This window comes from Oncorhynchus masou, unplaced genomic scaffold (assembly GCF_036934945.1).
Source record: "Oncorhynchus masou masou isolate Uvic2021 unplaced genomic scaffold, UVic_Omas_1.1 unplaced_scaffold_1742, whole genome shotgun sequence".
NCBI classification, from domain to species: domain Eukaryota; kingdom Metazoa; phylum Chordata; class Actinopteri; order Salmoniformes; family Salmonidae; genus Oncorhynchus; species Oncorhynchus masou.
The window spans coordinates 60001-116546 of record NW_027007572.1 but is presented as its reverse complement, the minus strand read 5'-3'; the positions used below and the strand labels follow the sequence as shown (position 1 = coordinate 116546).

Below are 56546 nucleotides of genomic sequence, written 5' to 3'. Positions count from 1 at the left end.
CAGTTCCAATTCAGCCATTATTTTAGGACAAGCTTCTCAAAAGAGGCAAGATATAGGTCCAGTTACAAATCAAGCTCAGAGATACTCCTAGAAATTGGCCCAGTCTCAAATCAACTTCTAGATATAGGCCCAGTCCCAAATCAACTCCTAGATATAGGCCCAGTTCCAAATCAACTTCTAGATATAGGCCCAGATCCAATCAAGTTCTCCCAAATCAACTCGATATAGGACCAGTCCCAAATCAACTCCTAGATATTGGCCCAGTCTCAAATCCTAGATATAGGCCCAGTCCAACTCCTACGATATAGGCCCAGTTCCAAATCAACTCGATATAGGCCCAATGTGGCGGTTTAACAGAAACAGAGTTCCAAATCAAGCGTTGTCAATGGCACAAGATGACTACCCGCAGAGAGGGGTGACAAATGAAACATAAAGTCCCTCTATGGATAGCTGGGTTGCGGCGACAGGCTGCAGCCCTGTTCACAAATAATCACCATTATTTTGGACAAGCTTCTCCAAAAGGGGCAAGATATGGGGTCAGTTACAAATCAACTCAGAGATATAGGCCCAGTCCCAATATAGGCCCAGCTCCTAGATATAGGACCAGTCCCAAATCAGCTCCTAGATATAGGCAAATCCCAGTTCCAAATCAACTCCTAGATATAATCCCAATCCCAAATCAACTCCTAGCTCCCAGCCCATTTCCCCTGATAGATCTGAAAAGATTGGATGGGTATATGCAACAGGGTTAAAGTGATGTAGGGACTAGGGATTGAATTGGGATTGTGTTTCTGAGTGGCGCAGCGGTCTAAGGCACTGCATCTCAGTGCTTGAGGCGTCACTACAGAATCCAAGCTGTATCACAACCGGCCGTGATTGGGGTCCCATAGGGTGGCACACAATTGGCCCAGCTTTGGCCGGTGTGGCCGTCATTGTAAATAAGAATGTGTTCTTTAACTTGGCTAGTTAAATAAGGTTAAATCAATTTAATAAAAACAAGTTATTTAAGGGTTCTTTAAACGACACGTCAAATTTTTGAATGGTCTCTTTGTCCTGTTGTCTAAAGGAGAACTCACCAGACCCATTGTCAGTTTGCACAGTAAGCAAAGCAGCCTTTTCATTTGCCGTTAGTTCGTTTTTGTTGTCGGAGCTTTGTAGTTACCAGCCGGAGTTTTGTGGTGCCAGCCGTGCGTCATTTTTGCCCGTTTCTAAATGTAGAATCGGTTTGCAAGTTTCGACCGGCACTCTGTTCAGAGGTGCTGATTACTCTCGGCCGGTGGGCCTCCAACAATCTAGCGGTCTGTCCGTGCCTTTAGTGTGTGTGAACTGTCTGTCTGCACAATAAGGCAGGCAAGATAGCAGTGAATAGGCTTTGAGTAGCCTGATTACCCAAGAGCCTCTCCTTCAAGCCTAAACTCATATCTCTCTTTTTTCTCTCTCTCTCCCCTTTCTCTGGGTTTTGGTAATGAGATGGTGTTCGTGGCATAACCAATTTCCTTTTTGAAGATGGAGGAGACAAACCCTAGAGTCTCACTGAGTGTGCCCCGACCCAACCCTAGTGCCCTAGACCATATATTGGTAATAGGAAGGGTCCTTCTAAGTGCACTTGGGGCCACTTATCGACCTTGTCTCCATGGAGATGAGCTTGTTCAGTTTGTTCTGAGGATGTGTGGAGCCTGGAGGAGCCTCTCAAGGGCCCCTCTCCAGTCTGTCATCTTTTCATCCCACGACATTGTCCTCGGATCTCCACAAAACGAGACATGTTGTTGAAAACATCCATATATATGACATAGCATGTTTTTTTTTCAAACCCAACAGCAGCTTTTGATTCTGCTTGTGAGACGATCAATCTTGTAATAATCATTCTATTTCATAGGCCTAATACATATTGTAATTGTTGACAACCCTCAATAGTAGCTCTTGATTGTGCTGCGTATGTTGAGGTGGTTGTGGTAGGAGATCTCAGGAGACATATCATATGCCCTTATGTCTAATAGAATTGGTAGTCTGTGAATCGTCTTCAGTATTTTATATTCATGGTATTTATGGTTATGAGAGCAGTCGTGGCCAAAAGAACACAAATATTAATTGCCAAAAAGTTTGCTGCTTCAGTGTCTTTAGATATTTTTGTCAGATGTTAAGATGGAATACTGATGTAAAATTACAAGCATTTCATAGTGTCAAAGGCTTTTATTGATAATTACAAGAAGTTGATGCAAAGAGTCAATATTTGCAGTGTTGACCCTTTTTTCAAGACCTCTGCAATCTGCCCTGGCATGCTGTCAATTAACTTCTGGGCCACATCCTGACTGATGGCAGCCCATTCTTGCATAATCAATGCTTGGAGTTTGTCAGAATTTGTGGGTTTTTGTTTGTCCACCCCACCTCTTGAGGATTGACCACAAGTTCTCAATGGGATTAAGGTCTGGGGAGTTTCCTTGCCATGGACCCAAAATATTGATGGTTTGTTCCCGAGCCACTTAGTTATCACTTTTGCCTTATGGCAAGGTGCTCCATCATGCTGGAAAAGGCATTGTTCGTCACCAAACTGTTCCTGGATGGTTGGGAGGAGTTGCTCTCAGAGGATGTGTTGGTACCATTCTTTATTCATGGCTGTGAGTAAGACCACTCCCTTGGCTGAGAAGCAACCCCACACATAAATGGTCTCAGGATGCTTTACTGTTGGCATGACACAGGACTGATGTCTTCTCCAGACAAGCTTTTTCCAGATGCCCCAAACAATCGGAAAGGGGATTCATCAGAGAAAATGACTTTACCCCAGTCCTCAGCAGTCCAATCCCTGTACCTTTTGCAGAATCAGTCTGTTCCTGCTGTTTTTCCTGGAGAGAAGTGGCTTCTTTGCTGCCATCCTCCAAAAGTCTTCGCCTCACTGTGCGTGCAGATGCACTCACACCTGCCTACTGCCATTCCTGAGCAGCTCTGGTGGTGGTGCCCCGATCCCGCAGCTGAATCAACTTTAGGAGACGGTTCTGGCGCTTGCTGGACTTTCTTGGTCGCCCTGAAGCCTTCTTCACAACAATTGAACCGCTCGTCTTGAAGTTCTTGATCCGAAAAATTGTTGATTTAGGTGCATTCTTACTGGCAGCAATATCCTTGCCTGTGAAGCCCTTTTTGTGCAAAGCAATGATGACGGCAAGCGTTTCCTTGCAGGTAACCATGATTGACAGAGGAAGAAGATTCCAGGCACCACCCTCCTTTTGATGCTTCCAGTCTGTTTTCAAACTCAATCAGCATGACAGAGTGATCTCCAGCCTTGTCTCGCCAGCACTCACACCTGTGTTAACGAGAGAATCGCTGACATGATGTCAGCTGGTCCTTTTGTGGCAGGGCTGAAATGCAGTGGAAATGTTTTTTGGGGGATTCAGTTCATTTGCATGGCAAATGCATGTTTATTGTTTACTCCATGTGTAACTCTGTGTTGCTGTATGTTCACACTGCTATGCTTTATCTTGGCCAGGTCGCAGTTTTAATGAAAACTTGTTCTCAACTAGCCTACCTGGTTAAATAAAGGTGAAATAAAATACATTAAATAAAAGAGGGACTTTGCAATTAATTGCAATTCATCTGATCACTCTTCATAACATTCTGGAGTATATGCAAATTGCCATCATACAAACTGAGGCAGCAGACTTTGTGAAAATTAATATTTGTGTCATTCTCAACTTTTGGCAACAACTGTAGAATCCATACCAGAGCATTGGCCTCTGATGCTCAACGTGTCCCTTCTCCACTTGTTAATGACGTAAGGTGCGTTTTACAGCGGGCATTAATTTGACACAGATAAAGACAGGGCCCTGTCTCTGTTTGTTTTATAGCTGGAGAGCTGCTTCGTGCTGGAGCCAGCCGAATGATTTGGAGCTTGTTACCACACTGATTTATCCTTGTAATACAGCGGTGGAAAGATCAGAACGAGCAGTAAATCTCTCCTCGTAAATTGTAATATATAGCATTGAGCGGTAGCTATGATAACCTGCTGCTTTCCAGCCCGGGACTACAGTAGGCTATGAATGATTATCTACACCGCTGCCGTCCATCTTTTAAAGCTTTAGAATTTCTCACTAATGGACCTTATCACAGAGTAACGGGTTGACTACTTAATAATCCCCTTAGTTTGAAGTTTGTCAACCGGAAGGCATTTAGCGATAAATCCCTGAAGAGGACCTGTCAAGTTCGACAGAATCTGTTAATGTCAGATCTCAGATCAGATGTTGACGTTGATCTATGCACTGTTTGGATCCAGGCTGGTTGTTTGAGCAGCTTAACCTTGGATATCTCTCATAGTTGTCTCTTAATGGCTGCAGTGAGTACAGCAGATTGAGAACGTCCTCTCTGACTCAGTGGCAATGTTCCTCCTGTTAGTGTTCTGGCTATCTGCTTTGGCACACACAAGGTCCTATTTCTCTCTCTCTCTCTCTCTGTGTGTGTGTGTGTGTGTGTGTGTGTGTGTGTGTGTGTGTGTGTGTGTGTGTGTGTGTGTGTGTGTGTGTGTGTGTGTGTGTGTGTGTGTGTGTGTGTGTGTGTGTGTGTGTGTGTGTGGTTGGCACCAGGGGGCTGTGTCAATCACAGCTCATTTTCTATCAGATGTTGTCAATCTCACACCAGTGAATCAGAAACAACACTTTAAGACAGCTGTCATACTGATCTGCTTTTCAGACTGCTGAGATCGAGGATGCATCCCTACTCCCTATATAGTGCACTGCATTTTACCACAGTCATATGGGCCATAAAGACAATTTGGGACGCAATCCTAATGATTTATTCACAAGCTCCCTTGCTGTGCAACATGCAGGTGATTGAACTCACACATGTGGTGAACACAGTTGAACTTCCCCTACTTTCATCTTAGTGGGAGCATTAGTGGGAACCTGGATTAGAATTAGTGGGCTATAAGGTTCTATTATCAGGGCCAGGTGTTTAGCCCCTGACAGAGAAATCCCATGTCATCTCTGAAAGTGCCGTAACTTTCCAAATGCCAATGTATCTTGTGGACTTGGTGAAGCCTGTCTCCTGTGGGCGTCATGTCGCTGTGTACCATCTGCATCCTAAAATCCGGTACCCTGTATATAGTGTGTAGGGAATAGGGTGTGATTTGGGACTTAGCCTGGCTATCTGACTCATAAAACCAAACTAGGGCTGGGAACTGACCTCACGATACAATGTTATCACTATACCAAATATCTCCTACATCTGCACATTGATCTGGTACTGGTACTCCCTGTGTATAGCTCCACATTGATCTGGTACTCCCTGTGTATAGCTCCTCATTGATCTGGTACTGGTACTCCCTGTGTATAGCTCCACATTGATCTGGTACTCCCTGTGTATAGCTCCTCATTGATCTGGTACTCCCTGTGTATAGCTCCACATTGATCTGGTACTGGTACTCCCTGTGTATAGCTCCACATTGATCTGGTACTCCCTGTGTATAGCTCCACATTGATCTGGTACTCCCTGTGTATAGCTCCACATTGATCTGGTACTCCCTGTGTATAGCTCCACATTGATCTGGTACTGGTACTGATCTGGTACTCCCTGTGTATAGCTCCACATTGATCTGGTACTCCCTGTGTATAGCTCCACATTGATCTGGTACTCCCTGTGTATAGCTCCACATTGATCTGGTACTCCCTGTATATAGCTCCACATTGATCTGGTACTCCCTGTGTATAGCTCCACATTGATCTGGTACTGGTACTCCCTGTGTATAGCTCCACATTGATCTGGTACTCCCTGTGTATAGCTCCACATTGATCTGGTACTCCCTGTGTATAGCTCCACATTGATCTGGTACTCCCTGTATATAGTCCACACTCCCTGTGTATAGCTCCACATTGATCTGGTACTCCCTGTGTATAGATCCACATTGATCTGGTACTCCCTGTATATAGCTCCACATTGATCTGGTACTCCCTGTGTATAGCTCCACATTGATCTGGTACTCCCTGTATATAGCTCCTCATTGATCTGGTACTCCCTGTATATAGCTCCACATTGATCTGGTACTCCCTGTATATAGCTCCACATTGATCTGGTACTCCCTGTATATAGCTCCTCATTGATCTGGTACTGGTACCCTGTATATAGCTCCACATTGATCTGGTACTGGTACTCCCTGTATATAGCTCCACATTGATCTGGTACTGGTAGCTCCCTGTATATAGCTCCACATTGATCTGGTACTGGCTCCACATTGATCTCCCTGTATATAGCTCCACATTGATCTGGTACTGGTACTACCTGTATATAACTCCTCATTGATCTGGTACTGGTACTCCCTGTATATAACTCCTCATTGATCTGGTACTGGTACTCCCTGTATATAACTCCTCATTGATCTGGTACTGGTACTCCCTGTGTATAGCTCCACATTGATCTGGTACTCCCTGTGTATAGCTCCTCATTGATCTGGTACTGGTACTACCTGTATATAGCTCCACATTGATCTGGTATCTGTATAGTACTGGTACTCCTGGTACTCCCTGTATATAACTCCTCATTGATCTGGTACTGGTACTCCCTGTATATAGTACCCCACATTGATCTTGTACTGGTACTCCCTGTATATAGCTCCACATTGATCTGGTACTGGTACTCCCTGTATATAGCTCCACATTGATCTGGTACTGGTGTTCCCTGTATATAGCTCCACATTGATCTGGTGGTACTGGTACTCCCTGTATATAGCTCCACATTGATCTGGTACTGGTACTCCTGTATAAGCCCCACATTGATCTGGTACTCCCTGTATATAGCTCCACATTGATCTGGTACTGGTACTTCCTGTATATAGCTCCACATTGATCTGGTACTGGTACTCCTGTATATAGCTCCACATTGATCTGGTACTGGTACTACCTGTATATAACTCATTGATCTGGTACTGGTACTACCTTTATATAGCTCCACATTGATCTGGTACTGGTACTACCAGTGTATAGCTCCACATTGATCTGGTACTGGTACCAGTACTCTGCTGCCTGTGATAGACATTGATCTGGTACTCCTGGTAACAAATCGCTGACTCCCTGGAGACCTCCACATTGATTTATCTCCCTCACCAACTCTCAAACATCAGCTATCTGAGCAGCTAACCGTATCGCTGCAGCTGTACATAATCTATTGTAAAAGCCCACCCATTTTCACCTATAACTCCTCATGATCTGGTACTTACTACCTTATTTAGCTCCACTGAGTTGCACACCAATATCTCTACCTGTACATGATCATTTACTGGTACTCATATAGCCCCACATTTCTGTTACTGGTTCCCTGTATATAACTCCTCATTTTGCACACCAATACTCTCTATCTGTACTGATCATTTATCAATCAGTGTTAATCTGCAATATTGTAATTATTCGCCTACCTCCTCATGCCTTTTGCACACATTGTATATAGACTCCCCTTTTTTTCTACTGTGTTATTGACTTGTTAATTGTTTACTCCACGTGTAACTCTGTGTTGTCTGTTCACACTGCTATGCTTTATCTTGGCCAGGTCGCAGTTGTAAATGAGAACTTGTTCTCAACTAGTATATAACTCCTCCTACCTGGTTAAGCTAAATCTGGTGAATGTGTATAAATTGATCTGGTAACTCCCTGTATATAACTCCTCATTGATCTGGTACTGGTACTCCCTGTATATAACTCCTCATTGATCTGGTACTCCCTGTATATAACTCCTCATTGATCTGGTACTGGTACTTCCTGTATATAACTCCTCATTGATCTGGTACTGGTACTCCCTGTATATAACTCCTCATTGATCTGGTACTGGTACTCCCTGTATATAACTCCTCATTGATCTGGTACTGGTACTCCCTGTATATAACTCCTCATTGATCTGGTACTGGTACTCCCTGTATATAACTCCTCATTGATCTGGTACTGGTACTCCCTGTATATAACTCCTCATTGATCTGGTACTCCCTGTATATAACTCCTCATTGATCTGGTACTGGTACTCCCTGTATATAGCTCCTCATTGATCTGGTACTGGTACTACCTGTATATAACTCCTCATTGATCTGGTACTCCCTGTGTGTAGCTCCATTCTTGTGTATTTCTTTATTATTATCATTTTTTAACTCTGCATCTTCGGGAAAGGTTCGTAAGCAAGTATTTCACTATAAAGTCTACACCAATTGTATTTGGTGCATTTGATTTGATACTAATGTGCAAATACACTACTGGTCAAAGGTTCGAGAACACCTACTTATGCAAGGGTTTTTCTTTATTTTATTGTTTTCTACATCGTAGAGTAATAGTGAAGACATCAAAACTATGAAATAACACAAAGAATCATGTAGTAACCAAAAAAGTGTTAAATATAAAATGTATTTTGATTTGTTTGAGATTCTTCAAAGTAGCCACCCTTTGCCTTGATGACAGCATTGCATACTCTTGGCATTCTCTCAACCAGCTTCATAAGGTAATCACCTGGAATGCATTTCAATTAACAGGTGTGCCTTCTTAAAATATCATTTGTGTAATGTATTTCCTTTTAATGCGTTTCAGCCAATCAGTTGTGTCGTGACAAGGTAGGGGGGTATACAGAAGACAGCCCTATTTGCTATAAGACCAAGTCCATATTATGGCAAGAACAGCTCAAATAAGCGAAGAGAAATGACAGTCCAGCATTACTTTAAGATATGAAGGTCAGTTAATACGGGACATTTCAAGAACTTTGTCAGTTTCTTCAAGTGCCGTCTCAAAAACCATCAAGCGCTATGATGAAACTGGCTCTCATGAGGACCGCCATAGGAATGATCGACACAGAGTTACCTCTGCTGAAGAGGATAAGTTCATTAGAGTTACCAGCCTAAGAAATTGCACCCCAAATAAATATAACAGACACATCTCAACATCAACAGTTCAGAGGAGACTGTGTGAATCAGGCATTCATGATCGAATTGCTGCAAAGAAACCACTACTAAAGGACACCAATAATAAGAAGAGACTTGCTTGGGCCAAGAAACATTATCAATGGACATTAGAATGGTGGAAATTTGTCCTTTGGTCTGATGAGTCCAAATTGGAGATTTTGGTTCCAACCGCTATGTCTTTGTGAGATTCAGTGTGGATGAATGGATGATCTCTGCATGTGAATTTCCCAACGTAAAGCATTAAGAAGGAGGTGTTATGTTGTGGGGATACGCCATCCCATCTGGTTTGCGCATAGTGGGACTATCATTTGTTTTTCAACAGGACAATGACTCAACACACCTTCAGGCTGGTTAAGGGCAATTTTACCAAGAAGGAGAGTGATGGAGGGCTGTATCAGATGACCTGACCTCCACAATCCCCCGACCTCAAACAAATTAAGATAGTTTGGAATTAGTTGGATTAGTGCTCAGCATATGTGGGAATTCCTTCAAGACTGTTGGAAAAACATTCCAGGTGAAGCTGGTTGAGAGAATGCCAAGAGTGTGGCTATTTGAAGAATCTCAAAAATAAAATATATTTTGATTTGTTTTACCATTTTTTGGTTACTACATGATTCTATGTGTTATTTCATAGTTTTGATGTCTTTACTATTATTCTACAATGTAGAAAATAGTTTAAAAAATTAAGAAAAACCCATGAATGAGTAGGTGTTCTAAAACTTTTGACCGGTAGTGTACATGTATTGTGATTTTATATGTAGTGTGATTCGATACTGTGATTTTCCATCAATTTGATATTCCAAACATATTTCTCACCTTATGTCTGCTGCAGAAACAAGAGAGAGCATGAGAAAATGAGTTTCGATTGGTCAGGGAAATGAAAGTACTGAAAACATGTTGGCTCACTATTTCAAAAAAAGATGGAGAACAAGCTATAGGATGAAAAAAACTCTTCCTACAGTAGCGCTACTTTGAGTCAAATTTTGATGTATCATCCAAAATAATATTGTAATATGTAACTATACATTTTGTCCCACATCACTAATCCAAATGATATTATCAGTCTATAACTGTGTGCCTCTGTGTCTGTCCTTCCTGACTCTGCGCTCATTACAAAATGGGCTGTGAGGATGGAGGCACTGGCCATTAAATATTCAGAGGGACTGGAGCCTTCTGGTAAAGAGCAGGGCCTGTACACAGGGGACCGGGAGCCTTCTGCTACACAGGGGACCACTCTGGAGCCTTCTGGTAAAGAGCAGGGCTTGTACACAGGGGACTGCTCTGGAGCCTTCTGGTAAAGAGCAGAGCCTGTACACAGGGGACTGCTCTGGAGCCTTCTGGTAAAGAGCAGGGCTTGTACACAGGGGACTGCTCTGGAGCCTTCTGGTAAAGAGCAGGGCCTGTACACAGGGGACTGCTCTGGAGCCTTCTGGTAAAGAGCAGAGCCTTACACAGGGGACTGCTCTGGAGCCTTCTGGTAAAGAGCAGGGCCTGTACACAGGGGACTGCTCTGGAGCCTTCTGGTAAAGAGCTGGGCTTGTACACAGGGGACTGCTCTGGAGCCTTCTGGTAAAGAGCAGGGCCTGTACACATGGGACTGCTCTGGAGCCTTCTGGTTGTACACAGGGGACTGCTCTGGAGCCTTCTGGTAAAGAGCAGGGCCTGTACACAGGGGACTGCTCTGGAGCCTTCTGGTAAAGAGCAGGGCCTGTACACAGGGGACTGCTCTGGAGCCTTCTGGTAAAGAGCAGGGCCTGTACACAGGGGACTGCTCTGGAGCCTTCTGGTAAAGAGCTGGTACACAGGGGACTGCTCTGGAGCCTTCTGGTAAAGAGCTGGGCTTGTACACAGGGGACTGGAGCTTCTGGTAAAGAGCAGGGCTTGTACACAGGGGACTGCTCAGGAGCCTTCTGGTAAAGAGCAGGGCTTGTACACAGGGGACTGCTCTGGAGCCTTCTGGTAAAGAGCAGGCCTGTACACAGGGGACTGCTCTGGAGCCTTCAGCAGGGCTTGGGACTGCTCTGGAGCCTTCTGGTAAAGAGCAGGGCTTGTACACAGGGGACTGCTCTGGAGCCTCTGGTAAAGAGCAGGGCCTGTACACAGGGGACTGCTCTGGAGCCTTCTAAAGAGCAGGGCTGTACACAGGGGACTGCTCTGGAGCCTTCTGGTAAAGAGCAGGGCTTGTACACAGGGGACTGCTCTGGAGGTAAAGAGCAGGGCTTGTACACAGGGGACTGCTCTGGAGCCTTCTGGTAAAGAGCAGGGCTTGTACACAGGGGACTGCTCTGGAGCCTTCTGGTAAAGAGCAGGGCCTGTACACAGGGGACTGCTCTGGAGCCTTCTGGTAAAGAGAGGGCTACACAGGGGACTGCTCTGCCTTCTAAAGAGCAGGGCTACACAGGGGACTGCTCTGGAGCCTTCTGGTAAAGAGCAGGGCTTGTACACAGGGACTGCTCTGGAGCCTCTGGTAAAGAGCAGGGCCTGTACACAGGGGACTGCTCTGGAGCCTTCTGGTAAAGAGCAGGGCTTGTTGCTCTGGAGCCTTCTGGTAAAGAGCAGGGCCTGTACACAGGGGACTGCTCTGGAGCCTTCTGGTAAAGAGCAGGGCTTGTACACAGGGGACTGCTCTGGAGCCTTCTGGTAAAGAGCAGGGCTTGTCAGGGGACTGCTGCTGTTCTCTCACAACAGCCACTGGGATTTAAAGGAGAGAGCCTTGCTGAAAGTACTCTCCATTTAGTCTGACCTTGCTGACGGACGGTGTTTGGTGGCTCTGGGGTAAAGTTTCGCCTAGGTACAGATTTAGGATCAGTTTCTCCTTCCCCAATCCGAACCTTAACTATTAGTGGGTAAAATGCTAAACTGACCCAAGGTCAGCGTCTAGGGGCAACTTCACCCTACACCATTTCAGTGCCTCAGGGACACATGGAGGGCGTTTGGGCTGATTGTTTCTCTCTTTTCAGGTTTCGACCGGGGGAAAGAAGATTCCCTGCCTCCGAAAGAGGACTCGTCTCACTCCATATCCAAGAGCAAGGTAGGGTCCAAAAATACACCCCAGACTTCCTCTCCTCTCACAGCTCTTTCTCCTTTCTCTCTTTACAGGATGTACAAGGTCAGAAAACACCCATCCACTCACTCTGAAGCAGAAACCTTGGAAATCGACTTTATTTCTTTGGCCAAAGTCCCCAACCATTAAAGCATCATGCTTTACCATCAACTCTTTATGAGCAAGTAGGAGAGTAGATGAGAGTAGGAAGGGAGGGTGCTGATGAAACCCATTTCAGTGTGTAAGACATAGTCCTAATGAGACCAGAGATTAAGAGAGTTACTGTAAAAGAACAAGCCAACAACTTCAACCTCGCCACGGCTGTGAGCTTCATTCATTGTTAATCACATGTACATCAAACCATCATCCAACACAGAAACCCAACCATTCCAGGCCTCTCTCAACAGCACCCACTGTTCAACTTCCAGTGAGAACTAAGTCCTAGGGTTGCAAAATTCTGGTTACTTTCCCAAACATCCAAGGTTCTATAGAAATCCTGGTTGGTGGATTCCATTGAATAGGAGAGAGAAAGAGAGGGGAGTGTGCTGAAATAACAGTGGGCTGGATTTGAACCCACGCTACAATGGTATATTTGTTCTATAGGCAGCGGCTGTTCTGTTTTTCCAATAATAAAACAGTGACAGCATAAATATATACATAAATACCAGTCCTCTCCTCTTTACTCCAGTCCTCTGCACTTTACTCCAGTCCTCTCCTCTTTACTCCAGTCCTCTCCTCTTTACTCCAGTCCTCTCCTCTTTACTCCAGTCCTCGGCTCTTTACTCCAGTCCTCTCCTCTTTACTCCAGTCCTCTGCTCTTTACTCCAGTCCTCTCCTCTTTACTCCAGTCCTCTCCTCTTTACTCCAGTCCTCTGCTCTTTACTCCAGTCCTCTCCTCTTTACTCCAGTCCTCTCCTCTTTACTCCAGTCCTCTCCTCTTTACTCCAGTCCTCTGCTCTTTACTCCAGTCCTCTCCTCTTTACTCCAGTCCTCTCCTCTTTACTCCAGTCCTCTCCTCTTTACTCCAGTCCTCTCCACTTTACTCCAGTCCACTCCTCTTTACTCCAGTCCTCTCCTCTTTACTCCGGTCCTCTGCTCTTTACTCCAGTCCTCTCCTCTTTACTCCAGTCCTCTCCTCTTTACTCCGGTCCTCTGCTCTTTACTCCAGTCCTCTCCTCTTTACTCCAGTCCTCTGCTCTTTACTCCAGTCCTCTCCTCTTTACTCCAGTCCTCTCCTCTTTACTCCAGTCCTCTCCTCTTACTCCAGTCCTCTCCCTTTACTCCAGTCCTCTCCCTCTTTACTCCAGTCCTCTCCTCTTTACTCCAGTCCTCTCCTCTTTACTCCAGTCCTCTCCTCTTTACTCCAGTCCTCTCCTCTTTACTCCAGTCCTCTCCTCTTTACTCCAGTCCTCTCCTCTTACTCCAGTCCTCTCCTCTTTACTCCGGTCCTCTGCTCTTTACTCCGGTCCTCTGCTCTTTACTCCAGTCCTCTGCACTTTACTCCAGTCCTCTCCTCTTTACTCCAGTCCTCTCCTCTTTACTCCAGTCCTCTCCTCTTTACTCCGGTCCTCTGCACTTTACTCCGGTCCTCTCCTCTTTACTCCGGTCCTCTCCTCTTTACTCCGGTCCTCTCCTCTTTACTCCGGTCCTCTCCTCTTTACTCCAGTCCTCTCCTCTTTACTCCAGTCCTCTCCTCTTTACTCCAGTCCTCTGCACTTTACTCCAGTCTTTACTCCCTCTCCAGTCCTCTGCTCTTTACTCCAGTCCTCTGCTCTTTACTCCAGTCCTCTCCTCTTTACTCCAGTCCTCTCCTCTTTACTCCAGTCTTTACTCCAGTCCTCTGCTCTTTACTCCAGTCCTCTCCTCTTTACTCCAGTCCTCTGCTCTTTACTCCAGTCCTCTCCTCTTTACTCCAGTCCTCTCTGCTCTTTACTCCAGTCCTCTCCTCTTTACTCCAGTCCTCTGCTCTTTACTCCAGTCCTCTCCACTTTACTCCAGTCCTCTCCTCTTTACTCCAGTCCTCTCCTCTTTACTCCGGTCCTCTCCTCTTTACTCCAGTCCTCTGCTCTTTACTCCAGTCTCTGCACTTTACTCCAGTCCTCTCCTCTTTACTCCAGTCCTCTCCTCTTTACTCCAGTCCTCTGCTCTTTACTCCAGTCCTCTGCAATTTACTCCAGTCTTCTCCTCTTTACTCCAGTCCTCTGCTCTTTACTCCAGTCCTCTCCTCTTTACTCCAGTCCTCTCCTCTTTACTCCAGTCCTCTCCTCTTTACTCCAGTCCTCTGCTCTTTACTCCAGTCCTCTGCTCTTTACTCCAGTCCTCTCCTCTTTACTCCAGTCCTCTCCTCTTTACTCCAGTCCTCTCCTCTTTACTCCAGTCCTCTGCTCTTTACTCCAGTCCTCTGCTCTTTACTCCAGTCCTCTCCTCTTTACTCCAGTCCTCTCCTCTTTACTCCAGTCCTCTCCTCTCCCTCTTTACCCCAGTCCTCTCCTCTTTACTCCATTTCTCCTCTGAGCTCTTTACTCCAGTCCTCTGCCTTTACTCCAGTCCTCCCTCTTTACTCCAGTCCTCTGCTCTTTATCCAGTCCTCCTCTTTACTCCTGGTCCTCAGCTCTTACTCAGTCATCTCCTCTTTACTCCAGTCCTCTCCTCTTTACTCCAGCTCTTTACTCAGTCCTAAACTTTACTCCAGTCCTCTCCTCTTTACTCCAGCTCTCCTCTTTACTCCAGTCCTCTGCCTCTTTACTCCAGTCCTCTCCTCTTTACTCAGTCCTCTCCAACTACTCCTCCTCTCCTCTTTACTCCAGTCCTTCCATCTTTACTCCAGTCCTCTCCTTTATCATGGTGGTATCAGCCTCTTGTTGTCTCCAGGTCCTCAGGAAACTCCTCCAAGGCTCTTTATCCAGACATTCACTTTACTCCAGTCAAGCCAAGTTTGCCTCCAGACACCAGATGAGTGTGTGTTACCTCCAGACCTCAGACTCCAGTCTGTGTGTGCCTCCAGACACCAGATGAGTGTGTCCTCCAGACACCAGATGAGTGTGTTAAGTGGCCCTGCAGACATGAAGCTCTCCCCTGCTATCTCTGTACCTCTGCATGGACACCATTAGGCCCTGGATGAGTCATGCCTGTGTTGAATCCAGACACCAGATGCAGGACTAAACAAAGGGCTTGACAGGCTGTGCAGGGCATCCAAGGCCCACAGCGTTGTTCGTGGTGCCTCAGACACCAGATGAGTATTGCAGGACTTCCATTGGGGACACCAGATGAGTGTGTTGTCTTCCAGACACCAGATGAGGCTCCTTTATTGACATTCACTTCAGAAGCCAGAAAAGCCAAGTGTGCCTCCAGACACCAGATGAGTGTGTGTGTACCTCCAGACACCAGATGAGTGTGTGTGTGCCTCCAGACACCAGATGAGTGTGTGCCTCCAGACACCAGATGAGTGTGTGTTTACCTCCAGACACCAGATGAGTGTGTGTGTACCTCCAGACACCAGATGAGTGTGTGTGTGCCTCCAGACACCAGATGAGTGTGTGTGCCTCCAGACACCAGATGAGTGTGTGTGTGCCTCCAGACACCAGATGAGTGTGTGTTTACCTCCAGACACCAGATGAGTGTGTGTTTACCTCCAGACACCAGATGAGTGTGTGTGTACCTCCAGACACCAGATGAGTGTGTGTGTGCCTCCATACACCAGATGTGTGTGTGTACCTCCAGACACCAGATGAGTGTGTGTTTACCTCCATACACCAGATGAGTGTGTGTGTACCTCCAGACACCAGATGAGTGTGTGTGCCTCCAGACACCAGATGAGTGTGTGTTTACCTCCATACACCAGATGAGTGTGTGTGCCTCCAGACACCAGATGAGTGTGTGTGCCTCCAGACACCAGATGAGTGTGTGCCCAGACCTCCATACACCAGATGAGTGTGTGTGTGCCTCCAGACACCAGATGAGTGTGTGTGTACCTCCATACACCAGATGAGTGTGTGTTTACCTCCATACACCAGATGAGTGTGTGTGCACCTCCATACACCAGATGAGTGTGTGTGTACCTCCAGACACCAGATGAGTGTGTGGTACCTCCATACACCAGATGAGTGTGTGTGTACCTCCATACACCAGATGAGTGTGTGTACCTCCATACACCAGATGAGTGTGTGTACCTCCATACACCAGATGAGTGTGTGTGTACCTCCATACACCAGATGAGTGTGTGTGTACCTCCATACACCAGATGAGTGTGTGTTTACCTCCATACACCAGATGAGTGTGTGTGTACCTCCAGACACCAGATGAGTGTGTGTGTACCTCCAGACACCAGATGAGTGTGTGTGTACCTCCAGACACCAGATGAGACCACACCAGATGAGTGTGTGTTTACCTCCATACACCAGATGAGTGTGTGTGTGTACCTGGTATGATCGGGTAAATCAATCTGACTGGTGCTAAAGTTTGAGTGGCGCCCAGACAACTCTAATACAGCAGTCTATTGGATGGGATTAATGATTTCCCAGGGACTCAAAGTGCTTTATATAGTAAGAGGGGTAACTCACCTCATCCAACCGCCAATGTGTAGCACCCACCCACCTCATTTTGAGCCAGACAGCTCCCCAGTTTGGGCCAGACAGATCCCCAGTTTGGGCCAGACAGCTCCCCAGTTCGGGCCAGACAGCTCCCCACATGCTCATCACATCCAGTAATACAGTAAAACTTCTGTCCTAGTGTCACCAGATGGAAACTGTTTGTCTCAGGTTAGAAGGGCACTAGTGAGCCATTCCCAGCTGACTATACGCTCACTTCCTCCTCCATGTCTCCACAGTCAGAGTCCAAGCTCTACAATGGCTCCGACAAGGATGTCTCGTCGATGTTTGTGGTAACAAGCTCACCAAGAAGGAGTCGCTCAAGGTAAGTAGGGAGACTTACAGCAGAGACCAGCCTCAGGATGATCTTATAGTAAGTAGCTTGTCAGAACGGCCCTGTTTCTGTTGCGTGAGGCAGCTTGATGTAGAAGTACAACCCCTGAACAGGACTCTAGACATTAAGGGAGACACTGTAGCGTGATGTTTGTGTGTGGCGCCTGCAGGTACAGCTAGGGGAGACACTGTAGCGTGATGTTTATGTGTGGCCCCTGCAGGTACAGCTAGGGGAGACACTATAGAGTGATGTTTATGTGTGGCCCCTGCAGGTACAGCTAGGGGAAACACTGTAGCGTGATGTTTGTGTGTGGCCCCTGCAGGTACAGCTAGGGGAAACACTGTAGCGTGATGTTTATGTGGCCCCTGCAGGCAGCTAGGGGAAACCTAGCGTGATGTTTAGGCCCCTACAGCTAGGGGAGACACTATAGAGTGATGTTTATGTGTGGCCCCTGCAGGTACAGCTAGGGGAAACACTGTAGCGTGATGTTTGTGTGTGGCCCCTGCAGGTACAGCTAGGGGAGACACTGAGGCGTGATGTTTGTGTGTGGCCCCTGCAGGTACAGAAGAAGAACTACCGTGAGGAGAAGAAGAGAGCCACCAAGGAGCTCCTCAGCACCATCACAGACCCCTCTGTTATTGTCATGGCTGACTGGCTCAAGGTTCGACTTGCCCTGTTCTTGTTTCTGGACTGTACACAACGTGGGCCATGTGCTGCAATTACTTGAATATTACTTTACATGCAACAAACTATAAAGCCATAAGAATCTGCTATAATCTAATGAAGTTTCTCCAGAATTTTCACAAGTGCCCTTGTTGATAGAAGTTTCCAACAAAATAAATATATATCTGAACATAGTTTATTAGACATGATGATATTTGTGGTATTTTATGTCTGAGTGTGTGTTTGGCCACGTGTCTGCTCCTCAGATCCGGGGTACTCTGAAGAGCTGGACCAAGCTGTGGTGTGTGCTGAAGCCGGGGGTTCTTCTCATCTACAAGACCCATAAGAACGGCCAGTGGGTGGGCACGGTGCTGCTCAACGCCTGCGAGCTCATCGAGAGACCCTCAAAGAAGGACGGCTTCTGTTTCAAACTCTTCCACCCGCTGGAGCAGTCCATCTGGGCAGTCAAGGTAATAAAAATAGTATATTTATTTTATATAGAGCTTTTCATTAGAACAGTGTTTCAAGGTGATCTGTTGGGCGATGGCTTCCACAACTTCAGATAATAATGATGATAAGATGGAGAGCGATAGAGTTTCTAGTCAGACCTGCACAATGGCCTTTAGGTAAGGGAGACATACTTTCATTTAATGGAGTGGTATGTGCACATCTGTAAAAGCCCCTTGTCCCAAATGCTGGATCAGACAGGATAATGTAGAACAAAAACATAAATCTGTCTGCACAGTGGTATAATACTCTGGTATAATACTGCCTAAGTCCATTTTTGTTCAGACATTAACTGATGAACCTGAGTAGCGCTCTCTTTAGCTCATCCACTCCCTACGCCATGGCCTTTCTGCTATATTCACTTGTGAACATTCAATCATTTTCTCTTGATCCTGATTCCATCCCTTTTACAGCTACCCGAGTTTGTATCCTGTTGCCGAGTTTGTATCCTGTTTGTATCCTGTTGCTAAGCAACCGTGTTTTGTTTGTCCAAACAAAACCAGTCTTTCAAAAGTTGCTGGCTCACATCTAAATTCTCCAACTAAATACATACTGCAATTCCAACCACAAAACGTCTTAGTACAACAACTTGTCTAGCGTACAGCTAAATGTTTGTTTTTGACTTTGTTCTAAATTCATATTCTATTTTTGAGGCTCCACGTGTTTTCATGGAAAATGTTAATGTTATTTCCAACCACCAATAGAGGGGTTGGTTGGTTAGAAACAAAAGGGTCACCTGCACAACTATGGGGCAAACAGACGGGTTGGATTAGATTGTTGACCACATGTTAACTATATTTCAGCTCCAGTGTTTATTGAGAACAAATGCATTTGCATAACGAGCACTTGTCTCTCATATATATTGTTAAAGTTGTTGTTTAGCTAGATAGCACATTTGTGCCTTATTAGCATTGCCATGAAATCAGTCGAAACACCTCAAAACAAGATATGGTATCAAGAAATAAGCTGAAACGAGCCAGTTATAGTCACATGGTAGCCAGTTATAGCCACATGGTAGCTTCTTGTCATTGAAGCTCGCTATTTGACCTTCCAGAATCTCAACATCTCACAGACTTCTGCCCCATTGAAGCGTGCACATTGTTTTCGTGACGTTGTCAACTAACCCGTCTATGAGCACCTCTGCTGTAAACGCAGCGCATATTGAACGTTGAGATGGCCGAAAGGCCAATGTCTTTGGCAATGACAAGGAGTCCAACGTTCGCTAAAGAGACTGGTGCTCAAGACTATTCAATTACCACAAGATTAAACCTTTTGATTAGCCAAGACGCGCTCCATCCTTCACATCCGGGTCAAAGTTCTGCTTCTTTCATTTCAATTAAATACAATTCAACATTTAATTTTTCCCCCTTTTCCTCCCCTGTCAATAAGAATGTTAACATAATGATGCACACAATTAACATTTAAATAGTCTAGCTGAAGGTTCTTCACATTTCAAATAATAATCGCTGCATGGTTTACCTGCTTTATCACTAGGTTCCTCTCTGTGTGAAATTGTCCCAGTGTAAATCAGTTAGAGTGACAGCACTGTTTCATCTACCATGTAAATATGTAGTGAGGGTAGTAGTGACAGTGTAACGACACCCCCTCAACCAGGGATCATCCACTAGATTCAGCCATGGGATGCTTTTATCATTGTTGAGCGACTGGTCGGCGGTCGGAACATAATTACTCATAATTAGTAGACTGCAAATTGACCGCAAGAAGCCCAAACAGATATAATATTTAACTAAAACATCATAATTTCAAACCTTGCTTACATTTGCTTACGATCACATCTCTATCTTATACTTGAGAACAGATTTCCTAAATAATAATCAATTGGAGCTGATTTCCATTATTTTATGTCCAATAATAAAGAATATCTAAAAATTATTAACTTTTTTCAAAAATGTTTGGGAGGCCAAATAAAACCACCCGCTGGCCCCAGTTGGGGAACCCTGCCCTAAACCTTTTGTCTTTAGTACGCACGATATGTCACACCCTTACCACTGTATAATGGACTATGGGTTTATCACAAATGGCATCAATGGGCCCTAGTCAAAGGTAATGCACTTAATAGGAATATCAAATCATATTTTATTTGTCACATGCGCCGAATACAACAGGTGTTGACCTTAACATGAAATGCTTACTTCCAGAATATTTACATAATAAGAACCAGAGTATGGTGCCATTAGGATGCAGGCACGCCATATGAATGACCCTCCAACCAATCAATAAAGGGGTTGTTAAACAAAGCACCCTCCCTATTGGACGGACAAACTGGACATCAGTGTTGTCAAAGGGACTTGCCAACAGGACCCATTCTTTCACCCTAGGGGAATGTGAGGAGTCATGTTCAGCAACACACACACACACCTTCCCATGGGCTTTGGCTTGGTGATAGCTGTCAGTGCCATAGTGGTAGTATAAGGTTCCAGAGTGGATGTTTACCAAACCCTCTCTCTCTCCCCCCCCTTTCCTCCTCTCTCTCTCTCTCTCTCCCCTTTCCTCCCCTCTCTCCCCCTCCCTCCTCTCTCTCTCTTTCTCCCCCTCCTCTCTCTCTCTCCCCCTCCCTCTCTCTCTCTCTCTCTCCCCCGCCCCTCCTCCTCTCTCTTTCCTCTCTCTCTCTCTCTCCCCTCCTCCCTCCCTCTCTCTCCCCCCTTCTCCTCTCCTCTCTCTCCCCCTCCTCCACCCTCCACCCTCATCTCTCTCACCTCTCTCTCCCCCGCCCCTCCCTCTCTCTCCCCCTCCTCTCTCTCTCTCCCCGCCCCTCTCTCTCTCTCTCTCCCCTCCCTCTCTCTCACCTCCTCCCTCTCTTCCTCCCCCTCCTCTCCTCTCTCTCTCTCCCCCTCCTCCTCTCTCTCTCTCTCCTCCCCCCGCCCCTCCTCCTCCCTCCCCCTCTCTCTCTCTCTCTCTCTCTCTCTCCCCCTCCTCTCCCTCCCTCCTCCCCTCCTCTCTCTCTCTCTCTCTCCCTCCTCCTCTCCCCCTCCTCTCTCCTCTCCCCCTCCTCTCTCTCTCTCCCCCTCTCTCCCCTCCCCCTCCTCTCTCTCCCCCACCCCTCCTCTCTCCCCCTCTCTCCCCCTCCTCTCCCCCCTCCTCCCTCCTCCCTCTCCCCCCCCTCCTCTGTCTCTCTCTCTCCCCTTCTCCTCCTCCTCCCTCCTCCTCTCTCTCCCCGCCCCTCCTCCTCTCTCTCTCTCTCCCCCCCTTCCTCTCCCCTCCTCCCTGTCCGTGTGTCAGGGTCCTAAAGGAGAGGCGGTGGGTTCCATCACACAGCCATTACCCGGCAGTCACCTCATCTTCCGAGCCACCTCTGAGTCAGACGGTAAGAGACAGGACGCTGATGTGTTTTCAAATGTGTTCAATATAGTTTTTTCCCACCAATGATTGAATGCTTTAGTGTCTGCAATCTGTGGTGTGTGTGTGAGCGTGCGTGCTTCCATGGGTGTGCGCATGCAAGTGTGTTCTTCCATGTGGGTGTGGTTATCTGTATGTGTGTTCTTCCATGTGGGTGTGGTTATCTGTATGTGTGTTCTTCCATGTGGTGTGGTTATCTGTATGTGTGTTCTTCCATGTGGGTTGGTTATCTGTATGTGTGTTCTTCCATGAGTGTGTGGTTATCTGTATGTGTGTAGGACTCTAGTGTAGCCTGTCAACTCCCCTGTCTCCTCTCCACCAGGCCGTTGTTGGATGGATGCTCTGGAGCTGGCTCTGAAGTGCTCCGGCCTCCTGAAGAGGACCATGATCCAAGGAGGGCAAGGAGGAGCTGGCCAGCACAGCTGGGGAGAGCTCCCAGCCCAGTCTACAGCCTGCTGAGAGCCCACAACATGCAGGGTTTCCAGTGAGTCTGCCAGTCTCTGCTCTAGTACGTCTCCCGGTCTCTCTGCTCTGTCTCTCTCTCCGCTCTAGCCCAGCCTACAGTACGGTCTCTCTGCTCTAGCCCAGCCTACAGTATGGTCTCTCGCCTAGCCTCAGCCTACAGTACGGTCTCTCTGCTCTAGCCCAGTCTACAGTACGGTCTCTCTGCTCTAGCCCACTACAGTACGGTCCAGCTCTAGCCCAGCCTACAGTACGGTCTCTCCGCTCTAGCCCAGCCTACAGTACGGTCTCTCTGCTCTAGCCCAGCCTACAGTACGGTCTCTCCGCTCTAGCCCAGCCTACAGTACGGTCTCTCTGCTCTAGCCCAGCCTACAGTACGGTCTCCTGCCTAGCTCAGCCTACAGTACGGTCTCTCTGCTCTAGCCCTCTCTAGTCTCTGCTCTAGCCCCTACAGTACGGTCTCTCTCTAGCCCAGCCTAGCCCAGGCTACAGTACGGTCTCTCTACACGGTCTCTCCTCTAGTCCAGCCTACAGTACGGTCTAGCCCAGCCTCCGCTCCGCACTAACCCAGCCTACAGTACGGCCCTCCGCTCTACCCCGGTACTCTCCTAGCCCAGCTCTAGTCTCTCCCAGCCTACAGTACGGTCTCTCCACTCTAGCTACAGCCTACAGTACGGTCTCTCTCTACCCCACTACAGCACCCTCCGCTCTACCCCCTACGGTGTCTCTCCGCTCTAGCTCAGCCTACCCCAGGCTACAGTACGGTCTCTCCGCTCTAGCCTGCCTACAGTACGGCTCTACCCCAGGCTACAGTACGGTCTCTCCGCTCTAGCTCAGCCTACAGTACGGTCTCTCTGCTCTACCCCAGGCTACAGTACGGTCTCTCCGCTCTACCCCAGGCTACAGTACGGTCTCTCTGCTCTACCCCAGGCTACAGTACGGTCTCTCCGCTCTAGCCCAGCCTACAGTACGGTCTCTCTGCTCTAGCCCAGGCTACCCCAGGTACTAGTACGGTCTCTCCGCTCTAGCCCTGTCTACGGTACGGTCTCTCCGCTCTAGCCCTGTCTACGGTACGGTCTCTGCTCTAGCCCAGTCTACAGTACCCCCAGGGTACGGTCTCTGCTCTAGCCCTGTCCACGGTCTCTCTGCTCTAGCCCAGTACGGTCTCTCTGCTCTACCCCAGGCTACAGTACGGTCTCTCCGCTCTAGCCCTGTCTACGGTACGGTCTCTCCGCTCTAGCCCTGTCTACCACGGTTTCTCTGCTCTAGCCCTGTCTACAGTACGGTCTCTCCGCTCTTAGCCCAGCCACGGCTCTCCAACTCTATTCTGACCTCCCTCGTCAAACTGAGCTGGCTCTCTTTTATTTTCAAAGTTTTCTACTCCGCCGCCAGCACCTCGTCTTAATAGGTGTGCGTTTCTTTTTCTTCTTGATCAGATGTTTTAAAAACCAAACTGTCCTCCTCAGCAGGGTTCAACTATGTTGGATGTGTAACCAGGCCAGCGCGGTACAGCTCAGTAGTGTGAAAAGTCCTCTGGAGAGCTACTGGGTATGCAAGCTCTGCTTCCAGCCTCTGCAGCAACACCCATGACTCAGTTCAGACTGAAGACCATGATTAGTTGTCTATTTGAATGTGGAGCTGTTACAAGCCTGGCCGGAACCCATCTCTGTGTCTCTAAGTGGAGCAGCAAGTCTTTTTTCTACTCTCGTCTGCAGTCTGTTTGAGCTCTTGTGGTCTATTTCCATGTGCTTTGTGAGGATACATTTCCCCTGAGACGACTGGTTGTCTGACTGGTTGTATCTGTTATCTGTGAATGCATCGGAGTTGATTGTAGTTTGTAAAGATTGCATGTGTTCTCCTTTTCGAGAGGAGAGCACTGTCTTCTTGAGGCTTTGAACTTTCAAAGGATCTGTGTTGTACTGGGGGATTTGGCTGCTGTGGAGAATTTCTGTGCTTTTGTCAACTCTGCAGGGATTGCTCAAAAAGACCTTCATGCAGTAAGGCATGAGGAGCTCTGTATTCATGCACCGTGCTATTGGTAGTGGTAATGGCAAGTTATCTTTCAGTATTTTGTTCATTAGTCCACTGTTAGTACAATACCAATTTGTTTTGCATTCCAGCAGCAGTCAGGTTTTCTAGATGCACTGCACTTTCAGTGCAGAGCAAAAAACTGTGCTAAAAGTGTTTAGTGTGAACTGTCCTTTGAATCCATCCTCCTTGTTATTCCCGCTAGGTTCAACGACAGTGACCAGTTCAAGGACCCTGACCTGTACTCAGACAAGTCGGACCGGGAGGGGGAGCAGGACCACGAGGAGTCAGACGTGGAGGGTCTGGGGAAGAGCGAGGAGAGTGACAGTGACACGTCGGAACGTCAGGATGACTCCTACATTGACCTTGACCCCAACGAGGCCCTGCGGGAGACTCCGTACCTGGAACAGTCCCAGGAGGAGCTGGGAGAGGTGAGGAATGATGATGAGCGTAGTCAGTACCGCTGGCTCTTATTGGTCAGGGGGACTGAGCCCAGCTTACTCTGTATAAATGCATCTGATTGGACAAGCGTTGTGAGAATTTTCCTCCAAGGAAAGTTTGACTCAGTAACATTGAAGAGAATCAGCTTGATTTGATATTTTTTAAGATTTAAGACCTCAGAGAATATTCTTAAGAGAAAAAAAGTGGCATTTCCTTGAACACAGTGGGAACACTTGATAAACCTTTGTTTAAGATGAGGAAGAGTTAGATGATACTGGGAACTGAATGAATTCTGAATCAGAGAGGTGTGGGGGGCTGCCTTAATCAACATCATCGGCGCCTGGAGAGCAATTCAGTGCCTTGCTCAAGGGCAGAACGGCAGATTTTTCCACCTTGCCAGCTCGCGGATTCAAACCTGAGACCTTTCAGTTACTGGGCCAACAGTCTTAACCGCTAGGCTAGCCGCCGCCACACTTTTTGAACGAGAAGTGAAAGGAGCAGAGTCGAGGCGTCCATCAAGAGTGGTGTGTGTGGGCAGCAGTCTTCAGAGTGAAGCCTCAGACAGCCCTAAATCAGCCTGTCTGTGATCTCTCTCTAACCCTCTATCTCTGTCTTATGTCCCATTGTCTAACCTCTTTTATTCTGACACGTTGGAACCTACATTGCAATAGACAAGTAATCAGGACGTGTATCTCTTCTGCCACAGTTCTGCTGCAGTATGTAGAATGTTATACGTGACGAAACCACACTCCATTAGGATTGGACTTACAACAAGTCTTCAGAGGTTTGATGGAGCTTCGTAAATAATTTGTTCATGATTGTGAAATCTTCAGCACTATTAATATAGCCTTAGCCAAGTGCCACAGGCAGGGCATGAAGACATTATAGTTGAAAGGGTGGGGTTGCACTTGTATGCCTGCCTGCGTGAAATCCCTCCCAGCTGTTCTGTGGTGAATTAGAATTGTCATTTTCGATAGCTGGAATTATACAGCCAGCAGATGCTAAAATGAAGAAGATCAAAGATGTGAATAATGAACTGATTGATAACTGATGAAGTTCTTCGGACAGGAGAGATGATCATACTGAATAATATCACGTTGGAGCAACTCCATAATGTGCTTGTATCATATAGGTATATACTCCACCGCTATGTGAATACTGTGACCTTACATAGCCCATCACCTAGCGACCTCATCAACAGCTGTGGATCTCTTGGTGCAACAGCTACGATGTTGGCTTTACAGTTGCTGAAGCGGTTTCAAGACCCGGTCAGGACTAACCCCAGAATTCATTGCAGTATGAAATGTGTGTGTGGTGTGTACAGTAAATCACCAAACCTTTATATGTGTGTGTCCCAGGCTGACAAGAGGCCTCCCAGACAGAGACGGTGTGGAGGAGAATACTAAGTCTCTCTGGAGATCTGACCATGCGCTGCACTGAAGCAGGTCAGGCCTGGATGGACCCTGACTTCCTCTCTAAAGTGGTCCTGCCCACCTTCATCCTGGAGCCACGCTCCTTCCTGGACAAGCTACCATCTGACTACTACTACCATGCTGACTTCCTCTCTGATGCTGACTTCCCTCTGAGTAAGTACTGCTTCTGACTCTCTGAGTCAACATGCTGTACTGCTACCATGCTGACCATGCTGACTTCCTCTCTGAGTCAGTACTGCTACCATGCTGACTTCTCTCTGAGTCAGTACTACTACCATGCTGACTTCCTCTCTGAGTCAGTACTGCTACCATGCTGACTTCCTCTCTGAGTCAGTACTGCTACCATGCTGACTTCCTCTCTGAGTCAGTACTACTACCATGCTGACTTCCTCTCTGAGTAAGTACTGCTACCATGCTGACTTCCTCTCTGAGTCAGTACTGCTACCATGCTGACTTCCTCTCTGAGTCAGTACTACTACCATGCTGACTTCCTCTCTGAGTCAGTACTACTACCATGCTGACTTCCTCTCTGAGTCAGAACTACTACCATGCTGACTTCCTCTCTGAGTCAGTACTGCTACCATGCTGACTTCCTCTCTGAGTCAGTACTGCTACCATGCTGACTTCTGACTTCCTCTGAGTCAGTACTACTACCATGCTGACTTCCTCTCTGAGTACCATGCTGACTGCTCTCTGATCAGCTACTTCCTCTCTGAGTCAGAACTACTACCATGCTGACTTCCTCTCTGAGTCAGTACTGCTACCATGCTGACTTCTCTGAGTCAGTACTGCTACCATGCTGACTCTGAGTCAGTACTGAAACAGACAAATATTCAAAGATGCTATCTGACTTAACTTGATTTAGGTCCTACCATGCTGATTTGTTGTTGATCATTTACCAGCTGGCAGCTGTGGAGGAGAATGCCTACAACAGGATGAAGAAAGTAGTGACTTCCTCTCTGGTCATATCTCATGCTGATTCTACAAAAAGCCACAGGTGATTAGATGCTGACTTCACTTAAAATCACAGACTTTTCAGCAGGGTCATGTTCATCTAGTCAGAAAACATGTGAAAACTTTTTCTAAAAGAAAAGTAAGTGTTTCTTCTGGATAGGACCATGCTGAGTCCCTCTATTTCATTTCTTCTGTTAGGTGCCTAATGAACACGACTCTGTTCTGGATGTGACTTCCTCTCTGAAGATGTCCATCTGACTTATCTCTACCATTCAGCTGACGTATCTAAAGCTCAGTTTTTCCTCCTGAAAAGCAGGGCCTGAAGAAGCCATATAACCCCATCATCGGTGAGACCTACCGCTGCATGTGGCTCCTAGCAAGACCAACAGCAAGACATTCTACATTTCTGAACAGGTAACAGAGCCTGTGGGGAGACTGCTCCCTAGTATGTGATTGTCTGATTGGGGCTTGAGCATTTGAGCAATTGATTCACGTTGTAGTTAGGTAAATTATGGATGTGTGATCATTTCCAGGGGACTGGAGGAGATGGATACAACAGGATGAAGGGTTGAAGGGATGGATGCCACAGGGATTGGATAAAATCACAGGATGGTCATGGATGGAAAACAGTGGAAAACATTTTTCTAAAAAAGAAAAGTAAGTGTTTCTTACTGGATGGATGGTAGATGGATGGATGGATGGATCTGTTCTGGATGTGACAAGATGTCCCTCTGTATCTCTACCATTGGTGGATGGATAGTTTTTCCTCCTGAGCAGGGCCTTGGCCATATAACCCCATCATGGATGGATGGTTTGATGGGCTCCATGGATGCAAGACATTCTGGATCTGAACAGGTTGGAGGGGGATGGATGGATGGATTGGGGCTTGGGTTCACGTTGTGTTAGTATGTAAATTATGGATGTGTGGGGGACTTGGTGGATGGGTTGGGGGATGGATGGATGGATGGATGGATGGATGGATGGATGGTTGGGTTGGTGGATGGATGGATGGATGGATGGACAGGTGGATGGTTTGATGGGTTGGTGGATGGATGGTTGACGGGTTGGATGGATGGATGGTTTGATGGATGGATGGTTGGGTTGGTGGATGGATGGATGGATGGTTGGGTTTGTTTGGTGGATGGATGGATGGATGGATGGATGGATGGATGGATGGATGGATCGACAGGTTGGTGGATGGATGGTTTTGGTTGGATGGATGGATGGATGGTTGGGTTGGTGGATGGATGGATGGATGGGTTGGTGGTTGGATGGATGGATGGTTGTTGGTGGATGGATGGTTGGGTTGGTGGATGGATGGATGGGTTGGTGGATGGATGGTTGGGTTGGTGGTGGATGGATGGATGGATGGTTGGTGGTTGGATGGATGGATGGTTGTGGATGGATGGTTGGGTTGGTGGATGGATGGTTGGGTTGGTGGATGGATGGTTGGGTTGGTGGATGGATGGATGGGTTGGTGGATGGATGGATGGGTTGGTGGATGGATGGATGGATAGTTTGATGGGTTGGTAGATGGATGGATGGGTTGGTGGATGGATGGACGGATTGGTGGATGGATGGATGGGTTGGTGAATGGATTGTTTGGTGGATGGATGGTTGGGTTGGTGGATGAATAGATGGATAGTTTGACAGGTTGGTGGATGGATGGATGGTTTGATGGCTGAAAGAAGGAATGTGATAGGTTCTCAGAAGGTCTAGACTCGACAACATTACATCTTCTGTTAGACTGGCTATGATCAGGGCTAGCTTCCAGTACCTGTCCTCCTGACCTTAGACCAATCACCTTCTCTCCCTGTCAGGTGTCCCATCATCCTCCAGTGTCAGCGTTCTACGTCAGTAACAGGAAGGACGGCTTCTGTCTCAGCGGAAGCATCCTGGCCAAGTCCAAGTTCTACGGTGCAACACACACTCATGTACACACACATGCACACACACACACACACACACACACACCTACCAAACAGCAAATGCGTATAGATAGATATGTCGGGCCTGTCTAGTTAACAGTGGGAAGTGAATATTTGGTAACACATTTCTGCTGAAAAATAATAATAATAATTTTAAAGGCACACCCAACAAATGTTATATCTGTGTTAACACCCTTTCCTGGGTGTTGTCATGACGATGTGTCTCTTTGCAGGAAACTCCTTGTCTGCCATATTGGACGGAGAGGCTCGGCTCACATTTCTCAACAGAGGAGAAGACTACGTCATGAACATGCCCTACGCCCACTGCAAAGGTCTGGCCTCTTACTGACTGGAGTCTTACTGTGAAAGCATCACACATTGCATTAAGGTCTGACCTCTTACTGACTGGAGTCTTACTGTGAAAGTAACGCCCACTGCAAAGGTCTGGCCTCTTACTGACTGGAGTCTTACTGTGAAAGCATCACACATTACATTAAGATCTGGCCTCTTACTGACTGGAGTCTTACTGTGAAAGCAACACACATTACATTAAGGTCTGACCTCTTACTGACTGGAGTCTTATTAAGGTCTGACCTCTTACTGACTGGAGTCTTACTGTGAAAGCAACACACATTACATTAAGGTCTGACCTCTTACTGACTGGAGTCTTACTGTGAAAGCATCACACATTACATTAAGGTCTGACCTCTTACTGACTGGAGTCTTACTGTGAAAGCAACACACATTACATTAAGGTCTGACCTCTTACTGACTGGAGTCTTACTGTGAAAGCAACACACGTTACATTAATAGCCTTAGAATTATATATGCCCACCTAAATTGAAGTCAGTCAATTCAGGAAGTAAACTGAAATTACAATTCAATATTTAAAAGGAGTCCATCTATTTTTAATGACTTCTTAATAATCTGAAAAGGAGAAGCTGTTTATGTCAGAAGTATTAAACATTTTGGATTTTAAATTCACTTCCTGAATTGACTGCCTTGAGCCCAACCCTGAAGCAACACGTCCCTTTCTTCTACATAGGAAGTAGATTCAACATGACGTCGCTTGTCATACAGACTGACTGGAAAGTCTGTAATACTGGAAATATACTTCACTACTAACTGAATCAGTCCTGATTCACACACTACCAGGGTTGGGGTCAATACCATTTCACCTCAGTCGATATGAAAGGAACGGGGAACATTGAATCAGAATGTCAGTTTACTTCCTGAATGGAATTCATTCAAATGGAATAAACCCTTACACTGCACACTACTGTAGTGTATACTAACTACCCTCCCTCTGTAGGGCACCATCTCTACTGTAGTGTATACTAACTACCCTCCCTCTGTAGGGCACCATCTCTACTGTAGTGTATACTAACTATCCTCCCTCTGTAGGGCACCATCTCTACTGTAGTGTATACTAACTATCCTCCCTCTGTAGGGCACCATCTGTACTGTAGTGTATACTAACTATCCTCCCTCTGTAGGGCACCATCTCTACTGTAGTGTATATAACTATCCTCCCTCTGTCAGGCACCATCTCTACTGTAGTGTATAGTAACTATCTGGAGCTGGCTGGCCAGATCACCATTGCCTGTAGAGAAGACTAGGATATAGTGCCTCACTCTGTAGTTCAAACTCAAGGTAGGAGGAAATAACTTGTTCTTTAGGGCACCAATCATTTACTTTAGTGTATAATGAACAAAAGCTCAAACTCTGTAGGCGTTTTACCTAGAATCACTACTGTAGTGTAGGGAGGGGACTATCCTCATCTTAGGAGACCATCTCCACCTGCAGGCTCTGGCTATCAGCCCTCTGTAGGGCACAACTGATTCTGCCAATTAGCTGCTCATACTAGGACCTATCCTCACTCTGAATCAGGTGCACCATTTTACTGTAGTGTATACAAAACTATCCTCCCTCTGTAGGGCACCATCTCTACTGTAGTGAGGGTTAACTATCCACCCCTGTGCACCATCTTGAACTGTAAAACACCAATGTGATGAATCCTCCTTTCTGGAACACTTTATTTTACAGCCTTCTACTGTAGTGTATACTAACTATACTCCTCTGTAGGGCACCATCTCTACTGTAGTAATAGTTTAGTTCCCTTAGTAGCTATGTATGGCACAGTTGTTTCTTTGAGATACAAGCATCAATATTGCCCATTTGGTAGCAGGTAGTTACCAAGACAGGTCATTAGCAGAAATGATCCATTGAGTTCCATGTAACATGGTTACCATGTCCACTTTGATGCCATCAATCATTTGGCTTTTTGTCTTTAATGAACAAAAGCTTCAAACTCTCTTTTCAGCCGTTTTGGGTCCGACAGTGAAACACAGGAATGAAGCTCAAGATGGGAAGGAGGGGCTGGCTCATCTTGGAGGAGGGACACTGGGTAAGTTCATTATGTCTCCAGCAGAAGGAAAACTGACCAACAGTTTGGGACTCAAAATGCTTATCTTTTGTTTTTCCGTTGAACAAACGTTGCATACCCTAATGAAGGGTTGCACTGACCCTACACTTCTCTTTAATAACCTCCAATAAACAGAAATGTCAGATGGAATCCTCCTTTCACCTGCCATATCAGTTCTGTTATACTCACAGACATTATTTTAACAGTCTTTGTACTTTAGAGTGTTTTTCTATCAAATGCCACCAGCTATGCATATTAGCTTCTGGGCTGATGTGACAGGCAGTTTTTCTTTTGGATCTGTCATCAATATGAACATTTGGTAGCTAGCCCACATGCATTGAATTTGTTTTTAAGGTCAAGTATGGAAAGATTATTTTCCATGTAAATGGTTACAAACTGACTTTTTATGTCAAACACCTGACCTTGATGAAGTTTAATGGAGGCTGTAACATGCACTTTCACCTACCTGCTTAATGCATCCAAATTAGATTTAAGTTAACAATTAAATGTAAAATGGGTTGTTTTCTGCACCAATGGCCAGAGACACTGTTTAATATGTGCTGGGACTGTTTGTTTGTCATGGTGACAGGCTAAGTACACATTATGTATCAGTTTGTCATGGTGACAGGCTGCATACACAGTATATCATAATATCTGTTAGTTTGTCATGGTGACAGGCAACGTGGCGCCACAGAATCATAATATATGTTAGTTTGTCAATAGGCTCCTAATAAACAGTATTCAGATAATATCTGTTAGTTTGTCATGGTGACAGTTCTGCGTACAGACATTATTTTAATATCTGTTAGTTTGTCATGGTGTTTGCATATATCAAATGTCATAATATCTGTTAGTTTGTCATGGTGACAGGCTGCGTTTACAGTATGTCATAATATCTGTTAGTTTGTCATGGTGACAGGCTGCATACACAGTATGTCATAATATCTGTTAGTTTGTTTGACAGGCTGCGTACACAGTATATCATAATATCTGTTAGTTTGTCATGGTGACAGGCTGCTTTAATTATATCATAATATCTGTTAGTTTGTCATGGTGACAGGCTGTGTACACAGTATATCATAATATATGTTAGTTTGTCATGGTGACAGGCTGCATACACAGTATATCATAATATCTGTTAGTTTGTCATGGTGATGTAGGCTGCGTTACACAGTATATCATAATATCTGTTAGTTTGTCTGACCAATGGCCTGAGACACAGTATATCTGAGACTGTTTGTTTGTCATGGTGACAGGCTGTACACAGTATATCATAATATCTGTTAGTTTGTCATGGTGACAGGCTGCGTACACAGTATATCATAATATCTGTTAGTTTGTCATGGTGACAGGCTACACAGTATATCATAATATCTGTTAGTTTGTCATGGTGACAGGCTGCGTACACAGTATGTCATAATATCTGTTAGTTTGTCATGGTGACAGGCGTACACAGTATATCATAATATCTGTTAGTTTGTCAGGGTGACAGGCTGCGTACACAGTATATCATAATATCTTTTAGTTTGTCAGGGTGACAGGCTGCGTACACAGTATATCATAATATCTGTTAGTTTGTCATGGTGACAGGCTGCGTACACAGTATATCATAATATCTGTTAGTTTGTCATGGTGACAGGCTGCGTACACAGTATATCATAATATCTGTTAGTTTGTCATGGTGACAGGCGTACACAGTATATCATAATATCTGGTAGTTTGTCATGGTGACAGGCTGCATACACAGTATGTCATAATATCTGTTAGTTTGTCTTGGTGACAGGCTGCGTACACAGTATATCATAATATCTGTTAGTTTGTCATGGTGACAGGCTGCGTACACAGTATATCATAATATCTGTTAGTTTGTCATGGTGACAGGCGTACACAGTATATCATAATATCTGTTAGTTTGTCATGGTGACAGGCGTACACAGTATATCATAATATCTGTTAGTTTGTCATGGTGACAGGCTGCGTACACAGTATATCATAATATCTGTTAGTTTGTCATGGTGACAGGCTGCGTACACAGTATGTCATAATATCTGTTAGTTGGTCATGGTGACAGGCTGCATACACAGTATATCATAATATCTGGTAGTTTGTCATGGTGACAGGCTGCGTACACAGTATATCATAATATCTGTTAGTTTGTCATGGTGACAGGCTGCGTACACAGTATATCATAATATCTGGTAGTTTGTCATGGTGACAGGCGTACACAGTATATCATAATATCTGTTAGTTTGTCATGGTGACAGGCTGCGTACACAGTATATCATAATATCTGTTAGTTTGTCATGGTGACAGGCTGCATACACAGTATATCATAATATCTGGTAGTTTGTCATGGTGACAGGCTGCGCACACAGTATATCATAATCAATATCTTTTGTTATTTGGGTTTCTGCTGGATCCAGCTGGCTTTTACTGTGTTCTCAAGCTGGGCCTCAGACAGACAGACGACAGACAGGCACAGACTGACAGACGACAGACGGGCACCGACTGACAGACGACAGACAGAAACGGACTGACAGACTGACAGGCACAAACGGACTGACAGACAGCCAGACACAGACTGACAGACAGATAAATGGGGTCAGTGTTGCTATCTAAGAGACTGGAGTCTTCCCCTGTTGGTCAACCCAGATCAGACTGGCTTCATAATTAATAGATTGTCCTCCAACAATCTCAGAAGGTTCTTTGATATAATTCACCTTGCTAACAAAAACAAAATACCTAGTGTCGCAGTCTCCCTCGACGCTGAAAGGCCTTTGATAGGGTTGAATGGCCATACCTCTTTCGCGTCTTGGAAAAGTTCGGTTTAGGTACCGTGTTTGTAAATTTGATAAAATCACTCTACAAATCTCCTAAAGCTAGGATTGCTACCAATGGGATTACTTCCTCCTCTTTCCCTCTTTATAGGGGGAACAGACAATGTTGCCCAATTAGCCCCCACCTCTTTGCCCTCGCCATCGAACAGTTGGCTGAGGCTATTAGAACGTGCCCTGACATACATGGATTTGAGGTGGGCCCCCATACCCATGAATTATCACTCTTTGCGGACGACCTTGTCTTATTTCTAACAAACCCAGAACACTCCCTCTCTCACTTGCAGATCCTACTACAGTGTTATAGTTCTTTCTCTGGATATAAGGTCAATCTTGATAAAAGCGAAATCTTACCGTTGTCTGTCTTTGACCATCATACCATCAAGCACAAGTTTCCTTTTAGATGGTCGCCTATGGGCTTCACATATTTGGGCATAATGGTGGATGGTAATCTGAACAACCTCTATAAACTCAATCTGGCCAGTTTGTTGCAAAAGGTGGAGGTTGACCTTTGTAAATGGATGGACTTACCTCTCACTCTACTGGGTAGAATCAATGTAATTAAAATGAATGTCCTGCCCAGGTTTCTATATCTGTTTCAATCTCCCCCTATCCCTGTTCCTGCAGCATTTTTTTCCTCTCTCGACAAGCTGACAAGCTGGTTTATCTGGCACGGCAAAACCCCTAGGGTTGGCCTGGATAAACTGACCCGTGATTACAGTCAAGGGGGCTTAAACCTCCCCAATTTTAGAATGTACTACTGGGCTGCACAGTCTAGGTTCCTGGCTCAGAGGTTTGACAATGGTCCCTCTCCCTCATGGTTGAACATTGAAAAGCTTGAGGTAAATGATGACACTGGGGCAGATTTGTTTTACAAATGGGACAGAAAATCTATAAAAACCATCACAGACAACCCTTTAATCATACATTCTGTCCTGGCATGGTGCAAACTGCATGAGCTGTTCGGACGAGGGGATTTCTTTCCCCTAAAACCCCTTTATGGAACAATAGATTGATCGCTATGTTTTTCCAGAATAATAACTTTAGACCCTGGTCTGATAAGGGGGTCACTCTTCTGGAACATTGTTACGAGGAGGGAGTTCTTATGTCTTTTGATCAGCTGAAACAGAAATACCACTTGCCTAACAGGGACTTCTTTAGCTACCTACAACTACAAAACTTTATTAGGGTGACTCTCAAGGGACAATGGAACCTACCTAAGATGTCACCTATTGAACAACTCTGCCATGCAGACCAACCACTGTTCAAGACCATTTCCCGTGTTTACGATGCTCTTATGTCAGGACAAACACTGCCTGGGCTAGATAAACCCCGACTTAGATGGGAGAAAGATCTGGGTATTGATCTTGATGAGGATCTATGGAGTGACCTATGCAGGGATGGGGTTACATCCACATTGAACTCCAGATACAGACTGATCCAGTTTAATTTCCTCCATCAGCTCTATATCACCCCATCTACACTGCACAAGTTCAACCCAGATATCTCCTCCCTATATTTTAGATGTGGCTCAGATGAAGGAACATTCCTCCATTCCACTTGGCAGTGTTCAAAACTACACGGTTTCTGGCAGGGGGTACGCGATACCATATCCTCAATTCACGGGGTTGCATTCCCTTTAGACCCGGAGGTCTGTCTACTGGGTAACTTTACTAACACCAATCTTAGGCAAAGCCATACTATAAAGCTAACAGAAATATTGCTAGCGATTGCCAAGAAATGTATTGCCTTGAAATGGAAATTGGAAATTACCTAAACCACTCCTCTGCATAACTATCACCTCAGTCATTCTATCTCACACCTTCCCCTGGCTTTCTGGGTAATTACCCCGGCCAGCTCTATGCCATTAGTGTCATCGGGTTCTGGGGAATAACAACTGTGTGTGTGTTCGTGCGTGTGTACGTGTACGTGTACGTGCGTGTGTGTGTGTTAGCCATGTCCTCAGATCGGTCAATACAGCTCTCTCAGCCTGTTTAGGAGGACTGTCTGAGTTGGCTCAGCAGTCAGATTAGCTGTACCTAAACGTCAGTACCACTGCCTCCATCCCATAAAGGCACCCTATTCCCCATATAGTTCACTACGTTTGACCAGGGCACACAGCCAGGTTGTTTTGGGAAGTCAGGGTGATGGAGCACTTTGTGTCTAATAAGAAGCAGTGGTTGTTGGCAGATAACAGGATGTCAGACAATTTGGTGAGTGATTGAACGTTTGTCTGCTTGGTGTGTAGATGTTTTTGTATTTCTCTATGTGTGTGTTTCTCATTTAATGTTTTTTTGTCTGAACGTGTGTGTGGGGGCTAACTGTGTTAACTGGGTCTTCCTGTGTGTCTGGCTCCTCCAGGACAGTGAAATCTTCATCAACGATAAGAAGACCGGGGTGGTGGATACGTTTTGGAACCCCACTGCAGAGCTGCGTCAGAGCAGGCTGACCCGCTGCACCGTGCCTCCTGAGGACCAGGGAGACTATGAGTCTGAGAGGTATGAAGAGACACACTCTTTTCTTTCACTCCTCCTCTTTATTCCTCCTCATCATCTCATTCCTTCCCCTCGTTGGCTCTTTATTCCTCCTCCCTCCCCTCATCTCATTCCTTCCCCTCGTTGGCTCTTTATTCCTCCTCCCCTCATCTCATTCCTTCCCCTCGTTGGCTTTTTATTCCTCCTCCCTCCCCTCATCTCGTTCCTTCCCCTTCCCCTCGTTGGCTCCTTTTATTCCTCCTCCCTCCCCTCATCTCGTTGGCTTTTTATTCCTCCTCCCTCCCCTTCCTTCCCCTCGTTGGATCTTTATTCCTCCTCTCTCCCCTCATCATCTCATTCCCTCCCTCTCTCTATATATACAGTGGGGCAAAAAAGTATTTAGTCAGCCACCAATTGTGCAAGTTCTCCCACTTAAAAAGATGAGAGAGGCCTGTAATTTTCATCATAGGTACACTTCAACTATGACAGACAAAATGAGAGAAAAAAATCCAGAAAATCACATTATAGGATTTTTAATGAATTTATTTGCAAATTATGGTGGAAAATACGTATTTGGTCACCTACAAACAAGCAAGATTTCTGACTCTTACAGACCTGTAACTTCTTCTTTAAGAGGATCCTCTGTCCTCCACTCGTTACCTGTATTAATGGCACCTGTTTGAACTTATCAATATAAAAGACACCTGTCCACAACCTCAAACAGTCACACTCCAAACTCCACTATGGCCAAGACCAAAGAGCCGTCAAACGACACCAGAAACAAAATTGTAGACCTGCACCAGGCTGGGAAGACTGAATCTGCAATAGGTAAGCAGCTTGGTTTGAAGAAATCAACTGTGGGAGCAATTATTAGGAAATGGGAGACATACAAGACCACTGATAATCTCCCTCAATCTGGGGCTCCACGCAAGATCTCACCCCGTGGGGTCAAAATGATCACAAGAACGGTGAGCAAAAATCCCAGAACCAAACGGGGGGACCTAGTGAATGACCTACAGAGCGCTGGGACCAAAGTAACAAAGCCTACCATCAGTAACACACTACGCCGCCAGGGACTCAAATCCTGCAGTGCCAGACGTGTCCCCCTGCTTAAGCCAGTACATGTCCAGGCCCGTCTGAAGTTTGCTAGAAAGCATTTGGATGATCCAGAAGAAGATTGGGAGAATGTCATATGGTCAGATGAAACCAAAATATAACTTTTTGGTAAAAACTCAACTCGTCGTGTTTGGAGGACAAAGAATGCTGAGTTGCATCCAAAGAACACCATACCTACTGTGAAGCATGGGGATGGAAACATCATGCTTTGGGGCTGTTTTTCTGCAAAGGGACCAGGACGACTGATCCGTGTAAAGGAAAGAATGAATGGGGCCATGTGTATCGTGAGATTTTGAGTGAAAACCACAGCAAGGGCATTGAAGATGAAACGTGGCTGGGTCTTTCAGCATGACAATGATCCCACACACACCGCCCGGGCAACGAAGGAGTGGCTTCATAAGAAGCATTTCAAGGTCCTGGAGTGGCCTAGCCAGTCTCCAGATCTCAACCCCATAGAAAATCTTTGGAGGGAGTTGAAAGTCTGTGTTGCCCAGCAACAGCCCCAAAACATCACTGCTCTAGAGGAGATCTGCATGGAGGAATGGGCCAAAATACCAGCAACAGTGTGTGAAAACCTTGTGAAGACTTACAGAAAACGTTTGACCTCTGTCATTGCCAACAAAGGGTATATAACAAAGTATTGAGATAAACTTTTGTTATTGACCAAATACTTATTTTCCATCATCATTTGCAAATCAATTAATTAAAAATCTTACAATGTGATTTTCTGGATTTTTTTTTCTCATTTTGTCTGTCATAGTTGAAGTGTACCTCTCTCATCTTTTTAAGTGGGAGAACTTGCACAAGTGGTGGCTGACTAAATAGTTTTTTGCCCCACTGTATATATATATCTCTATATATCTATATATATATCCATATCTCTATATCTCTCTATATATATTTATATATCTCTCTCTAAATATATATATCTCCCCCCTCTCTCTCCCTCTCTCTCTGTCTCTCTCTCCGTCCTCCCAGGTTATGGCAGCATGTAACGAGGGCCATCAACAACAAGGACCAGACAGAGGCCACCAATGAGAAGTTTATCCTGGAGGAGGCTCAGAGGAAGTCAACCCGCGAGCGCAAGGCCAAGTGTGAGGACTGGGCGCCCGGGCTCTTTGAACAGGACCCTGTCACCGGAGAGTGGCATTACAGATATGCCGAGTGAGTTTCTTATCTCCAATTCACACACTCTATTCCCCATAGGGCTCTGGTCTAAAGTAGTGCACTATATAGGGTACGTGACCCGTTAGTTGAAGTTGAGTGGAAGTTACAGTTCTAGGATCAGCTTATCTCCCTCATATTTGTATGTTAGCCATGAGTGGGTGAAATGTGAGACTGACCTTCGATGTCTGTCTGGGAGCTTGATATATTAAAGGAGAGGAGCCATCTAGTGGAGATGTTATGTAACTAAATTCTCTATTGACAGGCAGAGCCAGGAATAACTTGAGGTTATTTTTAATGTTTATAGAGATGTTAGACTGTATTAGTTTGCCAATGCTTCCATTACTATGACGACCAAGAAGTAGCATCAAAACCTTGTATGTACTGTATGTCAAGTCTCTGCATCTGAACTGCCCCCAGACCTGATCAACAGGAGAATTGTGACACCTAATGGATGGACCTGGTGTTACAACAACATGTTGGTATAACATTACCAACAGACTGTAATATCTGCTTATGTAATGTTCTCTCTGTGTGTGTGTGTGTGTGTGTGTGTGTGTGTGTGTGTGTGTGTGTGTGTGTGTGTGTGTGTGTGTGTGTGTGTGTGTGTGTGTGTGTGTGTGTGTGTGTGTGTGTGTCCACAGCACCCGGCCGTGGGATCCGCTGAATGATATGATTCAGTTTGAGAAAGACGGCTGGATCCAGACTAAAGTGCGGCATCGCACCCCTATGGTACGTTCTGCCAGTGTAATTAGTCTCAGTAACCAGGGCCCCAGGAGGGATGGCAATTGCAAGTGCCAGGTAGGTTGGCCAACCGAACAGCGCTCCCTGAGTTGTTTTTCTACTTCTTGATTTTTTTTTCACCACCTCCTCCACTTCAGTTTGTCACCAGCCACCACTGCAGCTTGCTCTAAAAGTCTTCTCCAGCTCCATTCACAACCATCGCCTGTGGCTGCTTCTGTTCCATGTGGGCCACGCCGCCCAGCCTGTTGTCTCGTACAGCCATTGTTTTGACTGTTTCCCCACCACCTACCGCCATGTTGGTTGTTGTCATGTTTTAGATGATTTCTGGATCATTCTGTTTTCGTTTTTAAGAAGGCTGGTTGTTGATTTCTCCGAGTGCTTTAATAGGTGCTTGGTTGGTTAGTTCATTTGGTTGGTTAGTTTGATTTTAGTTGCAACTGACTGTGTTGGTTGTTTTCGGAGTTTCACTGGATGTGGCCGATTGGCACGCTCGCATGCCTCATATAGCTGTGCTACTGATTAGCATGTGATGTAAGTGTTATTGTGTGTGCGTGCATGCGTGTGCGTGTGTGTGTGCGTGCGTGCGTGTGCGTGTGTGTGCATTTGTGTCTGTGTTTTGTTCCTAATTGCAGCTATTTACATAGTTTCTGTGTGTTTGTTCGTAGGTGTACAAGCGTGTGTGTGCGGTGCGTGAGTGTTTTTGTGTAGGTATATTTGGTTTTGTCGTCTTCTCTGTGGTGTGTGTTGATTTGGTGGCTGGTGTGTGTGGCTCTGTGTTGATGTATGTGTCATTGGTGTGTGTAGGTAACAGGGACCAAAAGAAAGCACAAGCACAGTGACAAGCCCAAGAAACCTGAGAGTGGCTGCTCCTCCCCAGAACCTGACCGCCAGGACTCCTCCGGCAGCGAGCGTACGTCTCACACACACATACCAACAATATTACAATACCACTCACATTAATATACATACAATCCCAATGCTGACCCACCCCTCATACACCCCCACCCACACACACACTCATACACCCCCACCCACCCACACACACACTCATACACCCCCACCCACACACATAAACACTCATACACCCCCACCCACACTCATACACCCCCCATACACCCCCCACACTCATACACCCCTCACACATACACACATACACACTCATACACACTCATACACACCCCCCCACACACACACTCATACACCCCCCTCCACATATACACTCATACACCCTCCCACACACATATACACTCATACACCCTCCCACACACATACACACTCATACACCCCCCCACATATACACACTCATACACCCCCACATACACATACAGACTCATACACCCCCCACACACATACACACTCATACCCCCTCCACATACACATACAGACTCATACACCCCCACATACACATACAGACTCATACACCCCCCCACACACATACACACTCATACACCCCCACATATACACACTCATACACCCCCACACACACATATACACTCATACACCCCCCCCACACACACACACACACACATACACACTCATACAGCCCCCCTACATATACACTCATACACCCCTCCACATATGCACACTCATACACCCCAACAGCACAATGGTGTGGGCGTATACCAGTCATAAAGAATAGTCAATAGAGAGGGAAGACCGCTGATTGGTCAGCTCATTCCCCTCAGGAGTATGACATCATACTCTGAGGAAATGACAAGCAATAGCATGTCTGTTTGAGATGCAAGTTGGAGGTTTTCGAAGTGTTTTTCTCCCTCCAATACGACTATAGGCAGAGTCAACAACATTATTTTGGTATAAGTTAACATATAATGTACTTTTAAAAGTGACATTTTCACTGGACATTTACTATAACATTTGTATTGACTCTTTGTTCCAGCTGATTGTTGCTGTTTGTGCATTTCAGGACACAAAAGCAAGCACAGTAGCCGGTTAAGGAAAAAGGGCCCAGACCTTAGTGAACTTCAAAGTGCCATTGATTCTATAAAGAAGACACAGGAGAACATTTACAAGTGAGGGTCGTTCAAACATGAGTGTGTGTGCGTGTGGTCTTTGAGTGAGTGAGGATTCAATTGTTCCCAACTTATGCATGATGAGTTTGTGGTTGTGCATATAATTCCTGTGACTGAGCCCTCACTGACTGTCTGCGTGTGTGTGCCTACATCTCCAGGAGCATCGGTGTGCTGCGCTCCCGAACGACAGTGGGCCAGGCGGCAGCGGAGGGCGGATTCCTGCAGCAGCGCGACTACGCCATCATCATCCTCCTCATCCTCCTTCAGGTCTTCATCAACTTCCTGTTCAAGTAGCAGCCGACAGACTGACAGAGAGAGAGACACCGATGGAGAGAGACAGACAGGACTGATGGGGGGTTTGTCCAGGCTAAGGAGGAGAAACCGTCTGGAAGTGAATGAACTTCAAGAGCACCCAGTAGCTCTGCCTCAACCTTCTCTCTCTCTCTCTCTCTACTGAGTTGACCCTGCCCCACTGTCCTCAGACGGGCCACCATTGTCACACACACGTCTCCAAAGCAAGCATTCCTGAAAGAGGCTCCTCAAAAAAAACTGAAATAGTTTTTAATTTCTATTTATTTGTACCTGTTTAAAGATCCATGTATTTTGAAAGGGGGAGTGGCACCGGCCAGGACTGAAGGGAAGTTGAGGTCAGTGTTCGGCCTTAGCCGGCGTCATGATGTCGTCAACTGGGCCTTGGAGAAGGCATTGACATCTGGCGGCCATTTTTAATTTTGCTAACGGACACCGCTCCTTGCATTTCACATTGCCCCCATTTCACCCGCCTCCCCAACGACAGGGAACATTTTACACTGAGACTTTTGAAGAAAAATTACTTTCATTCAATTATTTTTTTAAAGACTGTTCATTTGTTTTGTTTTTTTTTGGTGTGTCCTTTGTGAGTAGAACCTCTAGTTAAAAAATATACGAGAAGGGAGAAGAACAGATTTAAGCGGTCCAATATATGTGACATTCTTTTGAAGCTTTGACAAGGCTCGAGCTTCCTAGCTTGACGGTTAATCGGCAAACAAAAGAAAGTAATTGTAATCAATCGATTTGAATCGTTCCACTCAAATTTGTAGACAAGGTCAATTGTATAAACTAGATGCTTGACATGAATTGTTGCTGTGTGGTTAACATGTACAGGTAGGATGAATGTTCAGCTGATCACTTGCCCGTTAGTGTGTAAACATGACGATGACACCTAGTGGACAGTAGAGTCCCCAGTGGGGAGGCTGTTCATAGACTTTTGTACAGTAGTAACTCAGCATTGTCAGCCAGTCAGAAATCAACTAGATGTAGTGAAAACCTGCCAGATGCAGTGTTTCAGGTGTAGTGTAGGCCGTCAGTTCACTTCCTGTGTACATAGCTAACGGACTGACTCACTCATAGCAGTTTTGTTCTTTCCTAAAGAGCTGTTCTTTCACACAGACAAGACCCTCTGTGGAACAAGCCAGTCTGCCATTATCAATACCCCATTACCTCGGTGTCTCTGTGGGCTGCCCACTCTGTGTGTGTCTGTCATCATGGCCTCGTCACTGTCGTTCACTCATCCAAACCAGACGTTTAGAATGTGGTCACAAGAAAATAACACCAGTGCCTTCTAGAGTGGGGGGTTTGGGGGTGGGGCTAATGGGGGGATAGGTATTGAGAGGGGTGGGGCTGAAAGTTTGGGGGGTGGGTGGAAGTTTGAGGCTTAATGGGGAGGTTAGAGGTGGGACTGGGGTTTTGGGGGGGCGCTAACGGAGTTTAGGAATGGGGTGAGGATGGGGGTTTGGTGGGTGGATGGATGTTTGGGGCTAACGGGGGGGGGGTAGTGATTGGGAGGGGTGGGGACAGTGAGAGAGTAGGTAGGGGTCCTGTAGAAGTGTAAGGGCGAGCAATAGCCAGTGTTTTGGAGTGGTCGTGCCATATCAAGCCTTAGAGAAGAGTCCTGCTTGGCCCCTCCCAGCGTTGCTGTGGTTACGCTGCCGTGGGAATTCTGGAAGCTGATTCCTGCCACTTGGAGAGAGGAGGTTATCTCTCCGAATCATCTCTCCATATTTCCTCTCTTTCTTTCTCTCCCTCTCTCTCTCTTCACAAGGCACCAAAACCAGGGGAACAACATGGCTCCTCTTCCTTGTCATTGTTCATTGTGTTGTATTATATTGAAAATCACTTTCTGTTTTTTGTTTTCTATGTGGCACATTGCTCCATTGTTTTGTTTTTCCTCACTTTTCAGTGTTGATTTATACAGACGATACCGCTGATATGATTCTGTTCCATGTCGTTTTGCGGTCACCCCTCCATGACTTGAGTTCATTGTCAAATTACCTTTTTTGCATCCCAAATGGCACCCTATTCCCAAAATAGTGTCCTACTTTTGACCAGAGCCCTAAAATACATGTAGTGTACCATATAGAGAATAGGGTGCTATTTGGGACCTACCCCTGGTCTCTCTGTACCAGGACACCCCTGGTCTCTCTGCATCTGGACACCCCTGGTCTCTCTGTACCAGGACACCCCTGGTCTCTCTGTACCAGGACACCGCTGGTCCCTCTGTACCAGGACATCCCTGGTCTCTCTGCATCTGGACACCCCTGGTCTCTCTGTACCAGGACACCCCTGGTCTCTCTGTACCAGGACATCCCTGGTCTCTCTGGTATGTATTTGTATGACATTAACACCTTCCTGAAAGTTATGTTGCCACATCCCCAAATAAAATCAAAATTACGTCTTTATTGTCTTGTCTGTATGGGGCCAATCAACTATATAACCTCTAGTCAGTGAACTATATTGCCTGGTCAGCTATAAAGACACACTTTGGTGAACTAATTTGAGGGATGATATGTTTAAGCAATAAGGTACGGAGTGTGTTGCATATGGCCAAAGTAACACGACTAAGGGCTGTTCTTAAGCACGACGCAACACAGAGTGCCTGGATTCAGCCCTTAGCCCTGATATATTGGCCATATACCACAAACCCCCAAAGTACCTTATTGCTATTAAAAACTGGTTACCAATGTAATTAGAGCAGTAAAAAAATGTTTTTTTAATACCCTTGGTATATGGTCTGATATACCATGGCTATCAGCCAATCAGCATTCAGGGCTCGAACCACCCAGTTTATAATCTGTAATAGACCATGTACTGTAGTCTGTGAACCTGATGAACTAGTGTTGTGGTAACAGATCCCAACAGGGACAAAACATAATGACCTATTACAACTCTAGGATCGCTGTTGGACAAAGGGTGGGAGGGAGGATGACCGAGATAATTATCGTGAGAACAGAAAATGTATTTAGGGTTTTTATTACTGTGTTTGTTCTGCTTCTGTTTCCTTGCTGTGTTATTTTCGCCTGGAAGCCAAATGGGATATCCATCCGCCAAATGGGATATCCATCCGCCAAATGGGATATCCATCCGCCAAATGGGATATCCATCCTCCAAATGGGATATCCATCCGCCAAATGGGATATCCATCCTCCAAAGGGGATATCCATCCGCCAAATGGGATATCCATCCTCCAAAGGGGATATTCATCCTCCAAAGGGGATATCCATCCTCCAAAGGGGATATCCATCCGCCAAATGGGATATCCATCCTCCAAAGGGGATATCCATCCTCCAAAGGGGATATCCATCCGCCAAATGGGATATCCATCCTCCAAAGGGGATATCCATCCTCCAAAGGGGATATCCATCCGCCAAATGGGATATCCATCCTCCAAAGGGGATATCCATCCGCCAAATGGGATATCCATCCTCCAAATGCTCCAAATGGGATATCCATCCTCCAAATGGGATATCCATCCTCCAAATGGGATATCCATCCGCCAAATGGGATATCCATCCTCCAAATCCTCCAAATGGGATATCCATCCTCCAAATGCTCCAAATGGGATATCCATCCGCCAAATGGGATATCCATCCTCCAAATCCTCCAAATGAGATATCCATCCGCCAAATGGGATATCCATCCGCCAAATGGGATATCCATCCGCCAAATGGGGTATCCCTCCGCCAAATGGGGTATCCCTCCGCCAAATGGGATATCCATCCTCTGTAGACAGGAGTTCTGTGGAAACTGCTAGAACACCTTTCTGGATATCCATGTAACAGATGGCTGTCGTCACTAGAGGGCACAGTTAAAACTGCTCAGACCATTGGCATTGCCTGGCGTAACCCACCTCTAGACATGTATTCATCATTGCGTTTGTCTGAGATGATTATAGGTCAGACACAACTTCAACAACTATTCACTCAGGTCCAAGTGTGTATTTAACCTTCATTTTATCATAGAGTCATACTGAGACCATGGTCTCTTTTTCAGATAAGACCTGAATTACAGAAAATACACACATCAATATAAATAGAAAATGCAGTTATAAAAACATCATGGTGATAAAAAACAAACCGTTATAAGATCCTTTGAAGTGCATATCAACACGTGTAGTAGCAGGTACTTCCTTTAACCTGCTTTGGGTGCCAGATGGGAAGGGTTGCACTTTTGGGACTATTCCATTGGTTCTGTTGCACCAGACAAGCTCAATGAAGTGCAACTTAAGTATATGAAAGATAACAAATATATGTACACATACACAGTCCCCATCTAGCATGAAGTTAAGAGACCGGTGGCTAGCTCCCATTCCAGCATCTGGCTGGCCATGTCCCAATAAAATACACTAGCTTCCTGTCTTCATTTTCATCTTTCCTTCACAAACACTAATGACTTGACCTGTCAGGTGCCAGCACTATGGTGAAACCCTAAAGAGACCCCTCCCCTCTCGGCTGTGGTGAAGGCAAGGACACCAGAAAAGGAAGCCACTTCAGGAGTATTAGGACCAGTGGTGACCCGTCATTCAGGGCAGGTGGGGGTTTTGAGCCCCACCTGTTGAGCTACAAATTATTATTTTGTTGTGCCTGTTTTGCATGTTATTTTCGCATTAATTCATGTCACATATCAGTTTGCAAGCAATGTAAAATAAGAAACTAGTACAAACATGCTCTCTCTTGAGTAAGGCAGCTCCAAATGCAAGTGTTTCAGCCTAGCACAGTGCTTTCTGTGGTGGAGGGACAGCCAGCGGAATAGGCGTTGGTAATCTTGTCTCATGGCGCCGTGATTGGCTCAGTGTTCTGTCACTCATGGGGACACTACGTAACCGCAGAATCGTTAAAGAGAGAGCCAAGCAGTTCAAGTCCCCTTGGGTGCTGCCATAGATTTACATTAGAAGTGCCCATCCAAGAAGGCTCAAGGTCATTGGCCACTGATAAAATGTCAAATAACGTTATATCTACCGCAGCTTTGATTGGACGTTATATCTACCGCAGCTTTGATTGGACGTTATATCTACCGCAGCTTTGATTGGACGTTATATCTACCGCAGCTTTGATTGGACGTTATATCTACCGCAGCTTTGATTGGACGTTATATCTACCGCAGCTTTGTTTGGAATGATGTTACTTTCAAAATCTTAGCAAACAAGCTAGACAAGCAGTCATCATGAATCACGTCAACAATCTACTAGCAAATCCTTTTCAATCCTTGTCATATGAAGAGAAATTATAAATAAAAGGTATTCTTGCTCATCGGCCATTGGACATAAACATTACTCAACAAGTCGGAAATTGCAAACTCAACAATGGGTGGTTTGGAAGGAATCGGTGGCTAACTGCAAGCGTTGCAAAGCAACCACCATTTTGCTTCCCATGTCTGCTATTTGGTGGAGAGGGTGTGTGGTCCAAGTCGGGGTTAAGGATTTGAAACATCTGTCTGATATTGTATTTTTTCCATGCTTAAAAGGGTAAACAATGTAGAAAATAGTAGAAAATAAAGAAAAACCCTTGAATGAGTGGGGGTGTCCTAACGTTTGACCACTCATTCATCATAGTTTGTATTCGGCCGTTCTAAGTAGCGTACAATCCCCCCGTTGTTTAACCACCATTAACACATCTCTAAAAAACCTATTCACTCAAACGTGTCACCTCGAAGCCTCGGCAGGGTGACTTAAGGCTCCTGTGACAGATTAGGCAGGCTGTGATGATGGGTGAATCCCAAATGGAACACTGTCCTATACAGTGCACTACTTCGGGAATATGGTGCCATTTGGGACACAGAGGATGACTCACAAAGGCCCAACCGATCTGTGGATAAGGCTAATGATGGATGCATGCTGATAGAGCACTGAGTGGCGGTAGGGCTCAGAGCTATGCCCACTGAATTATGCAGTAATCAAATTCAAACAGGGGTAACTGATGCTGTCGCTGAAGCTTTGAGCTTCCCTTTAGCGTATGCTGAGTCATTTGAGGAAGTAGTTTTCATTGGTTCGTTAAGGCTGTCCTTTTCAATCTCAGCTATAATGCCTGTGATATTTTCCAAATGAGGAAATATTCTCGATAATGGACGGGTGCACTGTCTCCGTGTACACTACTGTCTCCGTGTACACTACTGTCTCCGTGTACATTTAGGCTTTTATTTGACTGAGGAAAGGCTGCCAGGCTGAAAATGGGCCAGATGTTGGTGTGATGATTTCAGATGGAGGCTGAAGCCAAGCACGGCTGCACCTGCACTACACTCAAGTTACGGGCTCTCTTCTCACACTTCCACTAAAATGGCTGCCGGTTCTTTGTGGTGTACCAGGGTTCTGATTCCACAGTGACTCTCTGGGGCGTCGTGGGTTTGGGGAATAGAATTAAGGAGGCGATCATATTGTCTTCCACTGCTGTACTGCCTGTGTCAGTTTCACGCTGATTGCAATTGGTACTTTTGCTGCCTCTTTAGTGCTGCCTCTTTAGTATAGCAGGTGATATCCTGTGAAAGTCATTCTACCAGAGTCAGTAACCTAATCTTTTGATTAGGCTTGACGATTATATCATGCAATTTGTTAGAACGCAGTCATTTAAAGATGCAAATAAACTAATATTTGTGTTTGTGGATGAATTTACTTCTGCCAGATGGCTTTTATAATGTTTTGTCTCTGAAGACTAATAGGTTACTCCATAGAAAATGACATGTCACTTTCATAGTATAGTATGTGTCTGCATGTCCCTCTGGGTTTTCAACCCAGGTCTCCTGTGCACCACAAGACTGTTAGACCACGGAGCTAAGGCCTGGTCATTATATTGGGAAGCTAATGCAAGTCTTCAGATCTCTGGCAAGATTACTAATCACATGAGTGCGTGTCACCGAACCACATCCAGTACCTGCATGATACACTGAGCTTGGTCATTGTCTGAATCAGTGCGTAGAGAATAGTTTATTTTGGGCTCTCTTCTTGTCTCTTTACCAACCAAATCTCCATATTAGGCATATTTCACACGTCCTGGTGTAGCCTGTGTCACTGTTGCTAAGTTACCCGCCCCTGTCTGCTCCTCAACCGTGCCAGCTCAAGGCTGCAGAGCTCTCTGCTGCTTCTCTCTCTCTCTCTCTCTCTCTCTCTCTCTCTCTCTCTCTCTCTCTCTCTCTCTCTCTCTCTCTCTCTCTCTCTCTCTCCCTCTCCCTCTCCCTCTCCCTCTCTCTCTCTCTCTCTCTCTCTCTCTCTCTCTCTCTGTCTCTCTGTGTGAGTGTGTGTGTGTGCTTGTCTGTGCGAGGGTGGCATCTCGCAAGGCTGCTGCCATCCTATCCACATATGCTGCCTGGCAGGCCAATGACATCCATCCTCAGTACCTGCATTCTCTTGTTTTCCCACGTGGGGTGGAGAGAGAGAGAGAGGACGTGGGGTGGAGAGAGAGAGGGAGGACGTGGGGTGGAGAGAGAGAGGGAGGACGTGGGGTGGAGAGAGAGAGGGAGGACGTGGGGTGGAGAGAGAGAGAGGACGTGGGGTGGAGAGAGAGAGGGAGGACGTGGGGTGGAGAGAGAGGGAGGACGTGGGGTGGAGAGAGAGAGGGAGGACGTGGGGTGGAGAGAGTGAGGGAGGACGTGGGGTGGAGAGAGTGAGGGAGAGAGTACGTGGGGTGGAGAGAGTGAGGGAGAGAGTACGTGGGGTGGAGAGAGTGAGGGAGAGAGGACGTGGGGTGGAGAGAGGGAGGGAGGGAGGACGTGGGGTGGAGAGAGAGAGGGAGGACATGGCAGGAAAAAAAGAAAGGAGATGGGGAAGCACCTTTTATTCTGTAATGCTCTCCTCTTCATCTCTACTCCCTCCCTCTCTCCTCCTCATCTCTAATCCCTCCCTCTCTCCTCTTCATCTCTACTCCCTCCCCCTCTCCTCCTCCTTCCTCCTTTCCTCCTCCCTCCTCCTCATCTCTACTCCCTCTCCTCCTTCCTGCTCTCCTCTTCCCTGCTCCAAATATCTACTCTCTCCCCCTCTCCTCCTCATCTCTACTCTCCACTAACATCCTCCTTGCCAGCTAGCATCCTGGCAGTGGACAGGCAGAATTGGAGCTTTCAAGTAATGGTGCATCGCAACCGTTCTTCCTTTTATTAACACACAACAGACGACAGGCGACAAGGACACAAGGCTATATAAAGGCTGGGAGAGTACTTTGGGATACAGTACACACACACACATCTTTTATGTATCTGACCCCTGATACCATTGACTCATTCGACAGGGGTGCGCCCTCCCCTTCCTCTCTACCTTTCCCCCTCTCCCTCCAAAGCCAGGAATGCCCTTAACCAACATAAAAGAGAGAGGGGTAATCTGCAGCGTTTGCGTTGGTGTTTGGGGCGGGGAGCTGGCTCAGCAGTGTATTTATCCCCCTGTGGGATCGCCAGCACATAAAAGAATTGCTGCAGCGAGGCTCTCATTCAGAGCAGGATTAGCGCAGCATTACTCCATTTTACTAGTCCTGCCCCGGCCCACCACAGACATGCACAGAGCATTCAATGCAGCGACTGCCGGACAGTTATATCTAGACCATACAGCTAAATAGTCAGCTCACTCACACTGCACTCCTCTCTCCTTCCTTCCTTCCTTCCTTCCTTCCTTCCTCTCTCTCTCTCTCTCTCTCTCTCTCTCTCTCTCTCTCTCTCTCACTCTCACTCTCACTCTCACTCTCTCTCTCTCTCTCTCTCCATTCTCTCTCTCTCTCTCTCTCTCTCTCTCTCCCTCTCTCTCTCTCCATTCTCTCTCTCTCTCTCTCTCTCTCTCTCCCTTCTCTCTCTCTCCCTTCTCTCTCTCTCTCTCTCTCTCTCTCTCTCTCTCTCTCTCTCTCTCTCTGCCTGACAGGGGCATCTCTATTCCCTCCCTCTACAGTGAAGTTTGATGAGTGGAATCCTACATTGGATGACCGCATGTTTTGTAAATCTCATTGAGCCGGATGCTATTTTTAGCCAGAGGAACAGCTATGGGGTGGTGTCGTGGTGGTATCCCCTCTGTACAGCTACTGGCACTTACTCACACCACCGCTCACTATGTATGCTATGTGCATCCCAAATGGCACCCTATTCCCTATAGACGGCACTACTTTCAACAGATCCCTATGGGAGAGTGTACCATTAAGGGACATAGAATATGTGTTGGATTCAGGTCTATTCTTCTCTGGCAAGCAAACTGATTAGCTGGATATCTTTCAGCCAGTTTCAGCCCTCTGTGGGCACAATGAAGGGCTGCTTCTGAAGCTCAACATTTCTTTCAAAACCTGATGAGCTCATTCTATACCTGTAATCGTCTCATTCTATACCAGTATCGTCTCATTCTATACCTGTATCGTCTCATTCTATACCAGTATCGTCTCATTCTATACCTGTATCGTCTCATTCTATACCAGTATCGTCTCATTCTATACCAGTATCGTCTCATTCTATACCTGTATCGTCTCATTCTATACCAGTATCGTCTCATTCTATACCAGTATCGTCTCATTCTATACCTGTATCGTCTCATTCTATACCAGTATCGTCTCATTCTATACCTGTATCGTCTCATTCTATACCAGTATCGTCTCATTCTATACCAGTATCGTCTCATTCTATACCTGTATCGTCTCATTCTATACCTGTATCGTCTCATTCTATACCTGTATCGTCTCATTCTATACCTGTATCGTCTCATTCTATACCAGTATCGTCTCATTCTATACCAGTATCGTCTCATTCTATACCTGTATCGTCTCATTCTATACCTGTATCGTCTCATTCTGTACCTGTATCGTCTCATTCTATACCAGTATCGTCTCATTCTATACCTGTATCGTCTCATTCTATACCAGTATCGTCTCATTCTATACCAGTATCGTCTCATTCTATACCTGTATCGTCTCATTCTATACCAGTATCGTCTCATTCTATACCTGTATCGTCTCATTCTGTACCTGTATCGTCTCATTCTATACCAGTATCGTCTCATTCTGTACCTGTATCGTCTCATTCTATACCAGTATCGTCTCATTCTATACCAGTATCGTCTCATTCTATACCAGTATCTCAGGTTACCTGATGTTTGCCATCTAAGGTTACCTGATGTTAATCATCTCAGGTTACCTGATGTTAATCATCTCAGGTTACCTGATGTTAATCATCTCAGGTTACCTGATGTTAATCATCTCAGGTTACCTGATGTTAATCATCTCAGGTTACCTGATGTTAATCATCTCAGGTTACCTGATGTTAATCATCTCAGGTTACCTGATGTTAATCATCTCAGGTTACCTGATGTTAATCATCTCAGGTTACCTGATGTTAATCATCTCAGGTTACCTGATATTAATCATCTCAGGTTACCAATGTTAATCATCTCAGGTTACCTGATGTTAATCATCTCAGGTTACCTGATATTAATCATCTCAGGTTACCTGATGTTAATCATGTAAGGTTACCTGATGTTAATCATCTTAGGTTACCTGATGTTAATCATCTCAGGTTACCTGATGTTAATCATCTCATGTTACTTGGTGATATCCATCGTAGGTTACCTGATGTTAATCATCTCAGGTTACCTGATGTTAATCATCTCAGGTTACCTGATGTTAATCATCTCAGGTTACCTGATGTTAATCATCTCAGGTTACCTGATGTTTATCATCTCAGGTTACCTGATGTTTGCCATCTAAGGTTACCTGATGTTAATCATCTTAGGTTACCTGATGTTAATCATCTCAGGTTACCTGATGTTAATCATCTCAGGTTACCTGATGTTAATCATCTCAGGTTACTTGGTGATATCCATCGTAGGTTACCTGATGTTTGCCATCTCAAGTTACTTGGTGATATCCATCGTAGGTTACCTGATGTTAATCATCTCAGGTTACCTGATGTTTGCCATCTCAAGTTACTTGTTGATATCCATCGTAGGTTACCTGATGTTTGCCATCTCAAGTTACTTGGTGATATCCATCGTAGGTTACCTGATGTTAATAATCTCAGGTTGCCTGATGTTAATCATCTCAGGTTACCTTGCCATCTCAAGTTACTTGGTGAGATCCATCGTAGGTTACCTGATGTTAATCATCTCAGGTTACCTGATGTTTGCCATCTCAAGTTACTTGGTGATATCCATCGTAGGTTACCTGATGGTAATCATCTCAGGTTACCTGATGTTTGCCATCTCAAGTTACTTGGTGATATCCATCGTAGGTTACCTGATGTTAATCATCTCAGGTTACCTGATGTTTGCCATCTCAAGTTACTTGGTGATATCCATCGTAGGTTACCTGATGTTAATCATCTCAGGTTGCCTGATGTTTGCCATCTCAAGTTACTTGGTGATATCCATCGTAGGTTACCTGATGTTAATCATCTCAGGTTACCTGATGTTTGCCATCTCAAGTTACTTGGTGATATCCATCGTAGGTTACCTGATGTTAATCATCTAAGGTTACCTGATGTTTATCATCTCAGGTTACCTGATGTTTGCCATCTAAGGTTACCTGATGTTAATCATCTCAGGTTGCCTGATGTTAATCATCTCAGGTTACCTGATGTTAATCATCTCAGGTTACCGATGTTAATCATCTCAGGTTACCTGATGTTAATCATCTCAGGTTACCTGATGTTAATCATCTCAGGTTACCTGATGTTTGCCATCTAAGGTTACCTGATGTTAATCATCTCAGGTTGCCTGATGTTAATCATCTCAGGTTACCTGATGTTAATCATCTCAGGTTACCGATGTTATTCATCTCAGGTTACCTGATATTAATCATCTCAGGTTACCTGATGTTAATCATCTCAGGTTACCTGATATTAATCATCTCAGGTTACCTGATGTTAATCATGTAAGGTTACCTGATGTTAATCATCTTAGGTTACCTGATGTTAATCATCTCAGGTTACCTGATGTTAATCATCTCATGTTACTTGGTGATATCCATCGTAGGTTACCGATGTTAATCATCTCAGGTTACCTGATGTTAATCATCTCAGGTTACCTGATGTTAATCATGTAAGGTTACCTGATGTTAATCATCTTAGGTTACCTGATGTTAATCATCTCAGGTTACCTGATGTTAATCATCTCAGGTTACTTGGTGATATCCATCGTAGGTTACCTGATGTTTGCCATCTCAAGTTACTTGGTGATATCCATCGTAGGTTACCTGATGTTAATCATCTCAGGTTACCTGATGTTTGCCATCTCAAGTTACTTGTTGATATCCATCGTAGGTTACCTGATGTTTGCCATCTCAAGTTACTTGGTGATATCCATCGTAGGTTACCTGATGTTAATAATCTCAGGTTGCCTGATGTTAATCATCTCAGGTTACCTTGCCATCTCAAGTTACTTGGTGAGATCCATCGTAGGTTACCTGATGTTAATCATCTCAGGTTACCTGATGTTTGCCATCTCAAGTTACTTGGTGATATCCATCGTAGGTTACCTGATGGTAATCATCTCAGGTTACCTGATGTTTGCCATCTCAAGTTACTTGGTGATATCCATCGTAGGTTACCTGATGTTAATCATCTCAGGTTACCTGATGTTTGCCATCTCAAGTTACTTGGTGATATCCATCGTAGGTTACCTGATGTTAATCATCTCAGGTTGCCTGATGTTTGCCATCTCAAGTTACTTGGTGATATCCATCGTAGGTTACCTGATGTTAATCATCTCAGGTTACCTGATGTTTGCCATCTCAAGTTACTTGGTGATATCCATCGTAGGTTACCTGATGTTTGCCATCTCAAGTTACTTGGTGATATCCATCGTAGGTTACCTGATGTTAATCATCTCAGGTTACCTGATGTTTGCCATCTCAAGTTACTTGGTGATATCCATCGTAGGTTACCTGATGTTTGCCATCTCAAGTTACTTGGTGATATCCATCGTAGGTTACCTGATGTTAATAATCTCAGGTTACCTGATGTTTGCCATCTCAAGTTACTTGGTGATATCCATCGTAGGTTACCTGATGTTAATCATCTCAGGTTACCTGATGTTTGCCATCTCAAGTTACTTGGTGATATCCATCGTAGGTTACCTGATGTTAATCATCTCAGGTTACCTGATGTTTGCCATCTCAAGTTACTTGGTGATATCCATCGTAGGTTACCTGATGTTAATAATCTCAGGTTACCTGATGTTTGCCATCTCAAGTTACTTGGTGATATCCATCGTAGGTTACCTGATGTTTGCCATCTCAAGTTACTTGGTGATATCCATCGTAGGTTACCTGATGTTAGCCGTCTCAGGTTACCTGATGTTTGCCATCTCAAGTTACTTGGTGATATCCATCGTAGGTTACCTGATGTTTGCCATCTCAAGTTACTTGGTGATATCCATCGTAGGTTACCTGATGTTAATCATCTCAGGTTACCTGATGTTTGCCATCTCAAGTTACTTGGTGATATCCATCGTAGGTTACCTGATGTTTGCCATCTCAAGTTACTTGGTGATATCCATCGTAGGTTACCTGATGTTAATAATCTCAGGTTACCTGATGTTTGCCATCTCAAGTTACTTGGTGATATCCATCGTAGGTTACCTGATGTTAATAATCTCAGGTTACCTGATGTTTGCCATCTCAAGTTACTTGGTGATATCCATCGTAGGTTAACTGATGTTAGCCGTCTCAGGTTACCTGATGTTTGCCATCTCAAGTTACTTGGTGATATCCATCGTAGGTTACCTGATGTTAATCATCTCAGGTTACCTGATGTTTGCCATCTCAAGTTACTTGGTGATATCCATCGTAGGTTACCTGATGTTTGCCATCTCAAGTTACTTGGTGATATCCATCGTAGGTTACCTGATGTTAATAATCTCAGGTTACCTGATGTTTGCCATCTCAAGTTACTTGGTGATATCCATCGTAGGTTACCTGATGTTAATAATCTCAGGTTACCTGATGTTTGCCATCTCAAGTTACTTGGTGATATCCATCGTAGGTTACCTGATGTTTGCCATCTCAAGTTACTTGGTGATATCCATCGTAGGTTACCTGATGTATATTTCCCCCCACATGTAAACAGAGCACAGGAGAGGCAGCTCGGATAAATAAAAACAGTGTGTTAAGATCCACCTTTTAAATGACATCTCTGTGGCTCAGATGGTCTGAGTCCCAAATGGAACCCTTTTCCCTATATACTGTAGTGTTCTACTTTTGACAAGGGCCCATAGGGAGAATAGGAGGGAATAGGGTGTCATTTGAGACCCTAACTTCAACCCAGGTACACCAGTGTCTTTTAGTTACATTACATTTAGTTGATTTATTTTACCCCATTAGGGGTTTGGGCATTTTGAAAATGCTTTGTCTTTGACTACTTTGTGTCACGCTGGTATAAAGGATTTTGGAGACAGACGGAGGAATACACAATAGGGGTTTTTAATACAACCAAAACAAACACATATACAAAAACACTGGGCTGTACCCAACCAAAAGAGCGAGGGTAAACCTTGTTGAACGCCACGGGACAATGCCCGTAATACACAATATATAAAGCACGCAGCATAACAGCTGCACCAATGCAGGTACTCACACCATCAGCAGACATGGGGACAATAATGGACAGCCCAACGGAAACCAAAGGCCACACTTATACAAGTACTAATCAGTGTGAATAGGGGACAGGTGTGCGTAATGAAAGTTCTAGTATCCATACACACACACTGGGTAGTGTACTAACATTATCCATACACACACACTGGATGGTGTACTAACACTAACCATACACACACACTGGTTAGTGTACTAACACTATCCATACACACACACTGGATGGTGTACTAACACTAACCATACACACACACTGGGTAGTGTACTAACAC

The 56546-nt window shown here is 45.5% G+C and overlaps 1 pseudogene; it reads left to right on the top strand.

Annotated features, from left to right (window-relative positions):
- The first annotated feature begins 11858 nt into the window (after nucleotides 1–11858).
- LOC135532137 (oxysterol-binding protein-related protein 8-like) lies at nucleotides 11859–43034 on the top strand (annotated as a pseudogene).
- The last annotated feature ends 13512 nt before the right edge of the window (nucleotides 43035–56546 follow it).